The following is a 72,089-nucleotide window of genomic DNA, read 5'->3' on the forward strand; positions in this document are numbered from 1 at the left end:
TCTATTATGTATGTTGAGATGGTTTTATGTAAATAAGAAGGAATGAGAACATGAATGGTATGTTAATGGTTATGTTACGAGTGTATGAGATGTCATGGGAGTAGCTTAAGAAATGTTAAGTCGGAAGTGTATAAGTTTGATGTTGTCAGTAAGTGTGTCTAAGGGTATGGGGTACAAAGCCACTGACTGTCGACCGTGGGTCATGACAGTTGATGGTTGGATGTATGGGCACCAGTCATCGGCTGTTACGATAAGCGCTTAACGGGCCAGAAGAGCTGGTACTTCTAGATTCCCACCTTGGCTTGTGCATATCATGTTGTGTGTGCTGCAGGGGGTTGGGTTGCATTCATTTGGGGAACATGCCCTGTGTGTGATGGGATATGTGAGCATTTGCATGACTCAGTTGGTCTAAGAGCCGACTTGGGTTCTTTAGTTGGTCTAAGATATGGTGCATTTAAAGCATATCGCATGTGTGAATTCCTATGTGGGCATAGCATGGCCTGATGCTTGGTTTATGGGGGTCTTGTCATCACGTTTATGCTACAGAAGCGATTGCATTTCCTATTTGTTGCATTGCATGGTGAGGATGTGTGGCTATTAGTGATGAGGATGGGTGGCGCCCACCACAGATCGTAGACCGTGGCAGTGGACCACAATCACAACATGGTAGGATGATAGGATGCATGGATGACAGGAAAATGATGTTATATGTGTCAGGAAAAGATAGATTTTTGTTGAATGATGTTATGGTAGCCTATATTAGCCTGTAACACGTTGATATGCGGGACTTGGGTGCCAATGTATGACTTATGTGGGCCCCAAGAACTCTTTGTGTGTAGTTGATTTGAGATTATGCATTTAAAGCTAGGGTATTTATTGATCATGACATGGTGTGTTGTTGCATTGACATAAATTGCACGGGATATTAAGGAAGAGTCCTACCCTTAACCACTTGCCTTTCTTTTATGAGCTTGTTGAGTCTCGCGACTCATCTTTGTTTTTCCATCATTCCAGGTAAGGGAGTTGTCTGAGGGATCAGGTGCGTTTGACGGGGTTGGGTTTAGTTCATCGAGCCATGATAGCAAGTGCAGAGCTCTCCTGAGACTACATCCTGGGTGTCATTGTGCTCGTGTTAAGGTTAATATTTTATGTTTTTGTGATGGATGTATGGCATGTAAGCCCAGGTGGGCTCACGGTGTGAATGCTTGAGTAAGAACATGTTGGGAACGATTATGATATATTATGTAATAAAAAGTGTAAGGATTGATTAAGGGTTGTGTGTGAGTTTTGGTTTGTGTTATTGTTTTATATCACTTAAGTAATGACTCTCTTACGGATCCTCTATGCTAGCGGGGGCTCTGGGAGGTTGGCCGTTACAATCAAGAGAGAAAAAAAATTAAAATTTTTTAATAAAAATAAATCATTAAAAATATATAAAGAACAATGATTGAAAAATAAATAAAATATTTTTTAATAATTTTTAAATTTATTATTAATTCTAGAAGAAGAGATGAAAATGTATTTTATATTTTTTAAATGATTAATAATGTTTATGTTATAAATAATAATAATTTTATAAAATATTTTACTAATTAATTTATAATTTTAAATTACATATATTTTGTAGACTAAAAATGATAAGTCTTTTGAGAGGAAGCTAAAAATGATAAGTCTTTTGAGAGGAAGCTAAAAATGATAATAAAATTAATATAGTTATTTTATAGATATTTGATTTTACGACTTCACATTAATTAAAAAAATAAGTATAAGAGATAAAGAAATAAGGAAAAAAAAAGTAATAGAAATAAAACACTAAAGAGTACAATGACTAAAGAAGGAAATAAATTATTTTTTAATTAAAATATTTTTCAATAGTATGCAAGTTTATTCTTAATTTTAAAATGGGAGGTGAAGATTAATCTTTTATTTTTTAAATGTTCAATAGTGTTATGTTATAAATAATAATAATTATATAAATTATTTGACTAATTAATTTTTAGTTTTAAATTATATATATTATTTAAACTAAAAATTATTTTTAACAAGTGCATTTAATGCAGCTCAACCGTCAACTATAAATACTTGGATGGTGCAGCATTAATTATGGGGTTAGAGAATATTTATTACAAGTGTTCAAGTGTTCTAAATTAAGAGTTCTTATATTTTATCTCTCATGCTTTAAATTGACACAATTTTTCTAATGTTATTGTTGCATTCATTATTATTATTTATTTTCTAAATATTATATCAATTGAGAAATATTGTAGCTGAGAAGTTGAATTCTCATATTATCTCTTTTGAATGAAACAATTTTTTTTGTATTACTTAGCAATAGCAAGTGTTATATATATATAGGCCCTACAAGTATTGTAGGAGGTTGTATCATCTAGTATTATTGCTAAAAAACCTATCCTTTGGATAGGATAAGTCTCTTAAGAGGAAAATAAAATAAATAATCATCTATTTAAAAGTGCTCTCTTTAAAATAAAGTTGAATATCATTTCATTGATTAAAAAATAAAATTTTATATTATTGTTCAAATGATTAAAATAATATATATAGATATAATATAGTAGCAAAAAAGACTTTGTAATCTTGCTTTTATATTTTTCACTAAAAATACTTAAAATATTATCAAAAATTATTATTCATCTCAATTATACAATTAATTAGAGTGTAGCATAGTCAAAAATATAGTTACCTAATTAAATATAAATTTTTAATATATATGATATTACAATTAAAATTATATATTCGTTAATGCGCACTTCTTACACCATTATTAATAAAAATATGTACCTATTCTCAGGAATTATTATTTTCCTAGCGAGCAAGTCATTCGTGCGTTTTCCAAGAATTGAACCCTATACCTTCCAACCTCAAAAAATTTACACGTGCATGAGTTGATCTGAATGTTTTATTTATTTATGTTCAAATCAAATTTTAAATTTAATTTAAATATTTTATGAATTTCACATTAAATTTTGATTAATGTTTTGTTAGAGGTTAATTTTAGCAACATTACTAAGTTCATGAATTATAAAGCGTGACATCATATAGTTAATGATGAAATTTAAAACAAGTGAAACGTATCATCTGAATATCGTGGATATTATTTTTATTCTATCTGCATATAATTGATTTAAAAAGATGAATATCTGCTAAAGAATAACATATTACTCAATAATGAAGATCAATATCTTTAATAAATGTATGCGTATATGGGGCACATATACTATTTTTATTTATGTACTATTATGTTTTTTTGTATAGTCATTTGAATTTTTTGTTTTTTAATTACACTTATTTATTTATATTTTTAAGTTAAATTTATTTTTATATTTGTATTTTTAATTTAATTTAACCACTTTACTTTAATGTGTAAAAAAAGAAAGATAAATACAAGTATATAGATGTAATCAAAATAATGAAAATTTTGAGTTATGACAATTAAAAAAAATATAATTAATTCAGTGCATGCCCCAAAATTGAACCCGTGCCAGCCCCCGCCCTCCCCTCATGAACGCGTCGAGTGGCAGCGTTGAGATATTAATCCCAACAATAATTCCAAGTGCTGCACCTTAAAATCGAACCACTAACCTCAAAGCACCAAGAATCATTATACGGGTGCGCAAATCAGCCGATCTGAAAGCCTCTTTAGTTATTAAAGTGTATAAATTATATTTATAACATTTTTTTTCCAAGCTTTCAAAAATTATATTTATACTTCAAAATTTTTAAAACTTATTTAATGAATATTAATTTTAATATTAATGTTAGTAAAGGGAAATAAATATTCATTTTAATTTTAATATTAATATTTATTAATTTTATTTCATTTCTAATTTAAATAAAATTTATAAATTATTATATTAGCAGTAAAAAATTTTGCTCTTATTTTGAAATTAATTTTTAATGTCATATTTTAATAATTTTTGTGAATTAATGAATAATAATTTTAACTTTACATTAAATTTTTAATTTAATTTTTTGTCTTTAGCGACGGGCTTTTCCCATTACTACATTTAAATTTAAATTTTTTTAGTGACGGGTATAACCCGTGGCTAAACTTCTAATTTTAAAATTATTATTTTTTATTTTTTTATTTTATTTCTTTTTTTAAGCGAATTTTGTATTTTATATTTATTTCTTTTGTTCTTTTGTGACGGATGCACCCGTCGCTGAATTTAAATTTAATTTCTTTTAGCGATGGGTGTATCCCATTGCTAAATTTTGTAATTTAATTTATTTTTTTCCTTTTTTGCTACAGGTCCACGTGTCGCTAAACTTTTAATTTTGAAATTATTTTTTTCCCATTTTTTAGCGACGTGCAACACCCGTCGCTAAATTTTTAATTTTTATATTATTTTTTCCCATGTTTTAGCGACGGGTAAACCCCGTCGCTAAATATATATATTTTTAGCGGCTTTTGTATTTTACATATATTTTTTTGTTATTTTTTTGAATCACCTTAAATATAAGTTGCTCGTAATATTAATCAATGGAGCTTGTAGGTGAGATGGTTGCACACACTAAGGGGGGAATGGGAGGTCGCGGGATCAAACTCGTGGCCTTGCAAGGAAACGATTGGGTTTTTTAAACCCAGCTGGGCACCAAACGGTGTCGTTTCAGGGCGCTAGTTGGCGCTCATGTGCGTGGCCCTACTATGCGCCATGCGGTTGCCAATCACTGCCATTTGTCCAACCACCATGCCACGTGTCCAACCTGCCTTTTTGCCACCAAAATGTATTGCTTCTTGCTGCCATGATACTCCTAGGATATTTCTTCCTCTTGGCTTATAAATAGGTAGTGAGTGTTTGAGGAAATGGGAGAATTTTGGAGAGAAATTAGGGGAAATTTTAGGGCCCACACAAGACACACGGCACCCAAGTCCCATACCAAACTGCCGCCGCCCTAGACGATAACAAATACCTCCAGCAACTTGTGCGCGCCATCTCGGGTCGGTGCTCCCGCCACCCGTGTGTCCATGTCGGTACTCCTGACACTTGAGCTATAGGCTTCCTTAGAATGGTCTTCCCGTCTGAGAACTAATAACTACCAGTAGCCATGCAATGCACATAGAAATGCAATGGCGTAGTGAGCATCAACGTGATACACTGGCGCCCATACATCCAGGCATCAGGCCATGCTCCGCCCACATAGTAAACCACACGTGATGCATATGCCCGTGCTGGATGCAACCTAACCAAGCTAGAATGTCCGTGTCCAAGCATACTCGATAAATGAATATCCCAACATGCAACCCGTACTCATGTGCATATCAAATCATGAACAATAATATAATGAATCTAATCTTGCAGTAAATCACATACTAGCAGAGCTAGTCAGCAGTGCCCGACACCGGTCAACGGCAAGTGACTAGGAGTGTCCACTCGATGATCCATTTCAGGGCCGTACAATAGTCTACCCCAACGTCACCAAACAGCCGACCCCTGCCTCACTGCTTGATAGCTCTAACCGAACCATAATTAAACCCGAGAAAACTGAAAATAAATCCACACGTCTAGGAACCTAGTCCCCAAGCTAGGTTCGACATCATTCCGAAAGGAATGGGGGCAGTACAAACCCCCGTAGGCACACAATAAATAAAATCCTAGAAGTCCCGAATTTAATTTAAATTAAAACAAGTGAATAATAACTCAACAAATAATGTTAGGTGCCGAATTAACGTAAGAGAGGGGATAAAATATGAGGAATCACGGGGTCTCTCACGGGAATTAAAGAACAGGAAGAGAGGGTTAGGAGCTTGCCTTTTACTAGCAGATTCCCACCTCTTGGCTCCACCGCTGCACAAATTAATAAATTTTACTAATGAAACTAAGTTTCGATATAAAATCCATACGCGTATCTCCGATAACCTAACTAAATCGATATAAAATCAAAGCTATTACGGGTATATGAAGTCACTAAAATTTAGAAGGTAAAGAGAGCTTGCCTTATTTTGCAGATTTCTGGTCTTAAATGCCTGCGCACTGCAAAATAATATTAACACTAAAATAAACTAAAATACAGCCTAAAAGTATGATTTAATCCTTAGAAAATGTTTAGTACACGCTAACTAACTTACCTCGCTCTTCGGATCTTCAATTGCACGGAATAAAATTAATTTTTGAATTTTTTCTTCTAATTTCCCCCTTCTTCGCCGTTGCTTCACGCCATTTTTCTTCTCCCGAGCTCTTTGTTTTTGCCTCTAATTTAACTTCACTTAAAGCCTTAAATAGAAAGCTAATCCCATGAGAAAAATCGGCCAAAATACATGGCCAAATTGGCCTTAAAATTTGCAAAACAAGGAATGCGTGGAAGCTGCAATGGGGCGCACCAGTGCGCGCCACGTGGCCGCGCAATTGGTTGCCCACCGCCTTGCCGAAACGACGCTGTTTCGGGCATCCATGGGCTGATTAAAATCAGCCCAAAATTTCCTTGCACGCATGCACAGACCGCGGGTCAATCCTGCGACCTGACCCATCGCACACGCGCACGAAGCCTCCCGCGCCAGCTGCTCCCTTTAACATAAACATGCGCCCATTTAATTTTAAAGCAATCTCAGCCCCTTTCCAAGAAATTGCATTTAAGCCCCAAAACTTCCAAAAATTCCATATACACCCCAAACTCCAATTCCTTCTTATTTCACTTACATCCTAAAACTTCCCAAATAATTTAATTAAATACCTAAATTTCTTATTTCCTTAAAATTACATAAATAAACATTTTTCTTAAATCTCCAAATATCTAAATAAATTAATATTTCCTTTTAACCCACAAATATTCAATAATCACCATAAATACAATAATTAATAATTATTAACTATTTCCAAATAATTTAATTATTTAACTTTAATTCTTTATTTTCCTCAAACCACATAAATAAATACTTCCGCTTAAATTCTCAAATATTCAATAATGTTCTCAAACACTGGCTTGAATAATTATTATTTATTTTCAAATTTAAGGATATTACATCGGTCCCATGGTTATGATATGGACTTTGGTCCCATGATTTTGGAGTTCAGTCCCATGGCAATGGTTTTTAAAAGATTGCATAAAAGCACTCATGTTTCATCACGTTATCATGTAGAATGGTAAAATAGGATATGGCGTGAGTGCCTTAAATGTCATTCATGATTCTATTTGCTTCTTGATACCTATCATCCTTATGCTCACTTTCCTTCAATATATACTTGTTGGGCCTTGTGCCTCATATTTGCTTGCATCATTCTAGGTAAGGGTAAGGCTAAAGAAGTCGGCGAGTCAAGTGAAGTTGGAGCCATGGGGTAGAAGTGTGTACAAAACCATCTCAACCGGAAGATGCTTGGGGGGTGTTTTTGAGATGTGTAATACTAAGTTATGTTTTGTTTATGTTCTAGGTACTCTTGAAGGGATATGGTAGGTATGTTAACCCTAATATGTGTATGTCTATGAGGAATGATGTGTGAATATGGCTTCCGTTGTTAATAGTAAGGAATATGCGTGACGCTTCTAGTTATGCATATATGCCATCTTTTCTGACAGACCCTTCTCGGATTCCTCGAATGCCAGGTCTGTAGTGATGGGGATGCGATAATTAGAAGAGCTTATTTAAACGAGAAATTGAGAGAAATTGGGGGCGTTGCACCATTAGTCTCTCTCCCACCCTTTTCGGGCTCAAAAGCATGAACCTTGGGAAGAGGGGGAGGAATTTTAGGTTGGCCAGTACGAAGAGGTGGTGGTCCAGCTTGGGTCGTTGCCTCAATGACTTTTTGACAGGTAGCTTCATTCGCTTCATACCTGTTAATAGAAAAACTTCCAAATTAGAACTAGTGAAAATGATGTCTATGAAGTAGAAAAAGCAACAAAGACAGATTGCCTATGAATAAAAACAAAAAGAAGAAAACATAGTCGGGGGGATCCAAACCCTTAGGAGGAGGCCACTCATGTGACAAGATGACCCCTCATGTTAAGACATTGATTGCTGGAGGAGTTGGGGGTCACGGAAGAAGCGTCGAAGGACCCTTACGCCTTGATGATTCTCCTGCGTGGAGTACCCAACCAACCCCCCTCAACTTGTCCTCAGAGACAAGGTCCAAGAGGTTCACTTGACCTCCACACAAGAGTTGGTGTCGCTTATCTTTGTATTGCTCCCAGAGGTTGAGAACTGGCACAAAAAGAATCGGCTTAGGCACTTTATCATCTGAATGCTAACCCAAATGGGAATATCACCTTCCTATCGGGGGATTCATGACGAAACATTGAGAATCAAAATAGTGTTCTCTATGTGGGATCTGATAGGATTGAAATGCTGTGGCACACACCCAAGAGAGGAGGTGAATTGAGTAATTTAAAAATTAGCTTGAAACTTGAAATCCTTTTTATGAAAAATAAAAATTCAATGCAAGTGATGATATTGAAATGCTTGGAACAATAAATGAAACAAAAGCAAAAGATGAACATAAGAATTTATAGTGGTTTGGCTTAAACCAAGTCTAATCCATTACCTTAACTCTTTACTAAGGATTTTGTAAACTAATCCACTAAAATTCCTCCTATCACTCCGGATAAGCCCTTTAGCAACAAGTTAGGAAAAATACAAACCTCCTACTTAGACAAATAGGCCCTCTAGCTACCAGAACTAGGAAATACAAGAAATGTACAATAAGAGAGAATCTAAGAGATGAATCTCTTAGTTACAATGTCTCTCAAAATGATACAAGGCTTGAAACAAATTTAGAAAACTAGTTGTTTATAGCCGTTAGAGATTGAAAAACTAGCTATTATTTGCTTTCTGCGAATTAATCGGTCAACAGATGACTTAAATCGGTCGACAGATTGAATTTTTAAGCTTTTGTTAGTCAACAATTTAAAAGGACTAGTTGACAGATGAAATGAGTTAGTCGACAGATCAAGGTAAATTCCATTTAACTATGAAAACATGCACACTGTCAGGCGACAGATGAAAATGGATAGACGTTTGATTTGTTAAGAAACACACATCATGCATGCTGTTAGAAACCAGATCAAGGAGGATTAGTCGACCTACATAAACCACATCAACCCATAAGTCGATAGATCAAAAAAATTAGTTAACTAACACATCAAAAAAATTAGTCAACTAACACCTTTATAGTCTTTAAAAACTCATTTTGAACTTTTAATATAAATACAAAAACATGAGATACTTGCCATTTGTCTTGAGATATGATTTCCAATATCACTTTATTTAATCTCTCATTGATCCTTATTTGAAATTGAAAGATGTATGCTTGAAAGATATACACTTGACTTATAACTTAACACTTATTTCGTTTTTATTCTTTTAACCTTTTTGAACACTATTTTTAATCAAATAAAAATACAATATTCTAAATGCCATCAAAAAATTTATCACAAGATTTTTTTACTTTAGATTGCATGATAAAATTTATGTTCATTTAACATTTTTTTAACATAATATTCCAAATGCCATTAAGAAATTTATAACAAGATATTTTGACATTGGATTTAATTTTCATTCAATAGTTTTGATCAAATAACATTTCAAATGTCATTAAGAAATTCATAACAAGATTTTGACATTCAATTGCATGATGAAATTAATTTTTATTTTGGTACTTAATAAATCATATAAAAATAATTTGAAACACCAAGATAATCATCAAAATAATTTTAAAATACAATCAAAATCACAGTAAAAGGCTAAATATCAATTTTATCAATAATATTACTCGGTCGACAGGAAGAATAAAAAGTGTCACACTAGTCAACATATTCCATCTGGTTAGTCAACATATTGGGTTAAAATGCAAAATAGTTGATAGATGGATTTTTTTGTCTTAGAAAAATTTTGCTCCATTTTGCTAACAGTTTGGAAAACATTTTGTAAAAATCATTTAGCATATTCATTGAAATCTTAGTACTTGTTTTTGCAAATCTTTATCTATAGAGAATTATAGATCATTTGGTTTTCATTTTAACAATATAGTACTTGATATTGAAATTGATTTTGTTTGAAAACCGTAACCTTGACTTATGACTTGGGATATAAATTATTTGTTTTTCATCATCAAAACTAAACACAAGAATAAAATATCAGGATCCCCTTGAATATATGATCCTCGACGCATTACCTATAGAGGGTATACAGGTGATAGTAGGATTGTCCCAGTCGAAAGCGATAAAAATAGAAAAGGAGATCAAAGGTGGAAGGCACCATCCTCTCTTGGCATAAAACAAAAAACCCAACTAACTGGGCCTAGCCATTAGGATGTAGTTGGGCCGGGGCCATCCCACTTCGATGAAGAAATTCGACGCCAAATGGGTTGAGCGAAAGACATAATTCTAGGTGAAAACTTATTTCATAAATCGCTGTCCATCCCTCCGAAATAGTAGCAGCATAAGATTCGCTCAGCTTAGGCAATCTAGCACAATAAGAAGGGGAATACGATAATTGTTCACCAATTGAGCAACCTCGTCAGTTGTTAGGGTGGAACGTTTACCCATAAGGAAGCAGAAGGAATGTACCTCGATATCGTGAGTACATAAATAAAGATTCCTTGATGTCATACTACAAAAGGGCAAGAAGAAAGCCAAAATCAGAAGGTATAAGGCTTAGAAGAAGAAAAAATAACCAAAAGAGTTTGGCACCAAAGGGACACGTTTCCCCAAAGAACAAACACGAAAAGAAAATGGTTAACGCAAGGGATGTAGGGAACCTCTTGGCAATAGGGAACAGAAAAATTCGTTATGGCAAAGCAAAGTTCTTCGTGACAAAAGATGCAGCAAAGGCCAAGAAAAATAAACTCTTGCGGCCAAAGAAGAAACCTTTGCTACAAAGGCCAAGGAGGAATAAACCTTGCGGCCAATAAGGGCCTTGTGGTGAAGCAAGATTCCTTGTAGTAATGACCCTCACGACAAGAATCCTTGCCACAATAAGGGTCTAACTAAGGACCAAGAAAGGACTTGTGGCTAAGAAGAAGCCTTGCGGCCTAAATCCTTGCGGCAATGCTCGATCCTAACAACAATGAAGATGAGGATTTTTTGGAAAAATAAAATCCTCGAGACAAAAAACCAAAAAAAGAGAGCAAAACTTGCGGTCAAGAGAAGGAGAAAGCCTTGTTGTGAAGATGACAAGGATAGAGATCCCTGTGGCAAGAACTAGGATCCTCGTGGTAATGGTGATATAGACGCTTGCGGCAAGGAAAATGATAGACACACTCACGACAAGACAATGAAAAGAAAAGATGTTCGTGCAATAAGAAGACAAAGGGGAAAAGGAATCCTTGCAGCAAGAAGGGTGGGGGAATAAGAAGTCTTTGCAATAAAAAATGGAGGAAAAGTCTCCTGGCAACACAAAAAATAAAGCCTCGAGGCAGAGGGACTATTCCAAAGAAGATTACTTGAAAAAATCTTGCAGCAGAGAGGTTAATCCGAAAGAGGATTACTTGTAAAATTTTCTTATGGCAGAGAAATACTCTTCTTGGGTGAAAGCACAAGAAATAACTAAGGGTAAGAAACATGGAATTCATAGGAGTGTGTCGGAAGACTAATGGACAATGAAAAAATCACCCCGAGGGTAATAACCGATCTTGCGATAGTGTGGCTTAAGTCCATCCCATGTTTGGCAGTAATTTTTGAAAATTTCCTACTCTTCCATTTTACCTAAAGGCAAAAAGAAAGAGTGGCAGGCAATTGTTGTACCGCTTACGAAAAAATTGTAAAGGAGAAAAGGGAGAATTTTTTAAAGTAAAAATGATATTAATGTAAGACCAACCTTGCCACTAATAAAGCTTACAACAGAGTGCCCCAAGGTAAGGCATATGACTTAGAAAAAGAAGGCTTGCGACAGTGTGCTTTAAGGATATAAATTCCCTAGTAAAGAAGGCTTGTGGCAGTGTGCTTTAAGGATATTTCCTAGCAAAGAAGGCTTGTGATGAGGGTATAACTTGTAGCAAGGGAATCATCTAGGTACAGGCAGAGCTTGAGGCAGTGTGCTCTAAGGCAGTACGTATACCTTGCAACAAGGGTATAACTTTGGTATACCCAAGTCTTGCGTCAGTGAAATCTTATCAACACTTTAATTCCCTCTGCACTAAAAGAAGGCCTTGTGGCAAAGAGGGGCTCGCTCCAAAAGAAGGCCTTGAGGTAGAAATGCTTACTGCTGAGGGGCTTGTGATGAAATGGCCTTGTGGTATGGTCGATCCTCATAACACATGCTCGCCGCATGGTGATCCTCATGACAAAGGCCTTTGTCACAACCAGGTAGCTTGCAAACCTTGCAACAATATGGTTTTTTTTTGGTAATGTACCTTGTGGTAAAGGCCTCCTCTCGACGAGACCAAAGCTCCCACTCAGTAATTAACACGTGTTAACACTAGCATCCTTGGGAATTGCGCCCTATAAATATCTAGCTATAGGACACGAAAAATGACTTTTAGATTTGATAAAATTTAGACACATTGACTACGTTCTTACTATTTTTCATGGGCAATTATCTACATTTGGTACTGACTTAAGCATCAAAGAGTCATCGCGGGCGAGGATTCTCACGAGCCTTTTAACCCTTTTGTGAGTATTAACAAGGAAATGGAGGATCCTTACAGCAAGCACAATTTCTTTCTGCAAGAGACTTAATCCTTACAGCAACCTCCCTTATGGCAACATCCTTGTGGAAAACAAACCTTGTGGCAACATCCTTGTGTCAACTTTTCTTGTGGCAACATCCTTGTGGCAAGATCCTTATGGTAACATCATTGCGAATACATCTCTTGTGGCGAATATCCTTGCAACAACTTTTCTTGCGACAATATCCTTAAGGCAGTCTCATTCTTGTGGCAACCTTGTCTCACTAGACACCAAGCTCAAGTACCTACAACAGTTGATCCCACATCATAAAATTTAATTGTTGTATTTTTGGAAACAACAAAGGCGATTAATAATACCATGTCAAATTAATGACGGTGTGACATCATCCCAAATTGAGAGAAGGAACCGCCCATGCCATCTAGATTTCCAAAACGACATCAGTTTGGTTACCAGGAAAAACGATGTTGTTTTGGATGCCCTATTTTCTTCCTCTTCTCCCTTTTCTCTTATCTTCCTCCAGCCTTCGTTCATTCCAGTCCTAGTCGTTCTTTTCTTTCCTTGTCCATTCTAGCTGTCACTATTCTTGTCCTCACCATCTTCTTCACCTTAACCTTCTATAGGTTTTGGGCAGCCCATCTAGTTGTTTGGTTGAACTTATTGGCTCTAGTTCTCCCTATCTAAATCTCTCTCTTGAATCTAAATATCTCTCTATTTGGTTATCTCCATTACTGAAGCATTGATGAAAGCAACAAATCAAATCGTGAAATCCCTAATCTAGGATTTGAAGGTGTGTGCACATTTTATCTAATTGTAACAACATTTTTATTTTTTATTTTTGTGCATGTTTTGCTATTGCTACATCCATTTCCTAAATCCAATGTGTTTCTAGTAGTGTAGAATGATGTTTTTATTGGTTGTGTAAAAATAATGTCTTTTTTGTGGTTATAACTCCAATTATATTTTTTTAATTTTTAATTGATTTTTTTATGTTTATTTGGCATGGCATGGATGATGTGGGGTTCATTTTGAGATTCCATCATGGTGTGTGTGTATGGGGAGAGGGGGGAGGGGTTGTGGTGAAACATCCAAAACTCGATTATGAGGGTGGGGTAGTCACTGAACTACATCAAATAGTGGATTTGGATTAGTTTTCTTTTGTTGGTTTAACATAGGCCATAGATGGAAGAATCTTTCCAGGATGATGAAATACCAGAACTCCCGTAAATTGATCGAAATGATGATCTTAGAGGTAGTTTACAGGATTTAGATGGGATAGTCGAGAAAATAAATGTTTCAAATATTATTCAGCAAGAAGAAGATGATGATGCAGAGGAAGAATCTATATCAGAAGACGACGAGAAAGAGTTATTGTTTGATGACATAGATAGTGATGAATTTTTAGAAGAAGATTGATATATTTATGAATATATGTGAATTTATATATATATATATATATATATATATTATGATATAATATCGATCTTTTGTATTTTTTAATTTCTGTGACCTTGTACGTTTTATCGTGTTTTTTTGTTTCATGTAATTTCAAAAACAGATGTCATGACATTCATCTCCCGAACCAAGCAGGGGTAGGGGTAGAGGAAGACGTCAATCTTATAGGGACACACTTTCCCCAGATCCTAGTAGTGTTGGTTCACAGTCTTCTCCTTCTGTCTCCACACTGATATTTTACTCTTAGTAATAAAATAGTTTTGATAATGACTATATGAAAATCAATCTTTAAATCTCCTTGAAGCAAAGTTGTGAAAATTCCTATAGAAGAAATATTGAGTATGGTTGAGTGAGGTTTGTTTCAAAATATACTTTTGATAATCTCAACTTGCTTTCAAAAATATCAAAATGAGGATTTGTTAAGTTTTCAATGTTTTCAAAAGGATAGTCAACTATGTGGTTTAATGCTGTTGACTATGCCTAAAAATAGTCGACTATGTTATAAGGATAGTCGAGTATGTGATCAAGGCTGTCGAACAGACCAGATTAGTGTATGTATTAGGACTGGTTTGCAGCTAGGATGCTCCCTAGGTCATTTCCCAACGAACTGTCAACGAACTATCAAAACAAGATTAAACGAGGGGGATTGTGATGAAAACCGAACTTAAAAACGCTCAAGAATGAAACAAGGATGAATTCTCGACCAACTAAAACGTAACCCGCTACAAACCCTACCTCCTTATCGCGGTAATCCCCGTCTCACTTATGAAAATAATCTGTTTGGTTTGATTTTTGAAAAAAAACTCTTCTACAACCGTAAAAGATTAAATCAAAATGAGCAATCGCTCATACAATTTATAATATACCGTTTCTTCCTAATCAAAGCCTCAACCAAGCACGTCAATTAAACCCATCCAAAGATCATTCATGCATTCACACAACCGCGTAAAAGAAACATACATAAACTTAGAGAAGGAAAAGAAACGAAATCATCAATAAAAACATGAAAATTGAGTTCCAAACCAGATTTGACTATATGACCGAGACTCAAACCAGGCAAGGTACGGGAATGTAGCAGATTACAAGCGAATTAGCCTTCCATAGCTTCTAGGTTGAAACTGTGAGAATCCTCCAAAATCGGCCCCTCTTAATGCCTCTTTGCTAGCTCTTATTTATAGGGTTTTGGAAAAGAAAAACCTAGGCTAAATGGGCTTAGGGTTTTTAATACAAATGGCCCATAATTTAATTAATTAAAAAGGGCCCAATGGATTCTAAATTTTCCCATAACCCATAATGAAGTATGGTTACCTCTTTCAAACTCGATGTCCGTCCACCTTGCGAAGCCCACTTGCGCCTCTATCGAAATAGCTCAAATCTGCTGCCTAAATCTGCCAAATAAGAATAAAAATAGTGTGAAGCCTAATAAAATAAAATAAACACAAGACAAATGAAATAACCTAAATAGAGTGCAATGAAGATGGAATAAGAGGGATAAATAATATAAAATATGCGCGCCATCACCATGCATAAGGATAGTCGACTATGCTGGTTTGATCTGTCAACTATTTAAGGCATTTGTCGACTATTTTTGGATCTGTCGACTATCATATAAGGATAGTCGATTATGGCTTTTCATTTGTCGACTATTTTTGTTCTTAGAATTCAAAATCCTTTTCATATTTTTACATCTGTCGACTATGTTTATGTGTCTGTCGACTATAGAAAATTTGTGTTAGAAGATAGTCGACTATGCTTTTTTGTCTATCGACTATGTCCTGTTTTATTTGTAAAAATAGTTAACTATGCATTTTCTTCTGTCGACTATATCTTTTACAGAAAGCTTCCAACGGCTAGTTTTTCAATCCCAACGATCACAAACGGCTACATTTCTCTTCAATCTCTTGGGAAGCTTATAAATACAAGTCATGGATGATCAAGAGAAGACTAATGGATGGGAACGAGTTGATCTAAAGAGTTCAAATCATTTTTACTCGAGCTTATAATATTTGCACTTTCACTGTTGTATTTTTTCTCCAAGGCTTCGTTGTTCTATCATTGTAAATTTATTATTAAGCCTTGTTTTCATTGTGAGAGAACTTGTAACTAAGAGTGTTAACTCTTAGCTTCTCTCTTTACATTTGTATCATTCTTATTTTCCTAGCTTTGTGCTAGAGGACTTGCTTGTTGAAGCAAGGGGCTATTTTCCTAGCTTGTGTAGCTAGAGGGCCTACTTGGTTTAAGTAGAAGGTTGTATTTCCTAGCTTGTGTAGCTAGAGGGCCTACTTGTGTAAGTAAGAGGTTTTAGTGAATTGGTTCAAAATCCTTAGTGGGAGCTAAGGTAGTGGATTAGGCTTGGTTTAAGCCGAACCACTATAAATTCTTTGTGTCATTTATTCTTCCTGCTTTTACATTCATTGAGCTTTATATTTGTCATTTCATATGTTTAATGTTTTAAATCACAAAAACTTCAATTGGGTCAAAAAGATTTCAAGTCATATCAAGATTTTTAAAATAGTCAATTCACCACCCCTCTTGGTATGTGCCATAGCACCTCTCGATCTAACACACACACATGTTGTTCCGTCTACTCCTTTATATCCTTAGCCATCGCACCCACATGCTTTCGTTCCCATGCCTCAGTTCCAACAACCATTCCCCTCTATGCCATATTATATGGGTTATACTACAGTCCCACCTACATCCCACCCACCTGAGACTGCACTACATTCTGTCCCCTATCCTAGGTCTACTTTTCATCTCATAGGAGATTCATATCCATACTTATTTATGTCGACACCACATACATATCCTTCGACATCTTTTCCTACGCAGAATGTTGACCCTACTCTATCTGAGCCAATTAATACCGACTGAGCTGATCACCGAGTAGAGTTATCTTGCAATCAGAACTGTGATCACTGAGTATCTTAATTATATTCTTTTTAATTAATTGTTTGTGATTGTTTTACATATAAATGTAATTTCTTACATGATAAATATTAGTTTTACAGTTTTTTTCCCGAGGTTAGCCCAACAGGTGTACAGTCCAAGATTTGAAAGAGATGGTACACTAAAGCTTGGCTTCATTGGGATGACGTGTCTGAATTAACACGACAGATGTGGCTAGACAAATTTAGCGTAAGTTTAATTGTAATTCTTAATTATAGAAAATTTCAATTTAAAATTGTATACAGATATATTCATTTTTAATTTCTTGTAGAAGGACTTTAAAGTGGCAACCCAATGAGAGTGATCGTATATGGATTGTAATATCCCGAAATTTGAGAATAAATAATAATTATTCAAACTGGCGTTTGAGGACATTATTGAATATTTGGGAATTTAAGAGGAATTATTTATTTATATGGTTTTGAGAAAAATAAGGAATTAAATGTAATTAATTAAATTATTTGGAAATGGTTAATAATTATTAATTTGTGTATTTGTGGTGATTATTGAATATTTGTGGGTTAAAAGAAAATATTAATTTATTTGGGTATTTGGGGATTTAAGAAAAATGTTTATTTATGTAATTTTGAGGAAATAAGAAATTTAGATATTTAATTAAATTAATTGGGAGTATTTATGAAAATAGTAGAATAAATTAATTTAGTGGAATTTCTAAAAAATTCGAGGTATAAGTGTAATAAGAGGAATTGGAGTTTGGGGGTGTATGTGGCATTTTTGAAAGTCAGGGGGTTTAAAGTGTGATTTGCAGAAATGGGCTAGGATTCCTTTAAATTTAATAGTGTGCGGTTATATGTTAAGGGTAGCGTGTGGCACGGTGGTCGCGCGCGAGGAAGGCCAGCGGGGTAACGCGGGATTGAGACCTGGGGCATGCGCGCGCTGGAAGGATTTTGGCTGATTTTTTAGCCAAAACCTTGCCCAAAACGGTGACGTTTTGGGTAAGGCGGTGGGCAGCCAGCCACGCCCACGTGGCGCGTGCTGGGCCGCCAATTCCTTTGCTTTTTAAGCTGCAATTTGCAGCGAAAAATGGGAGAGAAATCGGGCAGAAACAAAAGGAAAAAATTGAAGAAGAAGACACGCGCACAGTGATGAAGAAATTAAAGAATTTGGGGGAGAAATTCAAGATTAATCAAGGTTGAAATTTCATTTTATACGATTGAAATTTCATTTTAAACATTCTATACGGTTGAAATTTCATTTTGGGTCAAATTTTATTAATTTTGGAAGTGTAATCTATTTTACAGCGTGTATTAATTTGGTTGTGTTCAAGTGTAGAAATGCTGTAATCAGCTTAAACAAGGCAAGTTCCCGTTACTCTTGCGATCTTTTTCCATTTTGTGAACCCCATGTCTTTCCTTAATTCGTTTCGATTTCGCGTATTAATTATAAGAAACGAGGATTTTAATAACGTGATTTAATGTAAAATAAATATGAGATTTATTGGGATTTTATTTGTTGTGAGCCTACGGGGGTTTGTACTGCCCCCACTCATTTCGGAATGATGCTGAACCTATCTTGGGGACTAGGTTCATACGTGCATGTTTATTTACGATTTTATCGGGTTTATTTATGGTTCGGATAGAGCTATCGAGCAATACGGCAGGGGTCAGCTGTTTGGTGACGTTGGGATAGACTATTGTACGGCCCTGAAGTGGACCGTTGGGTGGACACTCCTAATCACTGGCTGTTGACAGGTATCGGGCACTGCTGACTAGCTCTGCCAGTATATGATTTACTGCACAATTAGGTTCATTATATTACTGTTCATGATTTGATATGCACATGGGTATGAGTTGCATGTTGGGATATTCATTTATTGAGTATGCTTGGGACACGAACATTCTAGCTTGGTTAGGTTACATCCAGCACGAGCATATGCATCGCGTGTGGTTTACTATGTGAGCAGAGCATGGCCTGATGCCTGGATGTATAGGCGCCAGTGTATCACGTTGATGCTCACTACGCCATTATATTTTTATGTGCATTGCATGGTTACTAGCAATTATCAGTTCTCAGACGGGAGGACCATTCCGAGGGAGCCTATGTCTCGGGTGTCGGGAGTACTGACACGGACACACGGGTGACGGGAGCACCAATCTGGGATAGCGCGCACAGGTTTGTTGGAGATTTATGTTGCTTTTTAGGGCAGCGGCAGGTTGGTATGGGACTTGGGTGTCATGTGTCTTATGTGAGCCCCAAGGACCGGTATGTGCTTTCATTATGTTATACTATTGTGTGGTAGCGTTTCATGGCTTGTGTGTGCTTGGGGGTTGGTGTTCTGGGGGAGAGCTTATTGGAACTATACAGCCTTCAGCCTTTCTTTTCTTATGCTTGCTGAGTCTTTCGACTCACTTTGATTTTCATCATTCCAGGTAGTGGCAGCGTGGACCATGGCAAGGGAGTCAACTTTTAGCGGCAGATTCGAAATGGTGTACAGGCAGTCCTATTAGTCCTGGTCAACTCTGATAGTTCAGTAGGATTTTCTCTACTATTTTTACTATGCCAGGTCTTTCCTCGAGTCTTGTGTGTGTCGGCACAGGAGTCTGTGTTCATTTATTTATCATGTGACCGCTATGTTAGCGGGGTACCCGTAGTGCATGCATGTGTTTAGCTTCGCTTCCACTATTCTTATTTTCGTGTATGCATGCCAGGGTGGTTTTTGTCTTGTGATTAATTCTTTTCCCCTCCATAGGCGCTCCCGTTTGGATAGTCCGAGTAGTTGGGATATCCGGGTGAGAGTGCTTATATTGTGGATTATTTGGAATAAATCTGGTTGGAGAAGTTTTAGAAATAATTTGAACAAAATTAAAGGATGTGCAGATAAGGGGGAATGGATGGATCCGATGGTGCGGCGAGCATTACAGGCCAAGTGGGATGAAGATGAATACAAGAAGATAGTAGAACAAAACAAAAAGAATCTCGCATTTGAGACTGATGGGTCAATCTACACAAGTGGATCCATTCCTTTCACACAGAGCAGAAGAAGGATGGTAAATAGTTTTTCTACTAATTAAATATAAATTTTATAAATTTATACAATGGTTTATATTATTTTTTATTTATTTCATATATTTGTTATGTAGGTAAGGGAATTAGACCGCGAGCCCAATGAATTTGAGATTTTTGGGAGAACCCACACTCGAAAGAATGATCAAGGATAAGAAGTGTGGGTTGATAATAGATCAAAGACCGTCGTGGTAATTGTATTTTGTATAATTTAATAAACATTACAATTTAATGATTTTTTTTAATTAGTTGACAACGTCAATATTTTAATTTATATAGGAGGCGTTCGAGAGATTAAGTGCAGAGGCATTTTCAGCATCAGCCGGCGGTAGTGAGTTGTCCTTACCACCTACAATCGACGAACGTTAGATTTTTTATCAAGCTATCTCTGGTAGGAACAAGAAAGGTCGTGTCTACGGTCTCGGCTCTCAAAATAGGCAGTCATTCCCGGTTGGATTTAATAGCAGTTCCAATGGTTCATATGGTTTGTCGACAAAATTAGAACAAATGAGATTGAGGGTCACTCAGCTAAACGAGGAGTTACATTCTGCTCAAACCAAGGTCGTCGAGGTGAAAAATCAGCTGTAATCCACCGAGTCTCGAATGAATGTGGAGGTGATAGAGGTGAGAAATGAAAATGTGCAGCTGCGTTAGTGGCAGCAACAAATGATGGGATGACAAGAGTAGATGAATAGACAAATGATGACATTACAATAACCTGGCCTGTCTTTTTAGCAACCAGGACCGTCAATTCAACTAGGACTGAGTAATCAATTTTTTGATGATGAGGAACAAAATGATGATGATTGTAACTGAATATTTATGAATGAATCAATTTGACTTACAAATTCAGTTTTGTTATGAATTTTGATATGAATTTAGTTTGACTTAATATGAATTTTGATTTTTTTAATAATAATATATTTTTAATTTATAATAATTAATTAAAATAAATTGATAATTATCATTAATTTCATTTATATATAAATTTTATTTTAAATAAATATAAAAGATAAAAAAATTTGAATAATAATTAAATATGAATTTTTTATAAATATATTTTTATTTATTGTAAATTTTTAAAATTTTAATTTTAATTTACGTTAAAAATTTTATTTTTATTTTCTCTATTAAAATTATTATAGAAAATAATTAATTTTTTTTAAAGTTTTAAAAATTTTTATTTATATAAATTATTAATAATTTTAATTTACGTTTAAATTTTAAATTTTAATAACTTAATTTTTTTTATTTTAAAAAATAATTGGTCAGTGACGGGCCCGTCGCTGATCAGAATAATTTTAATTTACGTTTAAATTTTAATAATTTTAGTTTTTTTTATTTTAAAAAATAAATAGTCAGCAACGGGACAGGGGCCCGTCGTTGATCCGCGATGGGAGTAGGGCCCGTCGCTGACAAGCAGTGGGATTGCTGCCTGTTGCTAATCAGCGACAGGATTGGGTCTCGTCGCTGATCAGCGACAGGCCCCAATCTCGTCTTTGAATCCGTCACAAAATAGGCCCGTTGCTATATTCCGTCACTAAAATTTAGCGACGGATTTTAATGTTTTAGCAACGAAATTTTTCGTCGCTAAAACTCTGATTTTTTGTAGTATCTGGATTATCTTTGTAATTGAGTAATTGAATTATTAATTGAGTAATGAATCATGAGTATTCGAGTAAATATTCTCTTTAATTGAGTAAATATATATCAGAAATATGTCAAGTCTCTGGACCATTAATTTAATCGAGTACTAAAATTGTTAATCGAGTAAAGATGTTAGTATACTCGAGTAAATATAGCTTTCTAATCAAGTATGTATTGAATTTTTTTGTGTCAAAAATTTAATCCAGTAAAAGATAGTTTGTACTTGAGTAAGCCATAATAATAGTCGACTACAAAACACATATACTCGAGTAAAAATCAAACTTAGTTGATTAAACACAACTTTGTACTCGAGTAACATCTATCAGAATTAGAAAAATATAGTTATTACAGAGCATTAAATGTGATCAATCTTTAATTTTCAAAATATTTAATGCTTCTCAGACAAGTTGTACATAGATTTTGATATTTCTAACTAAATTTTGAGATGTTATAAAGATAAAAAGTGGCAATTAAGATACAAAAGAACATTTATCTCACTTTGATGGATAGCTCAACAGAAGCATTAAAGAGCAGAACACTATATAAAGTAGTTGAAGCCTGAAGAACAAAAAGAATGCTAGATCTCTGAAATCCCGAGTGTTTAAAAAGCCTTTAACAAGTGATCTACTATTTACATCCAAAAGAAAAAGAGAGATCAATCTTACATCTTCCAATTCTTTTATCTCTTTGTAAAAAGCAAGAGAAGTGTTTGTAGTTTCAGTACCACCTTATACCTTCTCTTGTACACTTTATTTTTATTTTTATTGTGATCTTGTAAAGGTTAAACTTGATCCTATAAAAGGTATTGGTTGTGGCTAATCCTATTTGAAAAAGCCATTGTTTAAAAAGGTTTGTAGCTGAGCCTTTTTTAAAAGCTACACAAGTAAGTTTGGTTGGACAAAATCCTTGGTAAGGAGCTTAGGTAGTGGAGTAGGCATAGCCAAACCATTATACATCTTGTATGCTGCATTGTTTCATTTACTTTTTACTTATTGCTTTAAGTCACTTATTTTTTAAAGGGTGAAAAAGCTTAATTCACCTTTCTTAAGCTAACAAAACTTTACAGTAATGCAGTAAATTCAACAAACTCAGAAGAAAATAAACAAATCTAGTCCAGGGAATACAACAAGGGAATATAGGGTGACGCAGATCCAACAAATATAGTCCCTACAAATCTATTCCCAATAGATCTTGAAGTTTCAACAGATCTAGTCCCAATAGATCCAATAGCAGTAGAAGCTCCAATAGAATTTGACTTTAATAGTGACTACAACTAATCATGCTACATAATAAGTGATGAGCCTGGTAGCTTTAAAGACAATGATGATCATTCAAATTCTAAAGATCATCCAAATTCTAAAGAAAAAGATTTTGTGGTCAATCCTAGCTTAAGATTAAGGTTTGAACATCAATCTCATATTCTTGAATTTGCTGTTGGTATGACCTTTGCTAATGTTGTTCAGTTTAAAGATACTATGATTAAGTATAGGGTTGTGAAGGGTAGGAAGTTGAAGCTTGTTAAAAATAATGTTGAAAGAGTTAGGTTTACATGTGTTATGGGTTGTCCTTTTGTAATCCTTGCATTTATTAAAAATTGTTGCAGAAGAACACTTACCAAAATAGAGGGTTAGTACAGTCAATAATCAAAACTAAAGTATTGGAAAAACAAGAACACAAAAAGAGCATAAAAAATATAACTTCCTGTTAGGCGATTCAAGGCTAAGATCTGAGTTTGTCTAGATCTTATCACTCAGGCAATGCCAAAATGAATAAGGTCACCAAACCACAGAGAAGCCCCAAAATCCCAAGGACCAAAACCCTTAAATGCTCAAGCCTTCTCGTCGATAGACAACCCTCACCAAGAAAACCACCCAAAAAGTAACTCACTAGAACATCTACCAAGGAATAGAGAGTACCACTCACAAAGAAGATGGAAATCAAGATCAGTCGTCAAGCGCTTACCTTAGAAGGAACGGTCGGGATCTATAAATAGAGATAACCGATCAATCAACCAAAGAGGGTCACAAGGAAAGGAAGACCACCGCCATGGAAATGAGGATTTGGCCGAGAAAGGCAAGAAGGACTCACGAAGATCGACCATTAAAATGAAGTTATCGGGAGAGCAAATGAGAGAGAATCGGCTGCCAATAGAGGGCAACAGACAACAACAAGGCCCTTATATATGATGTCTCTAGGGCAAGGCAAACAGGTAAGTGGGCTTGGGCTTAGGCTTCCTTAAGCCTTGAGCAAATGGGCTCAGCCCATTTATCCTCCAAATGTTTAATTAATAAAGGAGTTTATGGCCCGACTTCTAATGGGCTACCAATGAGTGGTATTTTTGGACTATACTTCAATCTCGGGCCGAAGTCTATGAAGATAAACTCGAATCTTCGCCATAGCCTTAGACCTCATTGGGAAACAAAAAACCAACAAAAATAATTCTAAATCTTGTGCTGCTAAGACTTACTACCCAGACCATAATTGTTCAAGAGGGGGTTAACAAGAATAAGTTGGTATGAACAAACTTTGTTGTAAAGTATTTTAGACATAGGATAATTATAGAGCTTGGGATCAAACTTAGGACACGAAAGGCTTTGTGTGAGTTTAAGTTTGAGGTCAACATTAGTGTGTGCAGGAATGCAAGAAATAAAGGGACTAAGGACATTATGGGTCACTATGTTGAGGAGTATGCAACGTTATGGGATTATGTGGAGGAGATTAAAAAGAGTAATGTTGGGACCATTTGTATACTTAAATCCAATTTTGAAAACAAGGAACATAAGAATTACTTTGATCAGTTTTATGTCTATTTTGATGCAAGCTTTGAAAAAAGGGTGGTTAGGTGGCTCTAGAAAAATATTGGGTGTGGATGGTTGCTTCTTGAACGGTGTCTGCAAAGGGATTTTATTGGTTGCTGTAAGTAGAGAAGGGATTAATCAAATGTTTCCCATTGCATGGGCAGTAGTGATCCTAATGAGACAAGTATGCTTTTGGACATGGATTGTGAGATTGCTTCAACATGATCTTCAACTTGGAGATGGGAAGATATTGCTATAGTGTGACATGCAAAAGGTATGACTTCTAAACATTTTTTAATTCTGACATTTTAAACTTGTTAGTGATCTAAACATTAATGAGAAAATATTTTTGTTTTAAGGACTTAAGCATGCAATTGCAAAGGGTCCGCCTATAGCAGAACACAGAGAATGTGCAAGGCATATATACCATGCCTTTGCAAAGAAATGAAAGAGTGATAAAAGAAAGATGACATTTTGGGAGTGTGTAAGGGCCCATTTAAGGAGGATTTGAAGGAAAAGGTTAACAAGTTAGATAAGACCATTGTTGATGATGTGTTACAATGCCCTGTTAAGAAGTGGTGTAGGGGTTTTTTTAGAACTGATATAAAGTGCGACGTGGTGGACAATATTATGACTGAAGAATTCAATGGGTGGATTTTAGATTCTAGGCACAAGTCCATAATTTTAATTCTTGAGGAAATTAGGGTAATGGTGATGAAAAAGATATCAGCAAAAAAGTAGTTTGCTACAGCCTGGATTTGCGACATATCTCCAACTGTCATGAAGAAATTAGATAAGAGCACAGAGAACTCATGTAATTGGGTGATGGATTGAAATGGAGAGTTTGGGTATAAGATTACAAATCTATACTACAAAGATGACACTCATATAGTAGATATGAAGCCAATGATGTGCATTTGTAGAGAGTGGGATTGAACTGGAATCCCATGTGCACATGCAGTTTGTGCAATTTTTTCCTTTGACTAGTAGCCTAAGCAGTATGTATCTCACTACTATAAAAAGCCCACTTATTTGGAGTCTTGTAGTCATAGTTTATATCCAGTGAGAGGGAAAAAGTTATAGTAAGAGTTTGGGAAAGGACCAATAAAGCTTTCAAAAGTCAAAAGGATACTAGGAAAGCCGGAGAAGAGGAGAAGAAGAGACAAGAAGTTTGGAAAAATATCAAGGAAAGGGAGAATCATGACTTGCAACTTATGTAAAACAAAGAGTCATAATGCATATAAATGCCCAAGAAAACCTACTAGCACATCTCGGGTAGCATTACTTATATATTTACAATTCTAAAAAATATATTGAATTGGATGATAATCTTTTTTTGGTTATTGTATAATGTTGCATAATTGCCCAAGGCTTGGTAGGTCAAAGGGAAGTACAAATTAAGAGATCTCGAGCCGAGCAAGGGGTAAATCATGAGTTGCTAAGTGAAGTGGGGAGAAACTCCAAGAACTCAGAATGTAAATCCACAACTTGGGTATGGTTGTTTTATTTCTAAAATTGGTGCAATGGTATGGATGTAAGTTAAAAAATTCATCAATTATTGTTTCGAATTGTATTTTCGTTTTGTTTGTTAAAATGAAATTTTAAGTTGTGTATTTTATGATGTATTTAAGTTTGGACAACATACAAGAAGATTTCTCAGAGATAAAACACCATTTAAGGAAAGAAATAGTTGACTAGCAGTTGCTAGTTCACCATGTACACCACTTAACAATTGTGTTGTTGGATCATCTCAATCTCAAAGTGCCTCTGGATCTCAACCATTACTACGATGGAGAGGACACTCAAGCATAAACTTCTCATCAACTCCAGGTAGTCACTATTTATTTCGTAAAGTATTTGTATTAGTCATATGTAATACATACTAACTCATTTTATATTATCACAATTCCATTTAGAGAAGAAAAGAGGTTAAACAGAGGCTTCAAGACAAGCAAAATGGTGCCGGAAATGGAGGGACTTGACAATCTGGAGTTTTTTAGACAAAAATGGGTTTCGTAATTACTCATGAGTTCTGTTATATGAATATGTACTCATTTATAAATTTAGATCACTTCATTGCTTGAGCTTTTTTGTTTGTATGGTATGCTTTTTTGGATATTAATACCCATACTTGTTGGGTCATTTTGTTTGAGATTCTTATTTTGGATGTTAAAATCTACATTGGTTGAATTATATCTTTGGATTATGCCATGCTTATGAATGAAATGGTTTGACACCCTGTTCAATCTCTATACATTTCGTAACTTTTTTTCTCGAGAATGAAAACAAATCGTTGAATGAGGGAATATGGTAAAATTTTAGTTCAGGAGTTAAATGTCATATTTTTTTAATAGTCTAGAGATCTCTTAAACATATATATAATCTAAAAAATTAATTTGACGAGTAATAAAGATTTCGTTTTACATGTTACTGTTAATTTATTCGTCAAATCTCAATTAACCAAAGGACTAAAAGGAATAAAAATAAATGGTTGAAATATGAAGTATAGAAAATTTTTTGTTGAAATACTAAATGTTACATTTGTTAACAATTCAAGGATCCCATATTTATTAATTAAGCCAATAAAATAATAAAGTAAAACAATCATCCCATTTACGTGCAAGATATGGGGTTTTTCCTTTCCGATCGACGGGCAGGATGCGAAATACCTTCCATCATGCGCCATCACTCAAGTATTTATTTGATAAGAGAAATGACTGTCAAATGGATCTAAAATTTTGTTTAGTATAAATTTAATAATTTTTCAATAAGCTTTGATCGGTCTATTTATTAAAATACGATCAAGTATGGGTTCCGGACTGTGGTGGTACATATACACATTCAATAGATATAAATTTGTCTAATGAGAATGGAGAATTAAATCAAAGCGAGGTTAAGATTTTTAAACAATTTTTAATCACCCTTCATCAAATTGTGAAATTAAAGACTCTAGCTTTCACCCATTAGAGGTTACAAATAAATTGTGAACTTAATCAAGTTAATCTTGATGCATTTAGAACATGACTTGAGTGGGTTAAATTACCTTAGGTACGTAGTAGCTAGGAGAGAAATTACATATAAAAATAATTCTCGAGCTTATGGACGAATAGTAATTCTCGGGGTGCTTCGGGAGAGTGTGGCTACAATTAGTATTAACACAAACACATGAATAAGAGACACTTGCCTAGTTGGGACTTCCATAATTAAAGTAAGAGTGAGGTTTAAAAAGTCAAATAAATATTTAAAAGACATAGATATATATAGATAAGAAAAGAAATACCAACGCGTCATGTCTCGCTCTTCAAGAACAATATTATTATTTACTGAAAAATTAAGAAATTTTATATTTAATCATTTTAATCTTTTACGTACCTAACTAGAGGTTGCTTAATCTCTCGTTAAGCTCCCATCTTGATTAATTCCTGCGAGGATAAGTATTATTCCTAGAGAGATGGTCAGTATTGAGTTTCATCAGCCTCACACACTCATTGAGAATGAAGAAATCTCCTTACATAGTAAGAATTTTCAGTGAAATTAAACCTAACATACCATAAAATTTGACAACATTAGCAACCCGCTAGAATTGGCTCCTTAATTAATTAGGTGCAAAGGGCTCAATCATAATCAGATGGTATGTTATCTTGAACTATCAATTACCTTCTAATCTACAATTATTCAAAATACTCCGAGAGATTTTTAGCTTTTTTCAAGTTAAAAAGCTCATATCTCAAAATTGTTCGAGTCAATTCTTCATCCTTTTCATAGGTAGACAATAGATGTTCCTCAACTTATCAACATGAACTTGTCTCACTCATTAATTGAAAGTGATTAATTTCTTAAAGTTCGTGTTTGTGCTTCATCACTTAATCTTTTTGTTGCTATAAGGGTTCAGTCTCATTTCGTTTTGGCTGAAATGGCCAGAACATCTTGGTTAATTTCCTGTCAAAATTGAAACAAAATTCATTATAATTCATACTGGCAAAGTTCTTGACGATCTTGGAGATTTCAAGCGTAATGGTGAGAAGGGTTGAGAATCGCATAAGACTAATCACTAAGATTGAAACTTCTAGTTCAGATTGAAAAAGAGGTTTCATATTCAGGGCTGGGGCAAAATCAAATATTATCTATATGTATATATATATAATTATAATACTTAATAGTTAATATATCAATATTATATATTAAATATCAGTTAATAATCAATATTATATATATGTACCAAAATATCTCATTCCAGTGAAAAATTTGAAATGGTAACTGAAAGGGAATTGAAAATCTTAATCAAACCTCTTGTTTAACAAAAGATAAAGACCAGCCCTTTAATTTTTTCCCAAAATAAAGGAAGACAAAGGAAAGCCCTTATTCTTGAATTCAAGTTTAATTCTAACATTAATCCCGACACAACATATATATATATGTGTATGTATATTCATTTTGATTTTCTCCAAATAGGAGGTAATTCCGGCCACATTCTGCAAGTGACAATATATTGAAGTGCATATATATACATGGCAACAGCTTACCATGATTTACATGCATGTGAAGAGATCATGAACTAATAATCTAGAGTGTGCACTAAGACAAGCATCAGATAATCTAGACATGATAGTGACTGTTCCAGTTTTCTGGATCAAAAGTAAATGATACACTATTTAATAAGATTTATGAAATGCCACATAAATATTCAAGGTGTCCAGCGCTATCTAGCTACCATAAACTAGGGCTCTCTCTCTCTCTCTATATATATAGCTATAATTATGTATGTATACATATATAAGAAGAAAACCAAATATTTTGGAGCAGAATGCATCTCTAGATTTGTGTCCTTGGCCAGCACCCCTCGTCATCCAATTGATTTCATCCTTCTGCAATAATGAAGATAAGCATGCAATAAGAGTCAATTATTTACATGTTCCGAGAACAAATTATCATGGCAATTAGTTAACCAGAGAAAATTACATATGTAATTATGTAATTTAAGGGCAACAAGTACAACAATGCGAAGTTTAATTAAGCATCAGTACCAAAGACTAATTAATCAACCAAATACAAATTAAGCTCCAGACCGACTCATCACCTGTAAAGATAATAATCATGGTCACAATAAATTAAAGGGTTTAAATATGTGAGCAGATCCTAATTTTATGAAACATAACGTAGGCAGAAGTGCAAAACTAACAATATACGATACTAGAGAAAAACACGAAGGTGAACCCAAAGCAAACGTAGATGAAGAATACTGCACGTATGTACTGCATGTGCATGGTTCAACGCGCACACACGTATAGGAAATATAAAAATGCTCTTCTTCTATCCCTTAAATGTCCCATATATTCAGCAAACCAGCAAGGTTGAGGGATGTGGAATAATTAAGATATGCTCTGTGGTTAATTTCAACATGCATGTTCCTGCATAGAAGGCATTGGAGATCTTCGAGCTCGAATTAGGGAACTAATTAAGCCAACTATATATATAGCATTCTGTAATAATATTTTCAGGCGACCACGCAGTTTGGTTTTCCATCTTTGACCACCTTTTGTTCTCAATTTCTTTTTCTTTTTTTTATAACTCAGGTGTCCGAACTTTGTCCGCCTAGCTAATTCTGGAGGAGATCGACATTCCCCTGATTCAGCCTTTGAATAAATCGAATTCAGTCTCAAGCTTATACATTTCCAATCGGACACGCGATTAGTCTCACTAAATGAGATATTTTGTTATGCGTTTGTTAAAAATTAAAGAGTTTAAATGCTGCTGAACTTATAAACTGTTTTACCCATGTTTTGGAAAAGCTATACCCCTAGCTTTTCCAAATAAGCTATTTGGTAACTTATTGCGTTGACAAAACAATTTACTATTTTACCCTTCTAAAACTATGATATTTCCTTCTTTGCCCTTAAACATTATTACCTTCACAGTTGTTCCTCCATCTCCTGCTCGTCGTTGGCTTGACACCTCCACTACAAGAAAATAACAGATTTGAAACAAATTTTGAGACATATTTTGATTTTCATTAAAAATTTGAGATGAAATTTTTTTCGTTTTCATCTTAAATTTCCTGTAGTCATCAGTCCCATCTCGACTACCACCTCCAGTCCCATTGCTATTGCTATCGCCTCCATCTCTTTCTTTATCGTCGCCGCCTCCTTAACTACTATCAGCTACCTCATTGCTGTCATCGTCGCCTGCATTGCAGCCACCACTCGTGGCCGTTGGCTCCGTCGCCCTGCCCTTCTCTATATAATATATATATTTAACATATATATAACAAATATATTTAACATTTTTTATAAATTAAACCTAAATTTAAACATAATATTGCATTAATATTTTTTTAAATAATTGTATATAATTTATCAACATATAATGGTAAAATTTTTATCAGTTGAATATTATTTTATAATTTATTTTTATTAAAAATTAATATTTTTATGAATTTTATTTGTATTATTTAGTAACATTTCTATTTTAATTTTAATAAGAAAAATAAAATATTTTATGTTTTAAAACAAAGAGTATTTATTTTTAAAATTTTAAAAATATCTTTATAAGATTTTTTAATTCATAGTACAAAGTTAAAAAATTAGAAAAATAGTTTTTATTTATTTAGAAATTTTCATTTAATAAAAAATTAAAATTAAATAAAAATTTCATTTAATTTTCTTTTTCATCCATTTCATTTCCCCATATATCTAATGATTGACTTATGGTTGTTAAACTCTCAATTTTATGGGTACGATTTTACGATTTTTTGCATCGAAAACCCTTATGATTTTAAAATTAAATTGCACTCGATTTTACAATTTTACATGTCAAAGACCCTCTTACGATTTTACGATTTTAACAATCTTGGATTGACTATCACTAGCTCTTCATTTCTCTTCTAATGACTAGTTATCTCTTTTACCTTTTTTCATTTTCGAAACTCTATAAAAAAGTTAAAAAATATTTTTAAACTATTTTTACAATTTCAAAAATATTTTGGTACCATTTTATAATATTAAAAAAATATCATAAACACGTTTTCAATATGAAAATGCATTTCCGTCCATGAGGATATTAGAAATAGAAAAAAATTAAATCTTTAACTCAAAATTTTTAAATTTATGTTTGTTTTTAAAAGTAAGTAAAATTTTAAATTTATTATTTATATTATGTTTGATTATTTTCTTTTTTAAAAATTATTGTTTGTTTTTAATTAGTAAGTTATGATTCATGGATGATAAAACTTATGTTTATATTTATTTGAATGTAATATAGAATTTATATTGATTTTTGATTGAATAGTTATTTTTTATTAAATATTATATTAACAAAAAAATCTCTATATTTTTTTATTTACACATTTCACCTGTGTTTTCGTTTTCTATTTTTTTTTTAAAAAAAATATTATTTCTCTATTTCTATTTTGTATCATATTTTTTTTCCGTTTCCGTTTTTTTCTGACCTAGCTTTTCACTAGCCATCACTAGCCAGCCAACCATCTCCACCAAACTCTTCTCATATCTCCTACTCTTTTTATTTATTTTTTCTTTAGGTTTGACATCTCCCAAGTCCCAAAACAAATCTATGAGTTGAGCAACTCTACTCAAAATGGAACGGACAAAAGTGAAGAGAAGAAAATTAAAAAATAAAAGAAAAACTAAAAATGTGAAAAGTTATCAAATAATATTTTTTACATTTTTATTTGTTAACATACAAATAACCCAAAAACATTTCGTCTTTTAACTAAAATTGAAGATAACATTATACCCTTTTTCTCTAAGCGTAGGACGTTGGTTGCTTCATGCACTCCACCCCATTATCGGTGGCAAGTTGTGCACCATCACTGAACGTTGATGGATCATTAACCTAATCATTAGCCACACTTCAACTTCCATTACCAACACCGAATCAAACCAAACACATCACACACTCGAACCCGCTCTATATATCTTCTTCGCCGACAACCAAAATCCATGCACAACTATATATCAAATTTTCAAGCCCCCCTCACCAAAATCCATGCACAACTTCCATTACCACCACCGAATCAATTCATGCAAACCAAACACCTCACACACTCAAGCCCCCTTTATCTTCTGGCCAACAGCCAAAATCCATGCGCAACTATCAAATGTTCAAACCTCTTTCACCAATATAACCATATCCCTCAGGTTTCATTACCAACAACCCAATATCATGCTCCATCACCCAAAAGATAATCTATATTCATCGATTCAATCCAGGCCCTAACCCCTTTATGACTCATCCCTAAATCTTGCCCATTATCTAACTTTCTATATAGTAGTTTCAAAAGCATTCCCCTAAGACAAACCCCTCAATACTCGTCCCAATATTTAATCATCTCCCTATCAGTTTGATTTATGCCCTTGGATCTTGGCATGTTGATCTCTAAAATCTATTATCAGGCACTCACCCTTGTTTTTGATAGTAGGTAGACATATATTTCCCTCTTTCCCACTCCTTCATCATCAATTAATGGTATCTCTACTTGGACTCTCAACGAGGGCGTTACTATTAAAACTCTCAAGATAAGTTGACCCCCAATGTTCTTCAACAATGGAACCCTCAAGTCTCTGTTGCCTTTAATGAACAAAGAGAACCTCATTGAAGCAATTGGACCATAGGATCTGGAGATTCAAGACAACAATGAAGAAGCTTGTTGTTGTAAATAGGTGCTAGGCTTGCGACATTTGGTATTTGGTATTTGGTTTTTACCTTCTTCTAGCCATGCTTTGTATCCTGCTGATTTTTAGCTTGGTTTGTTTGTTTTATTTACTTTGGAGGTTGGCTATCTTTTATTTTGTTTGTATTTCATGGTGGCAATCCTACTAGGATTTTGGCTTTGGCTAGCTTGCAAATGACCTACGTGCAGACGGCGACTCATTAGGGACATGTCCCCACCCATCAATGAGGCAAAAGCTAATGCAATTAGCCTCCCATCCATACAATGGTTTTGTTACCTTGAGAATCTTTAATCCCCTAAATTAAGGTTTGCATAAATAATTGTTGTCTCTAGTCTTTATGTTGTTGTTCCTTGATTTTTTGGTGCATCATTCCCCTCATTTGCTAATTACCTAGCTTGGTTTGTTGTTGTTTCCCATCATTTGTTGGTTTTGACCTTAATGCCCATAAAAAAAAAAAAAAAAAAAGATGTTTGTATTTGTTAATTGAATGCAAAATAAAAAAAAAAAAATAGAATATTAAAAGTTGTATCGAATGAACTTCAAGAATGCATATATTACATATGTACAAAGGATAAATTACTGGAAAAGATGTAACCTTCAACGCAGTATCTTGTAAACTTTGGTGCTTGATTTAAGAAAAATTCATTTTTTTTCTGTTTTACTAGGTAATAGTGTCCTTTATAAGAGATTATTTTGTTTCTTTTCACTAAAATAAAATTAAGAGAACAAATAACTAAAGGCACAAGGCCACACCCCTAATTAGAAATGCATTGAGATAAGCTTAGGTCAACACTTCAAAGAGCACAAACCCAAACTATTAGCCTAATGAAACAAATTCACAACAAAGAAGACACTTTATTAAAAAAAAAAAAAAAAAATAGAGAGGAAGGGCCGAAGCTGCATGAAATAAAACAAATTGAAACAAGTCTGGATAGAAACAAAACAAAAGAAATTGCACAACCATACCCAAATTAGAGCACATATTGTCAAAGCAGCAAGCCAAAAATATAGAGATGCATTCCACAGTCTATCACAAATTTGAAGATGAGAGGCTTTGGGATCCCATGGTGAGACATCAACAAAATGCCCATTACGCTCTCAAAAGCTCTCTTGAGATGTGGTGGCTAAAGAAAGTGCGTAGGGTTGCCAAAACAAGGCCAATGATGAGGGACCATCAAATAAAGGGAATGTTATAGTGATCGAAGCTAGCGGTGAAGCTTTCAACCAGAGACAAAACTAATGAGAGACCTGTAGGTAGATGCCCCTAACAAGAGCAATCATTGTGTTAAGTAAGCATAATATGCTAGAGGGAGAAGACAAGTTGTTGTGGCTGCAGCTAAAGGAATAAGGTGGAGAGGTGTTTGTGCGGGAGTATTACAAGATGTGGGCATAGAAAGGAAAAATTGAATATTAATGGTTAGGGGAAAAAAATCAATGATTAGGAAAAGAGATACAGATGGAGATCGGGATAGGGAAATTACGATGAGAAATCTAAGGTGAGGAAGTGATTGAATCTTCAGAGAAGATCAAAGGTAAATCAAAAACCCTAGGGTTGAAGTGGAGATACCAGGGGAGCAACTATTAACTTGTACACATAATGTGCAAAAATTCATAATTTTGAAATTAAGTTATGATATATATATATATAATAGAAATTATATACAAAATGTTAATATAAAATAATATAATTTAGCATTTTTTGCTGTTGATGAGAAGAAAAATACTTACCAAAGTAGCTTGTAAGTAGAAAAGTCCTACGGCAACATCATTTTTGTGGCATTATTTTTTGTGAAGAAAGAATTATGAAAATAGTATGTTCTTTCTTTCCTTTCTTTTTTTCTTGTTTGTAGGATATTAGTATTTTCATTTTGAGTTAGGATGTTGAAAAAAGACTTATAAGAATAGATTTGTCTTCTTTTCTAAGTAGATACCTACTTCCTTTAATTAATTTAATGTGGAACTTAAGTCTTTCCCCCTTTTTCTTTTATTATGTTGTCGATGAGAATAATCCATCTCATTTTCTTTTTTCTTTTTTATTTTTTTTGTTATTGATGTACTAGATAAACTCACTGAGCATGTGAAATAACTCACAAATTTGTTTCATTTTTATATCCCAATAGAGTAGAAAATGGGTATTTTGATTATGCGATTGTTAAAGTATGAGAAGTCTGTGTTTGATGCAAAGAGTAATTTTATTGTGTGGCAGAGTACTATATAGAACCTTTTGGTGGAGCAAGGTTTTGAATCGATGAGATTGTTGAAGTATGAGGTGTCTATGATTGATAAGAAGAGTAATTTTGCTCTGGCAAATGACTACTATTTAGAACTTTTTGGTGTGGCAAGGCTTGACGTGACATTGGATGATAAAAAAATCAAGATGATATTGTTAATTAGATTTTTTTTTTTTTGTATTTTTATGCAAATGGGCAACCACTGATGAGAATCTTGGGTTGGGAAAAAAATAATAAATTAATAAGAGTGGTAAAGGCCACTAAAATGGTCGAATCAAGTTTCTAGGCTTATGTCCACCTTAACATTTATTTATATATAATATGAAAAGGTCCAGAGAGTTTGTATGTTATTGGACAACTTTTTGGAAGGGTCTATTAAAGAAACTTTATGATTAGGTCTCTTCTTTCATCTAGGATTTAGTTTTCTATTTAAATAAAAAACTGTAGTTGTTTTTCACATTAATAACTTGCATACAATTATTAGAGAGGGAGCACCTAGCCAAAACATTTGAATTTTCTCCTATTAATTCAATTTAAATAATACCTATTAACAAATCAACTAAAAAAAAGATTCAAATTGTTGTTAAATCCAATATTTTTATAACTCTTTTTTAATTGTATGTTCTGTTTTTTTGGCATTGAATAACAGGTTATATATCCAACAAGAATATCATATAGTGACTAGAAATCCATTCAATGTCGAACACACCCAATCTATTGGCATTGTTGTTCTTGCACTCAATCTCTCCCCCTTCAATCTTTTATCCTATAATTGAACTCTCCTTTTGACACACCCATCCCCGATGACCAAAACCTAACCACAAAACTCAAAACCCTCCTATATTTTTACCTCTAGTCCTCACCTCATGTAAATTAGACAAAGCGCCTCCCATGTTTCCCCTCTACAACACTTCCTATGTTTGTAGTTCCTCTACTCTACTCACCCAAAGTTTGGTTATTTGCAATGGTCTCTAAAAGACCCTTGTTATTGATCATCTAAATAGAGCTGCTAATGATGTTGAGGCCATGGAACCCTAGACAAAGCCTATAAGGGTTTGGGCCCTCTTTGTTGCCATAAATGTCGGAGGACGATAAAGAGCTATCTTCAAATTCATTCCTTGGATTGGTTTGTCAATGCAGATGGAGTTAGGCTTGTGCTCTTCCTTTTGTTAAGCTTCCATGGACAACAATAAATCTCTATTTCTTTGTAGTAGGGTTTGTTGTGTTTTAGGGGATATATTTATGTGGTTTGGCCTATTTTGTTATGTATTGTTGTCAAGCAAATCTCTTTGTCTCATAGCCATTTGGTTGTTAGGGATATATATTATGTGGCCTCTTTGATCATTCTTGCCCTTCACTAGGCTATGATCATTCGAGGTCATTTCCATGCTTTGCATTGAGATTCTTAATTAAGCTATATTTAAGTAGCCTTTCTATCCATGGCATGATTTCCTTGAATATTGTCCTTAAATGTTGTTGAATACTCTCCCAGAACTTTATTGGAAGGCCTGGCCCTTTTATTGTTCTCTTACCTTAAATGTTGTCTTTTCTTGCTTTGATTGTGGCTTGATCTCTTGGTCTTTTTATGTCGTGTCATTGGCTTTTGGTTGTTCATAGGGTCGCAAATGAGCCTACTTTCGTGAGCGGCTCAGTGTTCGACTCTATAAAAGCTTGTTCGAGCTCGCTCATTAAGGTAGCCTAATTTTAAAACTCGATTTGTAAATGAGTCAAGCTTGAATTTAGTAAAACTCGACTCATTAGCTTGCGAGTTGGTTTGATTAGAGACTTACGAGTAGATTTGATTAGAAGTTCGCGATTAGTTCGTGAACAAACTCGTTTATAAATACATTAATAAATTTATTCATAATTTTATAAATATATTATTTTATAGTCAGATAATATTTTAGAGATATATTTTATAAATATATTACTTAACATAATAATAACTTGTTTACAAAATTATTAAGAATGGAGAAATGAAGAGAGAGTGAATTGCTAGTTGCCGCTATTAATTGACATTATTCCATAAATAAATTATTAACTTGGGGCTTGGGGGAGACCCCCAAGAAACCTTACTACACACTACATTATTCCCCTATTCCTTCATCTCTTTTCTACCTCTCGCCATTCACCCCAGTGTTGCCTATTCCTTTTCTTCTCTTTTCCAAGTAGTAGTCGTCACTGCCTTTGCCTGTTCTGTTCCTCACTGGTGACTTCTCCCTTTCTTTTCCTTTTGATGCACTGGAAAGGGACGATGAGAGTTAGATCTAAGTCATGGTTGTGATCAACTATCCATCATTTGTCCTACAATAGTGTGCGACTTCGTGTCTATAACACTCGAGAATTTCTTGAGGACTTAAGTGTAATTTCCATCAAGGCATAAGTGAAATCTTCAGAAGATTAGGACTTAAGTGTAATTTCCATTAAGGCGTAAGTGAAATCTTCAGAAAATTAGGACTATAGTGTAATTTCTCATAGTTATAAGTGACCGAATTGACTATAGGGAATGCCTTAAAGTGTAAATATCTAAGGAAAAAGATATGGGATTGACGAGCATTTCAAGCTGTGATATATGGTATCAAAAGAAATCATATCAGAAATAGTTTCGGTATAATTGTGATTTAGGCTGAAAAACTGAATGGTTGTAAAAGACTTTTAGAGAGTCAACAGAACCATGAGGAGACTTTAAGTTTGTAAGTAGAACAACCTTGAAACGGTTTCGTATGGAAACTTTTGGAAAATGGGCCTAAGTATGATTTTTGGGCCTAAGTGAAATTTTTAATTTTAGTTGAAAAAGGGTTGAAAATGAGATTTTTTCAAATTTATTGGGCCAATTGAGAAGCATGGAACTTGGGAGTTCATGAGGTAAAATATCAAACCTTGAGAACTTGAAATAAGGGTCGAAATGCAAAAAAAAAAAAAAATTCAAAAGGGCAAAAGTACAATTTAAGCAAAGTTGTAGTGTGAACATTGCAAATTCGCCGTCGCACTGCCACCATTGAAAATCAGGGATTCCGGCGATGGGACGACTGAGGTCATGCTTGGGGGAGGTTCATCGTAACCTAGGAAGCTTGGAGGCCAAGTCTTAGCCTTTGATTGGTCGAAAAATGGCCGATTTTTGCTATAAATAGGGGCAGTGGGTTTTAAGGATTTGATACTCAAATTTCTTGTGTTTTGGAGTGTTTTAGAGGGATTGGATAGAGAGCTTTCATTCTTGAGGTGGCAAGGATCATTTCTGGAGAGTTTGAAGCGTTTTGGTGTTGGTTTAAAGGGGTTTTGAGAGGTGACCGAAAAATCACAAATTTTGTCAGAGCTGGACCTGTAACCGGTCATTTGGAGTGCTTTTAGTGGTGTTTTCAGGCTAAAGAGGGTACCCCTAAGATCGTCTTGAAGAGTACTTCAAGGGGGTGGGATCAGATCAGGCATCGGATCAATCGCCGATGGCCGGAGCCAGAGAAGACAATCGGCGCTTGTAGAACACGTGTTGGTTATTACGAGTAATACACACGCCAGACGCGTGAGGGCGCGTGAACCATAGGTATTTTTTGAATTTTTTTAATTATTTTTGAGAAATTATTTTATAATTTATCGTGTTGGAAAATTTGAGAAATTGTTTTAGGAGCTATTTATTTTGGAATTATCAAGGGAAAATAGGAATAAAATAAGTGAAAATTATGGAGAAATTGAAAAAAATAGATATTTATTCTTTTGAATAGATATGATGTCTAGGGATCGTTGAGATTCAAGGTTGAATAATAATACGATTATTTGAGGCCTAGCATGTGAATCGAGATTGGGCACAAAAATCGAGGTGTTCTGAGATACTTTCGAGGTGAGTGGTTCTATTCTAAAACTTGGTTTAATGCAGGTGTTTTGACCCTAGACTTTATATGATTTCATGCAAATGGTTTTGTTGCATGTGAATGATTTAACCTATGGATGGTCGTTTTCATGTAGGAGGTTTGTCCCAAAATATTTTATACACGTGCATTGAATTTTGTGCGATAAATTATGTACATTGAAATGTTGTTTTATATGATATATTGAATCATGGTATGTGGTATTGTCATGTTTATGTGTTGTCCATGTGGGATGTTGCTTTGATAGTGTAGTCGTAATTCCCAAGGGTGTTTGTTAGAATAACGTATAGGGGTATCCCGTGTCGTTGTGCTTGTCGAGATGACTGCCTAGGATTTTGTGCCGGATAGGTTTACTAGGAAAGTTACACTAAGATATCTGTTTGTCCATAAGAAGTGTGAGATGTCAACTTGTGTTGTGACACTTGAGTGATAGCACTAGGGATGTGTGCCAAGGAAAAATGCCTACTTGTGGCAAGGGTTGAAAGTGGACACCACCTTGGATGCCTCAAGTGGCGGGGCTGAGAGTGGACACCACCTTGGGTTAGCTTAAGTGGCGGGGTTGAGAGTGGACATCACACCAGGTACCTTTGAGCGATAACATTGTTTTCGAGGGTGACGTGGATTCCTAGAGATAATGTTGATCTTCTTGTGGCCAGGGTTTGTGTTGACTTGATCCGGAATACTTTTGAGTGGAAACGTAATCTCTAACATGATAGTGGGGTGATTCTCTGAGTTCTTGTGTTGACGTTGATCTTTCCGTGTTAGAAGTGGTAATGATGGTTTTCTGTTATGTTAGGAAGAGGCGTTGACGTTACCCTCTTAAGTTAGGACTGTATTACACTTCAATGTGGTTGTGTTGCTTTCAGGGAGATTGTTCTTTTCCTGTGGTATGGGTTAAACGCTGTGTGAGATTCTCTTGGGCTGAGACATATCGGGATATGTCGGTTTGTTTCATGGTCTTGTATATATTCATGAAAATATTTTTGAACTCTCATTTAGATGATTTAACATCCAATTTGGACTTTGTCCTTGAAATATTCAAACAATCCAAGTGAAAGCAGCAGCGCTAAGAGAAAATGGATTGTCGAGATGTAGCTGTTGGTTACATAGGTGATCTTTAACATATCTTTGGTTATGTTTGAGGTTTTCTATTGTTACATCTGAGAGATGATCAGACTCTATGTATTTTGTTTTGAAGATAGGTTGTCAAACACTGGTACGGTTTCTTACGTTATGAATAAAGTGAATTCGGTTATGTATCATTTGAGGTTTCGATTTTGCTTTCGCATTTATGATGATGTTACCTGTCTTACCTTATTAATTATTATGTTTGATATTCTTGAGAAGGTAAAATGAGATTGTTGGGGATTAATTTATGTGAGTGTATGTGAAAATTCAAAATATTCTCAAAATCCCGGATTAATGCCAGTTTGGTTGGAGCGAAGTGTTACAGTGTCAACCACGACTGTCCACCTTCTTTCGGTAAAGGTGACCGCTTGACGGTTGTGTGACCCATTCACCTTCTCCAATCGATTTGCCTTTTTTGACCTAAATGACACCTGCAACTTTGCAACCATTCTCTGAGCCCTTATTGAGCTTCTTGATGAGCCAAGCTCGAGTTGGGTTTTAAGACTCGAATTGAGCTTGAGCCCATACACTTACTCATTGAGCCAAGCTTGAGCTCAGCGAAGCTTGGCTCGGCTCAAGTGCAACCCGAGTTGTTCAGGTTGCCTATTGGCTTTAATTTCAAAACTAGTAGAAGAAAAAAAAACCTACAAATTCATTCAGATGAAAGTTGTAAGTAGATTTAGTTGTTAGGTATTTGTTTCTTGGAGGCTTTTTCTTTGGGTTCCTAGCTCGAGTCTCTTAGCATAGTTGACTCTTGTGGGTTTTTATTAATGTATGCGTTATCAAGAAAAAAAAAGTGTTCTTGTCCTAGTAAAATTAGCTTACATCTCTACCAAAAAAGGGGTTGGCTTACATCGTCTTAATTATACTATATCCTTCAAGAAGCATAGATCTCAAAAGTTTGAAGAAACGAATGAGATATATTCATATATTTATATCAAATAACATAGGACTAAGGGGTTTGATACACGAGACAGTGATGGACATTGTGAAATAATGCACCAATGGAACATAATTTTATAATGTTTTGGTGGCCAAAAGGCTTGTAATTTCAATAAATAGTGATTTAATTTAAGATAAAGCAGTACCCCGACCCCATTCATTTTGGTACTGAAATCTCTACGCTAATACATGCCCCTTTATGCAGTATGCATGCAAGGTAAATTTGGGAAGAACAAGATTCAACGACTAGCTGGGAATTACAACAAATTCTGTAGGGTAATAGAAATTAAATGTGGAAAATCACAACCCATACACAAAAAATCACCGCAAAAAATCAGTCTTATAACTGTTTATGTATGTGAAATTCAACTCTTGGTTTCGTCAATTCTGGACTATTTAGCAGTATAAAATACTTTTCCGCTGTTCAATTATAATTTTTTTCCCCTTCATTTTTGCAGCAAATAATTAGATTTTCACTCATTTCGGAATTTTTCTTCAGTTTCTGCCCAACTTGAGCATATGTATGATTGAGTTATTCAGTATTGAACCCCGTCCTACTCTATTATTCTTCATTCAAAATCATGTATAGAACCTAAAAATAAAAAAATCTCGTGTTGAATTCTATTTCTACATGAAGCCCAGCGTATAATTTCATGGTTCTAACTCGAATCTATTGAATCTTTCATTTTTGAATACAAATCAAGGGGAGATTCATCCATGTCCAGGTAAGTTAATCAAGCATTGGATTCTGGGTTAGCAGCACCCACAGTTTCAGACATACCGAAACACAATTATTTGTTCAAGAGCATATATATACACACACGCACACACACATATATGTATATATAAGAGAGCAACTGTGTTCTACAATTGCAAGAATTTAGATAAGTTAACCACAATATCAAAACTTCCAGCCAAGTTTTTATGTAAACCACATGCAAACTATGGCATATCACATGGTCATCCATGGGGGGCACAAAATCGTGCAGAATCCCGAAAGAGCCAAAAAAAAAAACAAGTGAAAAGCAAACATGTCAAAGATAGAATTAATAAATTGGGAAACCAAATAAACAGTGCTTTGAATGATTTGAGAGAGAAAGAGCGAGGAAGAGAGAGCATTGACGTCCCACCTAAATCATAGGCTCTATATTGCTTATAAGGGTGAAATATGTTTAAAGAAGACAAGGGTTTCGTTGGATCGTGTTCATAATCTAAGAAGGCATTCTGCAAATCATCTTATTGGGTTCATTCTTCCTTTAGGGCTTCACTTATGAAAGATATTAATCACCTTTCTGTTTAACCCGAATGTTAATTACTTATCTTTTCCCCGATAAATTACTATATACGAAGCTGAATTTATAGAAACGATCATGCAACTGTGGTATTTATCGATCAGAGTTACCATTTTTTCTGCAGTGAAGCCAAAGTCGACTTTTAAGTAGGCTGTTTGGGCGCCTTCAGCAGTTCATGGCTGGCCTTGATCTGATTCTTCTTTCTCTTTTTCTTCTTGTATGGAATTCCTCTTGCCTTGGCTTGACACTCCTTGACTTCGCGCAAATATACGCGAATAGTTCCATTGCCGAAAGGGTTCGTCTCCGGTGCTCCGCCGTGCTCCTCGTAGGCGGCTCTGAGCCGTCCAATCAGTGCGTCGAGGCTTCCCCAAGCTTGCCGGAGAGGGCAAGTGCAGGGGGCAGGCGGGTCGGGTTGCCCGAAGAAGACGCAGCCATGTAAGTGAACCTTTGTCTTGCCAAATTGATCTAGATACCGAAGAAACTCGAGGACGTGGTTGCAGTTGAACTGGGAGAGAGAAACCGGCGGTCTCTGGTTCTTCAAGTACTGCCCGAAAGTGTTCCAGTCCCGGCGCTTCTGCGACTCGTATCGGCTAAGAGGCGCCGGATGCTGGTGGTGATCCGCGGCACCGGCGGGTCGAGAAGATCCTTCTTCGGTTGACATGATGTATTGTTGGGGACGGAATTCTCTAGCTGGTGTATTTTTAGCAATAATGACTGGGAAGAAAAGGGGAAGTAGATGGAAGGAAATGGCAGTGCAGTGGAGAAAGATGAAGATCACATCTTGAGCCTATTGAGGAGACATGGCATGGGCCCAATTCAAGTGCTTTTGTTCTCCTTTTCCTCCTCCTCCTCCTCCTCCTCCTCTCTCTCTCTCTCTCTCTCTCTCTCTCTCAATTTTAGGTTCTTTCTCAATTAGATAATTAATGGCACTAACCAATAACCACATACCCTTAATTATAATCTATATAGATAAATTATTGGAAACGCCCATGACTAGTACGTACATTTATATCACTAGAATTCATATTTGTTTTTTTTTATTTAATAAGTTTTACAATATATCTTTTTCAGTTGCATCACACACCAAATATTCTATGAACCCCGTGACAAGGGGATCAGTTGGTGCAAAGAGTCAGAGAGTTAGAAGAAGAGATTGTATCTTGTGATTATGGAAAACATGGGCTGCGGATTGAAGTTCACATCTTTCTTAACATTTAAACAAGACTTAACATTGGCCCAGATGAAAGCCATCGAATCAGATTCGATTCTAGAACTTGTTTTAACCTGGAAAGCTTCGGGTGAGAAAATTGTTACAGTCATCATGAGCACTAAGAAAATCTCTCTCTCTCTCTCTCTCTCTCTACACACACACGCACACACACACAAAACAAAGAATGAATTAGCATTTTAGCAATATAGAATGATACCCTTGTGCTACTGCACATTGTCTCAGTGGCTCATGTCCTTGTCTTACTGACTTTTCATAACACTGGCTGAAAATGGGTACCAGAGGTGGGGAATATCAAAGCTGCCCTCGAATCATGTCTGGGAGGATCTGAGCTCTGGGAAATTAGGGTTCTTGAATACATGCAATGCAGAGCCATTCATGCATGATCATGCATGCATGCCATGACAATTTGCAACCGTAGATACACATTTATATGGAGGCACTTGTATGACTGTTGTCTCATTAATGGAAATTGAAAAAGGACTTTGACCGACTGGGTACTGTCATTGAGAAGCAGGAGATCAGCTATACCTGCAATTTCTTGCATTAATTTACAGTGATATGGAGGGCCCCAACCATGATTGATTTCCTTCTCGATCAAGTGTGTATATATATATATATATATATATATGCTAATTGCTACACCCCTCTCATTTTATATAATATATGTGCTTCTTGTGGCCTTGATTGAAGATGGTTTTTTATATGAAATTTTAGTATATTATTTGGCTGCATATATGTGATTTTTTGTTTTTTAGTAAAAAGATGTTACGCACGTGGATTCTAATTGGCACTTGTCTATAAAAAGATCAAATAATAAACTTCTTATATCATTTAAAGGTAAACTTCTTTATCTATATTTTGGTGTCATTGTTATATTTTATATTAGATTTTATTGAGACTATTAATAACTCGTTCACCTTTAAAACTTTATATATGTAAATTTATGGGGGATAACCAATTAGACTGCTAAGTGCGAAACTAATTTAGTTCTAATGCCCACTTAAATTACCATACTGATTGTTACGCATGCGTGATTAGAGAGGGTGAAACTAGTATGCACTTTTCAAAATTTGAAATTCTTTAAGTAAAACTTAGAACAAAATTTATTATCAACTAATGATAAGAATAGAAACCACTAAAACAATGTTAAAAGTATTACTAAAACCGAATTGGCGTCCAGCTTGGGATAAGTGCTTACTTTTTTCAAATGATTTGCACAGCTATTGAAGCAAAATAATAATAATAATTTCCAGCGTCAGATGATCATAAGAAAGATGATATCCCCGTTGCCGTGCAAGCAGCTAGATCTATAATCAAAAGTTTGAAAACAGTGGAGACTGAGAAGAAAATTTAAATCAAGGAAGAAAAGTAGGATATTATTCAAATATATTTGGGAGCCATTGATGATTCAGAATTGCCAGACGAGTACTTTGAGAGATTGGGTCCAACCAACAGTTTTTGTCTCTGATGTGTCATTATGATGTCTGTTTATTGTGAATTGGAGGCTTTCAATTTGGGCAAGCGCTTTGGGTTTACCAATTGCCTGCCTTTCTTCTCTGCCTCTGGCTTAGCTTCATTCCCAAGTACACGCACCAAGTATATATTGCAACATAATGGAAGGGAAAATATTCTTTTACTTTACATATGCTGCGCCTACGTATTGATTATGAACCATAAAAGTATTCTTCACACTTTGATGGATCCTCAATCATGAGTCGTAACGGCAATTTTGCGGAGAAAACATTGGGAATAATTAATGTTCACATATGAAGAGTGCATGTGAAAATTAATAGGCCATTGACAAACACACTTCCCTGATCCCCACTTCGATTTAATTTTAAGGCCGAAAGCCCCTCAAAACAAACTGGACACAAGGGGGTTTGTTTCTTTGTTCTTTTGTTTACTTTTATGAAGCATGGGAATTGAGTAACAGATTGTGCCTGATGTTTTTCAAGATGATTATTGCCAGCAACATTAAGTCAACCATTTTACAAATAAAAAGCACAAAAGAATACATAAAGTTTGTGAAAGAACATTTTCGTTTTGCAAACAAGTTATTGGCTGGTACTTGATGGCAGAGCTCACGACCATGAAGTTCAATGAGTCGTAAACTATGCAAGAGCACATTATAGAGATGACTAATATTGCAGTAAGGCTGAAGTCCTTGGAATTAACTCTGAAGGATTTTTTCTAGTGCAGTTCATCTTGAACTCACTATTTGCTAAATATGAGTCATTTTAGATTAATTATAACACTATTAAGGATAAGTGGAATATGAATGAATTGGCCAAAATGCTTGTTTAGGAGGAGAGAAGGTTTAAGAATCATGAAAGTCACTTCATTAATCTCATTAGACACAAGGATGGGAAAGGAATAAAAGGGAAAGATCACTAGTTTAAGAAAAGAAAAAAAGGCCTTCTAATACTTCTCAGGCTATTTATAGAACAAAAAAAAACTTCTCAAGCTGAAAGGAAGGAACTCAAAAGGAATAGATGTCATTTCTGTAGAAAATTTGGACACTTTCAGAAAGACTGCCTGAAATGTAGGGCATGGTTACTTTAAATAACTTTGTATGTTTCAAATCAAATTTAAGTAAAGTTCTTCATAATACCTGGTGGTTAGATTCTGGTGCTATGATGCATGTCTAATATGAGGCATGGATTCATTACGATCCGAATCATAAATCCAACTGAAGATTTTCTATTCATGAGAAATCATATGAAGGCTCTAATTGAAGGTATAGAGACTTACAGGTTGGTCTTGGATACTAATTATCACTTAGACCTATTAGAGACTCTTTATGTACCTTCGATTTCTAGAAACCTTATTTTTGTTTCAAATTTGGTTGTTTCTGATTTTTATGTAAAGGTTGGATTTGGGAGTTACAATTTATTTAAGAATGCTAGGGTTGTTGGTTTTGGTGTTCTTACCGATGGTTTATATAAATTGATCAAAACTTGATAATGTTTTTTCTAATTCCCTACATACTGTGCATCATAATATTGGAATTAAGCATAGCATATTGAATGAAAATTTTGCTTATTTGTGGCATAAGCATTTGGATCATGTATCTAGGGATGGCAATTGCAACCGAAACCGTGGGGAATCGAACCGGTCAATGCGGTTAAAAACCGTTTAACTGGATAATGGTTTGGTTCGGAGAAAAACCGAACATTGTTTCAATGGGTATGGTTTGGTTATGGTTTTCACTAAAACCAAACCAAAACTCGAATCGAAACCGAACCGAATGGTGGGTAACCGAATCGAACCGAATATATATATATAATATATTATATATAATATAATATGTATAATACGTATATATAATATATATTATATACAACCCCGCCCACCTGTGGTTAGCCCATCCCAGCCCAATTGCCTTGCTTGCAAACCCTTCTCCTCTTCTCTTCTCCTTCCTCTCTCAACCTCACTCTCACTCTCTCTCACCCTCGCTGCCTCTCGCTCGTTCACCTACCCTCGCCCTTGCTCTCTGCATGTCTCTTGCTCTCGCTCGCCCTCGCTGGATCTCTCTTGCTCTTGCTAGGGCTCGGCCCCTGCTCTCGCTTGCCCTCAATCTCTCTAACCTTTTCTGCCTTATTTCTCTTGCTCCTCCGCGCGAGCTCGCCAATCGCCCTCGCTCTCTGCATCTCTCTCGCTCTCACTTGCCCTCGCTAGATCTCTCTTGCTCTCGCTAGGGCTCGGCCCCTCTTGCTCTCGCTCGCCCTCGATCTCTCTCACCCTCGCTGCCTCTTACTCTCTGCCTCATCTCTCTTCATATTAATTTATTTTTTATATTTATAATTTTGTTAGATGGAGTTGGCTCATTCATTTCAGATGGATATGCATCAATTTACGAAAAATATATTAATGTTGTTGATGAAGGTATTAACTTTCGTAACTAATTTTTTTTAGCTTAAATTACAAAATTGCACATATTAATTTATTGATCTTAACAATTGTAGGTTTAGAAATGTGATTTTATATCCAATAAGTTTTGTAACTTTATGCAAGAATAAGGTAACTTTATTAGAATTTATCTTTGTTTGTTGTGAAATTATCAAAAAAATTTATGAATGCTATTTGTCTTTGTTTGTTGATATGGATTAAACTAAAAAAACCATGGTTAAATCGAAACCGAACCGAAACCGAATGGTTTGGTTATGGTTTTAAATTTTTAAAACCAAATGGGTAATGGTTTGGTTATGGTTTTAGTAATTTAAGTTTGGTTTGGTTATGGTTTTGGCAAAAACTGAAACCAAACTGAACCATTACCAACCCTACATGTATCCAAAGAAAGGATAATGAGATTAGTAAATAATGAAATTTTGTCTAACTTGGACTTTACTAATCTAGGAATGTGTGTGGATTGCATTAAATTAAAGGTAAGCAAAGTAGACACAGTAAGAAACAAGCCACAAAAAGTACCCAGCTTCTTGAATTTATACACACTCTAACTCATAATGTATATTTGTGAACGACCATTTGACACTTGAACTCATAATGTAGAGAAATATTTTATTATCTTTATAGATGACTTATCACATTATGGTTATGTCTATTTACTTCATGAAAAATCTCAATTAGTACATGCTCTTGAAGCTTACATAATGGAGGTTGAGAAAGATAAAAAGTTTTTAGATCTGATAGAATTAGTGAATATTATGGAAAGTATTCTAAGTTAGGTTAGTGTCCAAGTCCATTTGGTAAACTCCTCGAAAGTCAAGGCATATGTGCACAATATACTATGCTAGTAGAGAGGTGTAATCTAACATAAATGGATATAGTTTGGAGCATGATGAGTAATTCTTTGTTAGACAAATTTTTGTATATGTATGCACTCAAAACTATAACATATTTATTAAATAGGGTTCCTAGTAAGATAGTTCAAAAAACCCATTTTGAATTGTGGACAGGGAGAAAACCTATCTTAAGGCACCTACATGTTTGGAGTTGTCTAGTGGAAGCGAGAAAATATAATTCACATGAAAGGAAACTAGAATCTCGAACGACAAGTGATTACTTTATTGGTTACCTAGAGAAGTCTAAGGGTACATATTTGACTATCCAAACCATAGTTTGAAAATTGTGAAAACTAGTAACGCAAGATTCTTAGAGAATGGTGAAGTTAGTGGGAGTGATGAATGCCAAAATATGGAAATAAAGAAACATCATGATGAGGTAATAAAGGCAATTAGGGTAGATGTCCCTTTACCCATACCTGCTTCTTTTTCCACTTTTATACCAAATGTTGTTCCCAGTATTAAAGATCTTCCAAACAGTATTGAATAACAAGTGATTGAAGAATCACTACCTGAAGGTACTAGCTCACAAATGGCTAATGAAGATCAACCTCAAGAAATGACATTGAGGAGATCTTAAAGAATAATGAGATCCGCCAATTTGGATGATTATGTGGTTTAGTTGCAAGAGTCAGATTTTGATTTGGAATCAACAAAAATCCAATTTCGTCTTCACAAGCCATAGGAAGTGAACAATCTGATAAGTGGATTGATGCTATTAAAAATGAGTTAAAATCCATGGAATAGAATGATGTTTGGATCTCGTTGAGTTGCTAAGATTGTAAAAGAATTAGGGTAAATTAATGGGTTTTTAAGACCAAATGCTACTAAAATGACCACATCGAACAATATAAAACTAAATTGGTTGCCAAGAGTTATACTAAAAAATATGGCATTGATTATAATAAAGAGAGATTTTCGCCTGTCTCAAAGAAAGATTCACGGAGGATAATTATGGCATTGGTGGCTTAGTATGATTTGAAATTACATTAAATGGATGTAAAAATAACTTTTCTTAATGGGATTTGGAGGAGGAAGTTTATATGGATCAACTTGAGGGTTTTTTTCATAAAAAACAAAAGTCATATGGTGTGTAAACTTAAGAAATCAATATATGGAGTACTTAAACAAGCTTCTCAACAATGGTACATCAAGTTTAATGATAGCATAATGTCTTTTGGATTTAAGAAAAATATCGTCGATCGATGTATATACCAAAAGGTTAGTGGAAGCAAATTTATTTTTTTAGTTCTATATGTTGATGATATCTTGCTTGCTGCTAATGATTTGGGCATATTATATGAGACTAAAGATTTTCTCTCAAAGAATTTCGAAATGAAAGATATGGGAGAGGCATCTCATGTGATAGGAATTGAAATATTCTAGGACAAATCACAAGGAATGTTAGGATTGTCTCAAAAAGCTTATATTGAAAAAATTCTAGAGAGATTTAACATGTATAAGTGTGTAGCTAGAATTGCTCAAGTATGAAAAGGAGACAAATTCATCCTTATGCAATGTCCAAAGAATGGTGTGGAACGAAATCATATGGAAGCAATTCCATGTGTTTCAGTTGTTGATAGTTTTATGTATGTGTAGACCTGCACTAGGCCAGACATAAGTTTTGCAGTTAGCATGCTAGGCAATTATCAAAGTAATTCAGGCTTGGATCATTGAAAAGTTGCAAAGAAAGTGTTGAGGTATCTATAAGGAACAAAGAATTATATGCTCATGTATAGAAGATCCAAGATTTTAGAAGTAGTTGGATACTTGAATTCAAATTTTGCTAAATGCCTTTATAATAGAAAGTCCACATTTAGATATCTACTTCTATTAGCAGAATGAGCAATATCTTGGAAGAGTGTAAAACAATTTGTCATTGCTGCATTAACCATATAGGCAGAGTTTGTGGCATTTTTTGAAGCCACAATCCATGCACTATGGTTATGGAACTTTATTTTAGGGTTTGGGGTTATTGACACTGTAAGCAAGCTGCTGAAAATTTATTATAGTAGTTCTACAACAATTTTCTTCTCCAAAAATGACAAATACTCAAGAGGTGTCAAACACATGGAATTAAAATATTATGTCTTTAAGGAGGAAGTTCAGAAACATATAATGTTAATTGATCACATAAGGACGAATCTCATGATAACATATCCTTTAACGAAATATTTACAACCTAAGTTATTTAAGGAACATGTATACAGAATAGGACTTGGTTGTAATGATGATTAATGTTGCGATGACACCTTGACCTCAATTATGTGTTTTTGACATATATTATGTTTTTCCCGTTTCTTATATTTGTGTACACATTATTGTTTTCAAGTAAAAATGAAAAATCTTTACAAACACTATTGTGAACCATTATGGATTTGTGATAAGTTGTAGGTGTTGTGGTATATGGAAAGGAGTACACGACCTTAAATAGTGCATAATCGCCATAACTCACACTGAACAATTTGTTATGTTATGATGTTATCAACTATTATCATTATATATAATAATTGAGATAAATGGGGGGATGTAAGATTTATTTCCAATTAAGTGACCTGATTAGTGGGATAATGGGGTAGTGAGAGGTGGTTATTTCAATGGGAGAAACTACCCAACTACTACATAAGGGCGGTTACGGTCCTCTCTCTTCCTATATATAGTGATATCAAGCCATCAAATGAACAACCATCATTATTGTTGTTGTCAATTAAGGCTTGGAGAGGGATATCAAACTGGACTCTTTTTACTCTCTAACGAAGAAAACTATGATGTCCTCATCATCGGTTAATTAGGGTACAAGTTTATTTTCATAGTATACAATTTAATTAGTATGAAACTATACAAATTTCATGATCTTGTTTATGTTTAATGTCTATGAAATGTAGAAAATTAGAAATTTCCGATTACACATTCAACATAAGTATTCAAGATCAAGGACTTAGACCAGAAAGGCTTGGACGATGGAGACTTGACCACAACACGTAGGCTCAATTAGGGGCTTAATTAGCTAGAGGTTACCCATGGTGACGATTAGAATGTGGGCAAAGAACAAAGAAGCAACACAATATGAAGGTGGCAAAGAGGGGAGGTACCGGGAAGAATAGTAGAGGCGCCAAATGGTAGAGACAATAATGCACGAACAAATCATGTGCCAAGTAAAGGGAAAAAAAGCAAAACAAGCCAATAAAAGTGGCAGAAAAGGTGTGAAGCAAATGAAAAGAAGTGAAACCAAGGCCAACTAATTAGATTGTCTAAGAAATGGGAGGCAATGAATGGGTGATAGGCAATATTAGGGGGTAGAGTGAGCAGACTAGGGAAAAAATAATGAAATCGACAGAGTTTTGAGAAGGACCCTATATCATAAAGGACCCTACGGAGGGAAGAAGAAAGGAGGATTACCGACAAACGATGACCAATGAAAAATGGGTTGTGCGGCCACATTCAACCCTATGGTTTGTTGACAGAGAACCTATGGCTCATGATAGGAGACTTTCCAACCTTTGGCCAGTTATATCATTTTAATTAATTGTAATATCTTATATATGTTTTAGGAAAAAAAAGAGAAGAAAAACACTTATTAACGTCACATAAATTCGCTTAAAAAGTGTTAATTAAACATACCTTCAGAATCCTTAAATTCAAGTAATACATGCAAAACCTTCATATAGTATAGATCAGTGGCACTGTAAATTAAGACATATATTCGTACATATAAAATATTAATTAATTATCATACTTTTAAAAATGAAAATCTGTTAAAGGGCTTCATATAATTATCACTAACAAATCATTCTAGTGACGTGTACAAAAATATAATTATGTAAAAGTATCAATTTTCTTTTCATAAACTGGAGCCAGCAAAAGAGAGTCACAGGTCCCTTGTATCTTCCCTGATTGGACTATGCAAGAAGCCTAATAAATAAGCAAATAAAAACAAAAGGCCAGCTTGCAGTGTGCAACAGCTGTGAAGAGGCACCAAAAGGAAGAGAAGAAAACGAAAAGGGTGAACTAATGTGATGCATTACAAAATGATTAGAGAATTATATATGCAGTTAATAAGGCTCATAATTTGTCAATAGAGCGATACATATCATTGCAAGTGTTTGAGAAATTAAAGTAAGTTTTCCCGGAAACTGGAATCCATGCTGAGGAGGAATGGGAATCCTCAACAGTACTAGATGGAGGGCCAACATTTACAGTTATTCCAAAGCAAGGCCACCACGAACAAATGAAATTGAAGATCAAGGTCCTCCCTGTCGGACTAGCCATTTTCCCTTTTCTAGGTTATGTAAAATCGCTTCTTCTGTTGCTTTCTCTCTTCCTCATTCAAATTCTTTATATGTGCTTCTTGTTGCTATCGCAGAAAAGTTGTGGGACTAGAAAGAAAACTTTCCCAACGACCAAACAAGAGGTAATAAATATATTTCATGTCAAATCATATCTTAAGGGGATCCATATTTTTTCTTTTCATCAGTTGTGGTGGTAGATTCATGGATGATCATTTATATTTCATTTACTATAGACACCTTCCACACTGGTACTGGCCAGTACATTCCTCCTTCCAAACAACTGAACTGAAGCTTGCTTAATTTGCATATATATATATATATATATACAGGAAGATTACCAAATGCCCTGAAGATTGATGCATGGAACTTAATCGCCATCTCCATCAACCCTCCATACCCAAAGCCATTTCCTGTAAAAAGTAATTTTCTTCTTCAAACAACCTTTTATTTGTGTAAAAATGATATGTTACACTTGAAACACAGAACCGGTCTTCCTGTTGGGTTTTTATAAATTAATAAGCGGAGCTTTTGATTAAGGATTAAACAAGAAAAGATTTACAACATCTATGAAATTTTTTTGTGGATGTATCATAATATAAATGGGGATAATCAAAAACCAAATTATAAAACAATATACAGGACCCCGAAGAACAGGTTATTTGGTCAAGCCAAATAAAAGGGTTTTGGGGGATATATGACGGGAAATTCACGCGCTGATTTAGGGTGTGTAGTGCGTACACATAGAACGAACTTTCTCGACGGTACAAATATATATTGAGAGATCTTGAGGTGGGGACGGACAGTGTCCTTAAAGCTACGGTGGAACCAGTCCCTGCACGTGGGTTGTGGGACAGTGTGTTGTTGCTTAATGCAGGGTTCTATCCTCATGCCCCACACCACCTTGATTCTCCCAATTAATACCACCCTTCAAAAAATCTTCCTAATAACTAGCTGGCGTGGTAATTACCGTACGTGCCATATGATGGAATAAAAATTGAATAGTCTTTTAGGGGTTTTTTTTATTTAAATAATATTATTTTTTAAAATGTTGTTCAAATAATAGTGATCCAAATATATTTATTAAAAATTTAGTGAATTGTCACTTGAGTATGCCACAAGGGCACGAGAGCATCTCCAAGAGGGAGTGCTATTTTGGAGTGTTAAATTACTTATTTACAACTTTAAATAGTGTTATACTTCTAAAAGATAAATCTGTTTCAATGGTAGGTACCAAATAAAGATGTCATTTAATATTTTAATATTTTTTTCAAATTTTAAATTCAAATAATTAATTAATTTAAACTCTAACAATTAACTAAAATACTTATTTTAAATTAAAATCAAAATATATAATTCTAACATAAAATAATCAATTTAAATTCTAACAATTAACTAAAATAAAAACATTTATTTTTATATATAATTGATAATTAATTAACTAAAATAAAAATAATTATATATATAATTAATTATATATAACCTTCTGCTTCTCTAGAAGCTTCTTTCCCCCTTCTGCGCCTTCTTCCCCTCGGCAGCTCATCCCCCTCGTCTTTGCGGCTCGCCCTCGCTCAGTCGCTCCTTACTGGTTTTGCCCTTGTCGATCGCCGCCTCACCCTCGCCAACTCTCCCCTTGGTTGCTCGCATTGCTCTCGCTTGTTGCCTCTCTTGATTCTTCTCGCTCCATCACTCGTTGGAGTAGCCACCTCACCTTGGCCCTCGCCCCTTGGACCCTCAGTTGCTCGCTGCTTATCTGGCTTTCTCTTGCTCCGTCTCACGCCTCGCCTGAAAACCCCTCGGACCCTCTGTCTTTGGAAATGGCAGTTGGAGTTTGTATCTCTTCCTTTTTCTCTGTCTAATGGTTGTAAAAATGGCACCTCAAGAGGGTTGTTGCTATTTTGCAACCCCATATGCCACCCCCATTGGAGTGGTTGATTTTTAATCTGGGGTGCCATTTCGGCAGTTATGGAAATAGCACCCCAGATGCCATTCCCCGTTAGAGATGCTTTAAGGTGTGTGGCAGAAATAGAAACACTAGGCTTGCAAATCAACCCGAACGGTTTGGTGTTTGGTTCGATAAAAAATTGTTCGAGTTTGTTCGTTAAATTAAATGAGTTGAATTTAAACCTAATTTTAAATCTTAATTTGTAAACGAATCGAGTTTGAGTTCAATAAATATCAGTTCGTTAGCTTGCGAGTTGGCTCAATTAGAAGCTGGCTAGTAAGCTCGATTAGAAGTTCGTGAATAGACTCATTTATAAGTATATTAATAAATTTATTCATAATTTTATAAAAATATTATTTAACATAAATTTATCAAACGTTAAATTATTATAATAATATCATTAAATTTTGTTAAGTTTGATTTTGAGAATGTTTTGACGATAAGAAATTAATGCAAAATTTTAATGCACTTTCTCCATTAAAATGTATTGATAATAAGATATGTTGTAACTTGAAGATTAATCAATTAATACCTAGTTTACTTTTGGGATTTGTTGATTATTAAGTTCGATTTAAATTTATATCTGTTGATTAGTTGCATATAAGATTATCAAGTTTGTTTAAACATAATTCTGACAAATTCGAGTTCAAGCCCAAGCTCGAGCTCACCAAAAGCTTGTCGAGCCAAAACTCAAGCTTGAGCTAACTTGGCGAGCCCAAACTCGAACTCGTGTAAAGATCGAGCTCAACCTGAGCTTTAAGGATAGAGTAGAGCTCAAGCTCGCCGAGCCAAGCCTAACCTCAGCAAAACTCGGCTTGAATTAGTTCGATTACGATCTTAAGAAACGTTCTCAACAAAAGCGTATATACTTTACACTAAAAATGCCCAACATATAAGTATTTTTTCCTAAACAACTTCATTTTAATTTGACTGACCAATAAAAGCACGCAAGCCTCTCTTTTTCCTCACTTTGCAAACAATACTTTCCGATCAGAGAGCTTTAGCGACGACAACCAAGTACTCAAAGGTGACAACAAATGGCGAATGACAAGCAGTAGCTGCTTTACAAGTATATTTTATATTGTTTTGTACATATAGATACATATATATGCATATACAATATATCTTTGTATATATACATATGTACACCTTTATATGTATATGGGTATATATATGTTTATATATTAATTTATATGTATATATATGGTAATTTATACACATTTGGATGGTACATATGTTATAATTATATGTATACATGTATTATATACATATGTTAATCTATATATATAAAAGGAATGTACATATGGGATATGTGTACATGTATATGTAAGTTAATTTATATACATGTATATGAAAGGAATGCATATATGTCATGTGTATATGTATATATATATATATATATGTATGTTAATGTATATATGCATATTGTCTTAAAGATATATATGTTCATATGTATATATATATCATATGTATATTCCTTTCATATATATAAATTATATATATACACATGACCACATATATAAATATATATATCTATGCTATCATATATATACATATGTTCATATGGAGCAATTTGTAATTCGTTTGTCTATATTACATACAATAGCTTATATGAGAGTCGTATAATATAGACATACCTACCTTTTGTCTACCTTGAGGGATGGGACATTTGGAGTTCAAAAGGTGTAATGTCAAGCTTGCTTCTAGATTATACCCGTTAGCATAAGAAGTTCGAGAGAAGATCCATTCAAAATGGATACAGATACAAATATCACTCAAAATTTGCCAAAAATTCTTCTCATTCTTGTATTTGCTCACTATCAATAGGAGCCGGTCAAAATAGATATTATACATCATTCTTTACATTATAAGCTCAGGTTTACAATCCATACATTTTAAAATATACAAGGGCACTAACTTTAAATACATCATGAAGCCCTTTACTCATACCCTCAAAACTACACCCATGGATCTTTGAGGCCGGGACATCTCTGTACACATCTATCCAGAATTCGCCCCAAATAATTATTTTCCTTTTTCCTTGGAATGACAAAAGAAGCAAGGGTGAGCCACAAGACTCAGCAAGTATATAGCAAAAGGAAATTATGACAAGATCAATATACGAAGGCATGAATAATAAAGAGCCAAAGGAACTCACTACCTGGCCACTAAACCTCAATTGAGTTCATGCCTTCCACACTTGACAAGACTCAGCAAGTATATAGCAAAAGGAAATTATGACAAGATCAATATACGAAGGCATGAATAATAAAGAGCCAAAGGAACTCACTACCTGACCACTAAACCTCAATTGAGTTCATGCCTTCCACACTTGACAACATCATCTCCCAATAAATTATCATTCATTACATTTCATCAAAACACATCTTTCAAAGTAAGCCATAAGGCTCGACAAGTGTATAAAAATAATGAAAACTGGATATGACTAGACTTACCCCAAGCATTGAGCATAAATGACACACCAATCCATGCCTTCTTCATTAACCATGATTCAATTTATATATGTCGTGCTTTCTTTTCTTACCAAAAATTCACACACTTTACCATGGGAGATAACATTCACCCACTTAGACCATAGCACAAAGCCATTTTATCAACATAGCTTATAGCACAAAAATAATGCGGACACATCACCATTTTGCGAACACACCTCTCTTTTACGGATACACCGCCTTTTGCAATTTGATTACGCAATGCAATGCAACACAACCGCAAGCACAATTACAACAAGTAACATTCACACACTTGACATCATAGTGCAACGCACTTAATAAACATAATCCATAGCATAAGAAAGTACATGATGCACATACCAAAAACAAATGCGGGTGAGCCACCTTGGTAGGAGATGCCCTTTTGTTTCTTCCTTGTGGACAAGCCGCCTTTTTTCACATTTATTTATTTGTAGACGAACCGCCTTTCTTAACATGGCATGCCTTGGGACTATCCACCTACTTTCTTCCTCGCAAAATAATAGGTGTGCAAAGGCAATATATATACATACATACATATGTTATGCATACACATTCTAGCATCTTCACAATTTCACAACAACATACCTAAAATCACCTACTAGGATTCTAGGCCACATCATATCATGATCATGTATATGACTTCATTCACATCCATTCATGGAAACTCCATTTTTTAAGGGCAATTATTCATATAGTGATAGTCATGCATCACACATGAGCTACAATGGACATGCCAACAAGGAACATTTCTTATTAACTTCCCAAATGATTATCATGCTTCCTCATGCAACTCATTTACGCTATTATCACATGAATCCCATGTATATATGTATAGGTGTCTTCAACCACATCCTATCATTTTATAGGATTGAGGGATATCAAAGGAAGCATTTAAAAACAATTTACTTTAACAATCTTACTTAATTTGGATTAAGAAAATTATTAACCAACTCAAATCATAACAAAAATATATGATATTGTATATCAAATTGAATTCCTTGAAGTCTAGATTATGATGCTTCAAACGGATCTCAATTTCGACTTCTATATCAAAAGTTATGGACAAAATAGCAAAACATGCGCAGTGTAGTCAAATCGCGGCCGAGTCGACTTGGCCAAAAATGGGGAAAAACGACCAAAAGAAACCAACTTTGGCTGAATCGACTTAACCCACAAACAAGTCGACTCAACGCAACCCGAAATGCACGAAATGAACACAAAACACCCAAAAACTCTCATTCTAACTTCCTAACCCACAAATGTCATTCCATGAATAAAATATGGGGTAAATAAGCCCCAACAAAACCATCAACGGGACACCACAATGACTCAAGAAGAGACCCATAACTTGAGAAAAATATGAAAGACTTAGCAACCATTGGAAAAGATGGTTCTCACCACCACAAGAAAATACTAACTATGAATATATGCATCACTTTGCAACCGAAATGGGTTCTTTAGAAGAGAACAAGGGAAAAATGAAACTTGCACAATATATATATATATATATATATAAATAAAAGTGTGAGGAGAACTTGCCTTTTGAAGCTTAAACCGAAGAGACGAAGAAGCCTCCTCCTCGAAGTTGCAAATCCCTTCACCTTTGAAGCTTTAATTCATTCAAGCATAATGGAAGAAGAAGAAGAAGAAAGTCACAAGAGATGGAGAGATTGGGAATGAGGAAGGGAGAATTAGACAAGGCATGGAGAGGTGAGGGGGAGGGAGTGGTCTGCCAACCACTCTCCCCTTAGGTAATTACCATATTACCCTCCACATAAAACACACACACACACACACAAATATCTCATGCCCCTTATGGTCATTTTGCATTTTTTCTTATTTCTTTTCTCAATTTCTTTATCAAACCAATTATGCCAATCTCCATTTTTGCCCTTACCTTTAATCATAAAGCATGCCCATTTTTTACTTTTTCCATTTTTCTTTCTTTTCCATTTATTTCATTCCACTCATATAAATTGTAACAACCCGAATTTGGGTTTAAGTTGCTCGGATGATATTATCATGGAGATAAAATATTTCTTTGATTGGAGTAATAATTTGGAGGAGCTATATGTGATGTCTTGGGCGATGTGGCAAAGGGAATGGAAATGTGGGAAAAGTCAAAGGTTTGACTTAAGTGAAAGTGGGACCCACAATTATATGCAAGGTATGAGTGTGGCTATTATTTGGAGAGTTTGTGGTATTTAATTCAAGCCAAGCTATTATTTGCATATAAGCATTTTCCATTTAAGTTATTATGTATTAAAGGCATATTGGTAATTAGGAATGTATTATATATATATGTGTGTGTGCGCGCGCGTGAGTTGGGTCATGCATATAAGTGGGAAAGAAAGGAAAAAGAGAAGAAAAGAAGAGAAGGTGATCGAGAGTGAGAGCAACGGAGGGCTAGGGCTTGGTTCTCAATTTCCTCTTCTTCTTTTTCTCTTCATTTTGGTGTTCCAAGAGAGATTGTGCAAGGTGGAGGTAGTTTCTTCTCTTCTCTTGTTTGGTTTCCCTATTTTGGAGGTGTGGAGTGAAGTAATACTTTTGTGGTGGTCTCCTTCAAGTAAGACCTTAAAAGGAAAAGCTTTTAAAGGCAAGTTCTACTCTTCTCCTATGCTTCTACATTCTTGGTTCTTGTTGTTGTGAAGAATAGAGCCAAAAATATCCATGTTTTGCAAGGATTTGGTGTTTGAGGGTCCTATGTAGAGATGATTGTAAATATTTCCCTTCCTTGGTTTAATCTTGTTAGTTTCCTTTGAGTCTCAAAATAGAGCTCGTTCTACCTCATAAACTGAAAGAAAGTGGTGTTTTCTTGTTATGGTGGAGTTTGTGCAAGTGTTTGGGCTTGTTCTACCTCATAAACTGAAAGAAAGTGGTGTTTTCTTATTATGGTGGAGTTTGTGCAAGTGTTTGGGGTTGGTGTGAAAGTTTGGGATGAGTTTCGGGGGATTCTCCTTGCTGCCAATCGACTATTTTTCCATAATCGGTTGATAGTTAGGTGTAAAGGGTTCTGTCGGTTGATCGTTGCCTTAATCAGTCGACAATTTGGGTGTCAAAGCCACTGTCGGTCGACAGTTTCCTTTCCATCGATCGACTGTTTTTCGAGTTTACAACTTGCGCATGCTCTGCTATTTCAAGCATAACTTTTTGTAGAAATATCGAATTTGAAAACCGTTTAAAGCGTTGTAAAATAGACTCAATAGGATTTTTTTTAATATGTGATTTGGGTTATTTGGAGAAGTATTTTTCCTGTAGATTCCCTGTGAATTACCACCTTGAAATCTGGGATTTCTGTTTCAATCCGATAGCGCTCCGATTTTTGGGGCATAACTTCATGTGGTATTATCCAAATTCAAATCTATTTTTTATCCCGTAAACTAGACTCCTTAAGTTTTTTTTTTTTTTTTTGTATATATATTGGATAATTTGATTATGTTTTGAAGTCATGGCAACCCTACCAATCTTGGCCTAGAATATGGAGTTCTTCCATTTTGAGTGATCTGCCTTGATCTGATTTTTTGGGAGATAAATAACTTACTTTGGTGTATAATTGGAGTATGATGAGATAAATTTATAGAATAAATGATGATACTTCTAGATATAGTTCCTTGAGAGGTTAGAAGGGTTTTCTTGAGCATTGTTGATGCATTTTGTATTCACTGGCCAAGTAGGGCTTGTCCTCCCTACATTTCTTTGTTGAATGATGTTGTACCCTAAGGGGATAGGTTCCAGATGGTTGGTTGTGTAATTATGCTTATTGTTTTATTTCATTGCGTTATGTTACTATATTCTTTCGCAGGATGATGTTGGGCCATGGGGTGCATTCATTGGGGGTCATGCTTTGTATGTGTTGGGGGTATGAGTATTGGCATGACATAGTTGGCCTGTTGAGTGCTGACTTATGTATGATAGGCGAGCATATGCATTTAGAGCATTCTTTTATGTGTGAATTTTTACATGGGTGTAGCATGGCTTGATGCTCGGCTTATGGGGGCCTTGCCATCACGTTAATACTGCAAGAGCCATTGCATTTCTTATGTGTAACATTGCATGGAGAGGTTGTGGAAAATGATGGAAAGGAAGCACGACTTCCATTATTATGTGATATGAGATCTTGATATATGCACCGGGGGCTCGACGTGATGTGATGTGATTGTGAGTGCTTTGGCACGTGATGACGACGGTGATTGATATGCTATTTGTGGATGTGGTATGGGAGCCATGGGCTCGTGATATTGATTTGGTAGCCTATCCTTGGCTACTAGCAGGTTTGTATATAGAGTCTTGGGTGCTAGTGTATGCATATTATGTGGGGCCTAATGACCTTATGTGTGCATCTGTGCATTTATGTTATGGCTGGGTATCGTGATATGTAATCACATGGCATGGATTGTGTGTCGTTTATGTATACGAGGTTGGCGTGTGTTTCAATATACTGCATGATGTTCTGGAGAAGTCCAGCCGTAACCATTTCCTGTTATTTCTATATACTTGCTGAGTCTTGTGACTCACTCTTGCTTTCCATCATTCCAAGTAAAGACCAAGATAAGGCTAAGGGCGAGTCTAGTAGGGGTTGATCTTTTGTTAGTAGATGTGTACAGAGCTCACCTAAAGAGAATGTCTTGAGGACTTTTGTGATGAAATGCTAGAGGTAGTTGGATCTTGTTCCATGAAGGGACGTATATGTTTTGTGGCTATAACTTGATGTATAATATTCAAAGGAAGTATCTTTTATTCTGATGGGATGTATATGCTTAATTGTTATGTCGTGATGTTTTCATATGAGAGATATGTGTATATTAATGAGGGTTTTGGTTTGAATTGCTTTAATATCATTCTATTAGTGACCCTCTCACGGATCCTCTATGCTAGCGGGGGCTTCGAGAGGCAAGCCGTTACATAAATACATGGGCCCAAGCCCAAATAATTTACCCAATTAAATATAATGGCCCATTTCCATCATAAGCCCCAATGGGCTTTACAACTTCACTTAATTAGGTATGCACAATTTCATACTTGGGTCTAACCCAATTTCAAAGCCCCAATTCATTAGAGATGGGCTTATTTTAGCTTCCCACATATAATAATAACACTTATAATTTATCCACAAAATTTACTTACATAAATTTGTCACATAAAAATATCTTTCACATTTATTCTAATAGGGAAAAATTTCCAATGCTTGAAAATAAAATAGCCATAACGTCTAGGCTCACTAATGGGTCGTTACATGTAACTCATTTGTTTCATCATTGTCGAGTGGCACCTTCCATCCTGATGCTTGTTGTAGTTTGATATGGTGTAAGAAATCTCTCCTACCATATAGAGGTAGCATTGCATGACAAGATAGATAAGACAAGCACCACTGCAATTGAAAGTAACCACCATTATTGATTTATAGACTTGTGGCATGATTGTCGTGCATCTATAGTTCATGATCTCCCAAGCCTATTCCACATACCACCCTGAAAGATTACCCAAGAAGGGGTGAATTGGATGTTTTGGATATTTTTATAAATAATGAAAATATTTGGAAGATTATGATATAGTAAACTATAAACATGTGTAGCGATGAATAAACTAAATAAGAATTCTTAAACAACACACATGATTTCTCATAAAAGATAAATTAAGAAAACATTTTTGACATTTGATTTGTATATGAAGATATTGATATGAGAATGTATGTATATTAGAAAGATGTTTAGGAAGCATATTTGTATGTAGCAAAACAAATGTTTGAAAATCTTTTTATGTAACTAATGAAAACTAGATCAAAAGAGAATGCTGATGGAACTTTCATGAAAGAGCATAGAAGAGATTGAAATAGATGTTTTATGAAAACTGTTTGTGAAATAGATTTTATACATATAATTTTTTATGTTAAGATGAAGAAGTATATTTAAAATGAGAAGATTATGAAATAATATTGAAAATGTAAAAGAGTATGATATTTAAGATAATTTTGACCATAAAAACGTTTTAATGACAATTTTAAAAACAATGTGATATGTTGAATTTATGTATGAAAGATATATACATAACATATAAAGAAACATGCTGCTAGAAAGAATATAGAAAAAAATCACCACTGACACAATAATTTTTGAGTAGTTTAGCCAACTGGCTTAGTCTATTACCTTAGCTCTTCACTAAGGATTTTGAAAACATCCACTAAGAATAGTAGTTTTTACATGTTCAACTATAACTTTCACTTTTAACGAGCTAAGTAGGAACTCATTCTTTTACAGGCTAAACAGTAACCTCCACTTTTACACGCTAAGTAGGAACCTTCGCTTTTCACGGGCTAAGCGGTAACATTTGCTTGTCACAAGTTAAGTAGTAACCTCAACTTTTCACGAGTTAAGTAGAAACCTTTACATGAGGCTTTTTCATAAGAGGTTCAGCCACAACCAATACATTGCTTTTCAAAGGCGCAACCATAACCTTTTACAAGTTTACACAAAACGTGTGCAAGGATATCTCAAGAGAAAAATATAAGATATATAAATCACTTTTCTCTTAGAGAAAAGAGAGTTCGAAGAATGAATGAATAAAACACTCAAATCTCTTTTAGAAAGATATATAATTAATCTCACCAGATAATAGCTTGGAAGTGAAAAAGATTAAGAATGAAGAATACTCACTTCAAGCGTTGGCTAAAAAAATAGCTTGCTGGGTTTGGAACAACACCAGTAGCTTTCATTAATCTTTGAACGATAGCTTCATCTCTTGCTGCTCTTAGCCTTTTATAAAAGCTTAAGACTTAAGAAGAAAGGCAAGGAAATCTGCACATGTTGATTATTTGTCGACTTGCTTATAGAATTCCGTGGATCGATAGGCTTAAAGAATAGAACTAATTGAACACAAAGAAGAGAAGAAAAATACAGAACAAGAAGAGGAATACAACACACACACACACACACACACACGAATGAACACAGATGTTTACATGTTCGGTTCCTAAAAAGAATCCTACTCAAAGTATGGGATTTCCCTTAGTCAATCCACTAGACAATGAATCACAAAGATTACAGAGAAAATCTCTTAAGAAGCACTCCAAGAATTAACAGAAATACAAGCTCAATTTCTCGAGCATACCTAGCACTCTTAATTTTCTCGATCTTTTCTCAAAACCCAACGATACACACCTTTGGAGAGTAAGAAATCACAGTAGCTTCTTCTTTTTCATCCTTGCGCACTCTGCTTATATTTATAGAGACTTCGATAGTTATAAGGTTAGAAAGTAGAATAGGATAGGAAAAATAGTTAGGAATTAGTCTGTGGAGCTGCAGTCTCCAACGGCTATAACAGACTCAATTTTGAGTCATAAACCTAACAAAATTCCACCTTGACTTTAAATTAATCTTGGATATGACTAAAAGTCCTACATTACTCACCAACTATGTAGGAAAGACATTGAGCAAGGTCAATGCCTGCTCAAACTTAGCTACTAGAGGAATGGGCTTTGTGAGCATATTAGCAGGGTTAATATTTGTTAAAATCTTCTCAACTCTAACCTACTCTTGAGCTATTATGTCTCTCACAAAATAAAGCCTAACATCTATATGTTTAGTCTTCTCATGAAATGCACTATTTTTAGAGAGGTGAATTGCACTTTATGAGTCATAATATACCTTAAGAACCTGTTTTTCCATTCCAAGTTCTTAAGTAATCCTCTGCAGCCAAATGGCTTCTTTAATGGCTTCAATAAGAGCCACATATTTTGTCTCGGTTGTGGAAAGAGCTACAATATGCTAGAGATTAGATTTCCAACTTACTAGATTTCCACCTACTGTAAAGGCATAACCGATTAAGAATCTGCATTTATCAAGATCGATTGCATAATCAGAGTCACAAAAACCCTCTGCGCAGTTACTTTGATGTTTGAACTATATGCCAATCCTTTGTTCACAAAAATTTTCAAATACCTAAGCAGCCATTTAACAACATTCCAATGATCATTGGAAGGCTTACTCATAAACCTACTGACCAAACTAACTCCATATGCAATATATGGCCTTGTCCCTATCATTGCATACATGAGACTTTCTACATCATTTAAGTAGGGAACTTTTTTCATGTATCCTTCCTCATCCTTGGGTAAATCTCCTTAACAACACATAGCTTAAAATGAAGAGGAATAGGAGTGGAAATAGGTTTACAATTAGTCATTTCAAAGAGTTCTACAACCTTTTTAAGGTAACCGAATTGAGACAAGGTTAAAGTACATTTCTTTCTATCCCTAATGATATCAATCCCAAGTATTCTCTTAGCTACACCTAGGTTTTTCATTTCAAATTCTGATTTAAGGGCTATAGTGTAACGACTCGAACTCCTGAAGCCCCCGCTAGCATAGAGGATTCATGAGAGGGTCATCGATAGTAATGATATTGAAGCAACTTTGGTAAGACAACTATTAACATACTACAAAAATAAAATTCTTACTTGGGAACGACAAAACACAATAATTCAATTTTTTTTTTCTTTCTCCATTAACCATATACAACCCACGTACGCACATGCGCATGCAAAGTCAGCTGATCTAGAAAGCTTGCTCATTATATACCCACGTATATTAATTATATAGTAATCCAACCATTATTTTCTAAAATTACATTTAGACCCATAAAGTCAAGTTTCCAAAATTACATTTCGACCCCCAAGTTTTAGAAATTATACTTGGACCCTTAAACTTAAGTTTCCAGAATTACATTTTGACCCCCAAAGTTTAGGAAATTACACTTGGACCCCAAACTCAAGTTTTCATAATTACACTTAGGCCCCTTAAGTTTTCATGATTACACTTGGACCCCAAAGTAAATAAAATAAAAAAGAATATTGGAATAAATTAAAAATAAATTAATTGATTAAAAAATAAAAAGAAGAGTTAGCATATTTTTTAAAATATCTTTTTATAAATTATCAAAATTTTATATATTTTTAATATAAATATTAGATATTTTCTTGCAGTAGTTCTTCAAAACTGTCGCAAATGTTAATTTTATTTTATTTTTTAATTACTAAATTATTTTCTAAATTTTGTGGCAATTTTTAAAAATCAATGCAAAATTTAATTTTCTAACAATTAAATTAATAAATTTTTTGGTGGTTCCTAATCACCACAAATGTTAATTTATTTAATTTTTTAATTATTAAATTATTTTCTAAATTTTGCCTTTGATACATACCTCACAAATTGGATCTTTTTCATACTTTAGCTTAGCCAATTCTTTTACAAGATCATGTTTGGATAGTTTATTTACAACATTCATACTCGCATGACCTAATCTATTGTGCTATAGCCAAGTATTTTGAGATACAGTTCATACTAGATATTTTTCTATACTAGATAAGGGTAAGTCTAAATAGATGATATACACATTTTTTTTTATCATATTTCCTATTATTTTTATTTATTTATTTTGAGACAGAATACTTCACATGATTTAGCATTAAAGCTTACTTTATGTCCTTTGTCACATAATTGACTTATGCTAATCAAATTATATTTAAGATCTTCTACTAAGACAACATCATCTAGCATAAAATTTAGAAAACAAATTGAGCCAATGCCAAGAATTTTTCCTTTTGAGTTGTCACCATAAACAACATTACCTCTTTGCTTGTAGGTGATGTTGTTGAAGAGACGCTTATCTCCGATCATGTGTTTGGAGCATTCACTATCTAGGAACCACTTGCTCCTCACAATATTGGCGATAAGAGCAACCTGCCATAAAAACAATCAAGTTGCTCCCTTTGGTACCCAAGCCTCTTTGGGTCCGTTCATGTTAGCATAGAGCTCTTTTTTAGGAACCCAAATTTTCTTAAATCTATATGGGTTGTTAAAGGGAATCACTAGTACGATAGTATAGGAAAAAATAAAATTTTTATCGTGTATCAGATACACGTAGCGAAATATAATATATACGCTATACATAGCTTGGGTATTTAAGCAACACTCATATTCAATAATTTAATGCATAAATAAATACATACCTACTGCCCGATGAAGGGATAAAATACAAAATGGATTTTTGTATTGAGACAAAATCCACCTCATGTTGTGACAAGTCCTAGTCAGTCCACACTTAGTATGCAGTAGGGTATCGTTCCAGTCACCTTTTCCCCCGTGTTAGACACAGAGGATTTACGTATCAATGGTGCTTGTGTCTCAAAATTATACTCATAACAATTATACATATAATTTCTATGATTATTCAAGGGAAGCAGAAAGAAGAAGAAAAAAAGAAGAACTAGGTGAGAAAATTAGAGAGGGTAGAGGCAAGGCCTCTACCATTTTATAAACCCCTCATATTTTCCCCCTTTTCTTCCCCTAATTGCATTCCATTTTAAATCCGTGCAGCCCCCCCCCCCCCCCCCAAATTATTCTCTCAATAATTTAAAAGTTACTATGCACTATGCATTGTGCAATTTCAATTGTTGCCTCTTACTATGTAATCAATAATTGATTTCACACAATGCACTATGCACTGTGCAATTTTGGTCACTACCACTTACTGTGCAATCAATAATTGATTTCACACTATGTACTATACACTATTGGTAGAGGGCCAATGGTCAAAGTTTGACTAATCAATTCTAAAGACATTTAAGAGACACGATGTGTGACTTTCTAGGTTCACTACCCTATAGCAATCAGATAACATTGAAACCCTTTTCGGTATCGATTAACCCTTTGATCCATCACCAAAACTTCTCTAAATCCCAACGATGTTCTGAGAGTTCCTGAATAACGCCTAACAGCGATTCAGGACAATATAGGTGGCAGTGAAGTCTTATTTCAAGTGAACCTATTACATTTGATGATTATTATGTATTATAATTCTAGCATCACCTAACATCCTGACTGAGCTAGAGTCATACAGTGACAAACTCAGTAACTATGTGTCAAACCTCATTAATGTGACTAGATAACACCTCAGGAAACACTTTTCCTGACTTTCAATCTTCCCTAGCTAGGGACTGTCTTGTCTCATCAATAATAGATCACATAGGACGTTCACCCTGTCAAATACCGACGAGGGCGACATATCCTATTCCCAACACCTGTCTCTATATACTAGTAATATGGAACCACATAGATGAATGTTTCCACCTCCCAATTGGATGGTTCGGCTCATAAGCAAATCCCGCTCACCAATACACAAAACAACCATGCCAGTTTAAGTCTAAGGATCAACACACCATCACAACCTAATGACATGACCATTATCCACCATGCCATGTGGTCAGTCATTGGCATCACATTCGGCTGATCGTTCCCCAACAACCACCCACAGGTTTACTAGTGAAATCTCATGCCATATGACGCGTGACACACCATCCTCCCATCGGTATCCCCATACCAAACGAGGTGGTAACCCCTGTGCTAGTCCATACTCGTTTAATCGGAGTCCCCATCCAAAGAATCTAAAGACTAAAAATAGTTTAAGATATTTTATTACTATAGAATCTTGTCACACAGTCTCAACACCTTGAGATAAAATTATCACACAAAAGATATAAGGACTCATTCATATAATTGATTGGAGAAAATATGAATGAAGAAAACCTTGTCTTTTATAGATTTATATAAAAACACAATTAATGCATTAAAAAAAGCTAGCTAGATGTCATCCAAATCTAGCATCAGGGCATATAACACTAACAATCTCCTACTTGCACTAATACTAATTTACATCACATGTACATCTAAAGCTACACCATTGGCAAGAATTGGACACCTATCTTATCAAGATGTCAATCCAGCTGTGACTGAGTCATAGCCTTGATGAGTAGGTCAGCTATATTATTCGTTGAATCTATTCTTTATAGCTGCACGTCTTCACGTGCTATAATCTCTCGAATCAAATGAAACCGACGGTCAATGTGTTTGGATTTCTAATAAGATATGTGTTCCTTCACTTGAGTAATAGCTCCATTGTTGTCACAATACAAAGGTACTGGTGACAAAATGGTCAAAACCATGTCAACCTCCAAAAAAAACTTTCGCATCCAAACAGCTTCCTTAGCAGCATCACATGCCACAACATACTCGACTTCAATGGTTGAATTCGCTGTGATTATCAGCTCATAGCACTACCATTCGAGAGATATACAAAACCAAATGTTGATTTGTGATCATCAACATCCGATTGAAAATCTAAATCAGTGAATCCATCCACATGGAAATCACCTCATCCATAAATTAGTAGCAATCTTTAGTCCTTTGCAAGTACTTCAGAATATACTTCACTGCAATCCAATGACTCTCACCGGGATCAGACTGATATTGGCTTACAACACTCACAATGTATGCATTATCTGGCATTGTACATATCATCACATACATAAGGCTCCCAACCACCGAAGCATAAGGTATCTTACTCATACGATCCCTCTATTTAGGAGTATTAGGGGACATCTTCTTAGAGAGATGAACTCCAACCCAGACAAGTAATTGCCTCCTTTTGGAATTCAACATGCTAAACCTCTTTAGCATCTTCTCTATGTACAAGCTCCGGGAGAGACCTATCAATTTCCTGATTCTATCTCTATAAAGTCTAATCCCCAAAATATAAGTGGCATCTCCCAAATTCTTCACGAAGAATACTTTAGATAATCAGCCTTCTGTAGAAATCATCATGTCCATACTATTACCCATAATTAAAATATCATCTACATACAAGATTAGGAACACAATATTGCTCCCACTAGCCTTCTTATATACACATGGTTCATCTGGATTTCTCAAGAAACCAAACCCTTTGACCTCGTGATCAAAACAGATGTTCTAACTCTTCGAAGCTTGCTTCAGACCATATATAGATCTTTTCAACAAACACACCTAACGAGGATCGACAAACTTAAATCCACTCGGCTATTCCATGTAGATCTCTTCTTTAAGAAAACCATTCAAAAAAGTCTTCTTGACATTCATCTATCAAATCTCATAGCCATAGTAAGCAGCGATTGTGACACCCTACTTTTCCAAGCATGTTATAACTTAGGACAATTTTGGGATAATAATTTTTTTCTTTTCAAAACAAATGCTAAATCATATCATTTCTCATATACATCCCAAAATTTCCATTCATCTGTCTCGAATGAGAACCATTATAACATCAAATGCGGAAGCTAAGAATTGAACCTCAAAACAACATTGGACCATAACAATATTATATGATTGTTTCTCAAACATAATTCATAATACATAACATTCTTTTATTTTACAAGACTGTTTACCAACAGAGCATAAGTTTCTCAACATGACTAAAATATAACCGAATCTCCATGAAGAAGCAAAATACAGGGATAACTTGCCAAACCCATCAGACATAACATCTCGTGTCGTTACATCTCAACCACTTCCTTCCCTTTGTTGTAAGCCCCAATTGGAACGTTTGAATGTTCCAGGGGCATAACCCAAGTTAGATGTTGAATCATCTAAGTAAGGGATTCATAATAAACATGATTTTAGCATGAATTCAAAATGCAATAGTAACATCATCTCTTCACCTTCCTTTAGTAACCATGGGGAATCCCTTTGCTATCACAATTTTCCAACGTCCCTTCTGAGGCTAGGACATTCAACAACATCCATGATGAAATAACATTCTAACCATCATTTTACCACCTTCCTTTTCAGGCAACCTCTCTTTCAAGGCTGGGATGTAATATAACATCCATGCTAGACTGTCAATTTCTCATGTCACCAAATAAACATACAATGCATGACAAATATCTTCACCGATGAATATATGCATTTCTCATCAACATAACATGTATATGCAATCTACATAATGCATAGCATGACAAGGCATGACGAAATGATAAAATCATTTACATAAAATCAAGTTTTGGGTCGAACCACTTACCTCGAACGTATCTCAAAATATCTTGATTCTCGTACCAAGCTTTTAATATACTCAATTCAAAACCTCAACGTACCCTTGACTCGGCCTCTCAGGCTTCCTCCATATGCATGCCCTAACCTCGAAACCCTAGATAATTTCCTGGCTTCAGGCATGCTCTTCTAGCCTTAAATTAATTCTCTGAATTTTTTGGAATTTTTCAAAAGCTTTCCCCATTTTTCTTTTCTTTTTTTTCCTCCCTTCTTCTTCTTCCTTCTCCTTCTTCCCTGCACTGCCACACTAGCCGCCGGCCACCTCCCACGTGTGCCAGTCTCCGCTTATTTCCTATGCCACTAAGGGTTTGGCCGCGCTCACCCAACCCAACACCGGTCGTTTGTGCGCCATCGCGCCTCCGCCCACTGCCGCTTCCTAGCACTTCATGCGAACAGCTAGAATGCACTGCCGCCACCGGCCACCTCTTGCGCCACCGCTGCTCATTACGACTGCACTATTGGCCACCGCTGCTACCAACTTTACCTTTGTCGGTCGTTGCTACCATTGTCACCCATCATGTTGTCGCTGCTTGTGGCCATTGCTACCACTTGCTCTCTCCTTCCATCTTCTTTCATTTCTCCTTCCAATTGCTACCCTATTTATAGCTGCTTTCATCTTGGGCACGACGCATACATATATACATATAATATATGCTTCACTACCTTGGCTATCACGCGTATATCTATATAGTATATTATAAATATATAATATATTATGTGATATAATATCCTAAAAAATTATTTAATTCCAAAATTTCTTCATCATCTCGCTTAGGTATTTTATCTAATTGCAATTACACCCACAAACATTTAATTAATTCTCATCGAGATA

At 34.9% G+C, this 72,089-nt stretch overlaps 1 protein-coding gene across 1 annotated transcript; it reads right to left on the minus strand.

Moving 5' to 3' along the window:
• Positions 1-28,898: 28,898 nt before the first annotated feature.
• Positions 28,899-43,498, minus strand: LOC127795896 (protein LIGHT-DEPENDENT SHORT HYPOCOTYLS 10-like). Its single transcript, XM_052327869.1, has 2 exons — positions 42,697-43,498; positions 28,899-29,311 (listed from the first exon to the last, which is right to left on the minus strand). The coding sequence occupies exon 1, from the start codon at positions 43,245-43,247 to the stop codon at positions 42,729-42,731; it is 519 nt and encodes a 172-aa protein (XP_052183829.1). The 5' UTR covers positions 43,248-43,498; the 3' UTR covers positions 28,899-29,311; positions 42,697-42,728.
• Between the last annotated feature and the right edge of the window lie 28,591 nt (positions 43,499-72,089).

The sequence above is a fragment of the Diospyros lotus genome, chromosome 2 (genome assembly GCF_014633365.1).
Source record: "Diospyros lotus cultivar Yz01 chromosome 2, ASM1463336v1, whole genome shotgun sequence".
NCBI classification, from domain to species: Eukaryota; Viridiplantae; Streptophyta; class Magnoliopsida; order Ericales; family Ebenaceae; genus Diospyros; species Diospyros lotus.

What these genes read in the sequence shown, in the direction of transcription:
- LOC127795896 (XM_052327869.1), bottom strand. Translation starts at nt 43,247, where the DNA reads ATGTCAACCGAAGAAGGATCTTCTCGACCCGCCGGTGCCGCGGATCAC.